We start from the raw sequence: 62,824 nt of genomic DNA on the forward strand, positions 1-62,824 counted from the left end.
GGCCTTGCAGATGGGCTGGGTGTCCTCATGTCACCTGGCAGGAGGGACCTGTGCCCACGGCTCCTGGCTGCACGTCAGGCCTCGCCGTGCCTCCTCTGGCTCTGCTGTGCTCTGAGCTCCTTGAGAAAGGGCTCGTTCTCTTCTGCTTTGCTGAACCTCCTGCTGCTGGGGGAGGGTGCTGGAGTTAGGGACTGCTCTTGCTGGGCTGGGATTGCCAGCAGGGAGAACAAAATAGGGAAAGGCAAGTGCTTTGTGTTTCAAGCTTGTCCTTGGGCTGCCCTCTGGATTGCCCTGAGCCCTGCAGATGTGTTTCTTGGTCTCTGTTCTGTGCCACTGCATTTGCCCCTTCTCATTAAAGATTTTGTGCAGCATAGCTGGAGACTCATGGTGGTTTGTCCTCCTCCTCCGTCAGTTGTTCAACTGCTCTGCAAGAAAGAGGGAGAACCTGCTCTTTCCCATGACAATGACTGTGTCCCCATGCAGGTGGGTGGAATTCCCTGGCACGACACCAGAACTCCAAAAATAAGCAAGTAGGCAAGAGAAAGGCAGGAAAACATAAGGGAAATGGATTTAACAAGAAGTAACGAACAGGAGAGGAAATAAACTTAATGCCAGAAACAATGGTGGTCAAGATGGCGAAATGGTTCCCAGCAAGGTTGTAGATTGTCCGTCTTAGAAAATGTCCAACAGCCAACCAGACAAGGCCCTCAACAGCCTCCTCTTCTTGACCCTGCTTTGAGCCAGGCTTGGCCTGCATGATCTGCACCTCAGCTCTTGTGTGATTTGCTGAGCCGTTGCTGGATCCCCCATCCAGAAGCAGCCATCAGGAACAAGGGAGCTGAGACGGGGCAGGGCCAGAGCTCAGGAAAGCTGCAGGGGTTTGTTGGGCACAGGGCAGGAGAAGGGGCACTGATGTCAGTCCCAGGGCTGGGAGCACAGGAGAGGAGGGCCAATGGGAATGCATTAAAGCAGTGACCCAACAGCAAGGCTGTGGAGGTGTGTGCATGCTGAGGAAAGCTCTTGAGAGAGCTAAAACTTGAAGTCCCACTGAGATTTGAACTCAGATCACTGGATTCAGAGTCCAGAGTGCTAATCATTACACCATGGGACCTGCTGAATAACTGTTGTCTTTCTCCTTTGGCCACCCTGGTGCAGCCATATGGTCCTGGGTGAGCCTGGCACTCTCTCCAGCTCCCTGGCCATCACCAAGTACAAGCTCCCTTCCTCCAGGGCCACCACTCACAGGGCTTTTCAAGGGAATGCCAGAGCTCTTTGTACAAGCCTGGCATGCCTTCTGTTACACAATCCAGGCTGCTGAGCCCTGAGAATCTCACTTTCTCCTCATAAGACCTGATTATGAAGTTTCCAGCTTAAGCTCTTCAACATTGCCCCTCACAGAGTGCATTGATAGCCCAGAAATGGGTGGTTTGATGCTTGTACTTGTGCTCTCTGCTGCTGCTTCCCTGCACCCTCATGTTGGAGACCTTGCATGATCCGGACTGCTTTCCTCTGCTAGGATTGTCTTGGCTGACTTCAAACCCTGGTCCTTTTTTCCAGGACATACTGTTCCCTTCTGTCCCAAAGTGGCCTCTCCCTCAGTGAGAATGGCGTTCATCTCCTAAGGCTGTTCCAGACTCCTTCACACCAGGCTCCTTTACCTGCATGAGCAGGATGCATCTTCCCTCTGTTCTTTCCCACTCTTTTTGTTCTTTCCTCCTTTCTCAGCCTGGCTTTTTCTGCCCTTTCTCGAATATGTCTTCACAGAGGGGCCACACACATTGCTGATGGTTGAGCTTTATCGTGCGGCAGGTGCACTGCAGAGCTGGAACTGTCCACATCCCAAACCGGTCTTCCCCTTACTTCTTGACACAGAGGTGTTTCCCACACTAACAGGTTTGTCCTCCTCCCCAGCTGCAGAGCCCTGGAGGTCCCCTCTTGTGTCTGGGAAGGTGAGGACTGAGCTGCCTGGTGGGAAGGCAGAAACAGCAGTGTCCCCAGGACATCCCCTGCCTGCCGGGCAGAACTCTGTGCTGTGCTCTGGCTGCTGCTCCACAGGCTCCTCTGCCTTGTTGATGAGCACTTTGGCAATGGTGTCCACAGAGAAAGCAAAGGAGAAGGTGTCAGTGGCAGAGAGAGGGGGATGAGAGTGTGGGACAGCTCTGGGCAGCCCTGGGTGTCCAGAGGGCAGGAGGGCAGCAGAGCAGGGAGCACCTGGTGAACGCTGCAAGGGAGAGGCAGTGTCTGTTGGGGTTGGAGCGAGGCCAAAAGCAAGTAGCAGAGGGTGGTTTCCATCCATCGACCTCTGGGTTATGGGCCCAGCACGCTCCCACTGCACCACTCTGCTCCCCCCAGCAGCTCTGCAGGCACCTCCCCAGCCCTGCCTGGACCTGCCAGCACCAGCGCCGCTGCTCAGGCCTCCTGCCCTCCTCTTCCCTGCACCCATCACCAGGCTGCATCAAGCTCTCCCTGCAAACCTCAGTGCCCCCACACCCAGGCTGGCAAGTGCAAGGACCTTGCTTTGTCCTTCTCCCTTCATCGGCAACCCTTGCTGTGCATGCAGACTGGGGGACCAGATGCTGGAGAGCAGCTCAGCAGAGAAGGATCTCGGGGTTCTGTTTGACGGCAAGTTGAACATGAGCCAACAGTGTGCCATGGCCGCCAAGAGGTCCAACTGTATCCTGGGGTGCATCCAGCGCAGCATCGTCAGCCAGGTGAGGGAGGGGACTGTCCCGCTCTGCTCTGCACTGGAGAGGCCTCACCTGAGACACTGTGTGCAGGGCTGGGTGCCATGGGACAAAGAAAATATTAAGCTATTAGAGAGTGTGCAGAAGAGGGCTAAAAAGTTGGTGAAGGGTTTGGAGAGGAAGCCAAATGAAGATCAGCTAAAGTCTCTGGGTTTGTTCAGCCTGGAGGACATTGATGAATAAAGTCCACTGGAGTCTCTATGGGACCCCGTATTTACCCTAATCCCCAACCACAGGTGATTCCTCCTCCTTTCCCTATTGACTGAGGTACTTGGAGCATTCAAGCTTTGCGATCCGCCTTTCGTATTCACCCAGCAACATCCCCTTATGTGTCCCCCCACCAACATTCCCTTTTAACTGATTGGTTAAACCTATAAGTTTTAGCTTGGAGAAGAGGAGACTGAGGGGTGACTTATTCACGGAGATCAATATGGAAAGGGGGAATGTCAGAAGGATGGAGCCAGGCTCTTCTCTCTGACAACCAGTAATAGGACAAGGGACAATGGGTGCAAACTGGAACACAGGAGGTTCCACTTAAATCTGAGAAGAAACTTCTTCATGGTGAGGGTGTCAGAGCCTGGCCCAGGCTGCCCAGGGAGGTTGTGGAGTCTCCTTCTCTGCAGACATTCAAACCCGCCTGGACCCCTTCCTGTGGAACCTCAGCTGGGTGTTCCTGCTCCATGGGGGGATTGCACTGGATGAGCTTTCCAGGTCCCTTTCAATCACTAACATTCTGTGATAAGTCTGTTGCACTCCATTTTGTCAAGATCCAGGCCTGGTCACCACTGTGAAAGGCAACAAAAACCGTATCTGTAAATATGTCGGCAACAAGACCAGGTTGAAGGAGAATCTCTATCCCCTGACAGATACAGAGGGAAAGACAATGACAGAAGACCATCAAAAGGCTGCTGAGGTGCTAAATGCCATCTTTGCCTCGGTCTTAAACAGTCAGAACAGTTGTGCTCCAGGTACCCAGCCCCCTGAGACAGAAGACAAGAACAGGGGGCAGAATCAAAATCCAATAATTCAAGGGGAAATGGTTAGCATCCTGCTACAGTACTTGGACACCTACAAGTCTATGGGGGCAGATGAGATGCACCCAAGGGTGCTGAGGGAGCTGTCGGAGGTGATCACTGAGCCACTTTCCATTACCTATCAGCAATCCTGGCTAACGGGGAGATCCCAGTTGACTGGAAGTTGGCTAATGTGACGCTCATCTACGAGAAGGGCCGTAAGGAGAACTCAGGGAACTACAGACCTGTCAGTCTAATCTTGGTGCTAGGGAAGGTCATGGAGCAGATGATCATGGGTAATATCACATGGCACATACAAGAGAACCATAAGATCAGGCCCAGTCAACATGAGCTTATGAAAGACAGCTCCTGTTTGACCAACCTGATCTCCTTGTATGACAAGATGACCCACCTAGTAGATGAGGGAAAGGCTGTGGATGTTGTGTACTTAGATTTTAGTAAAGCCCTTGACACCGTATCCCACAGCATCTGCTGGAGAAGCTGCAGCTCATGGCCTGGATGGGTGTATCTGTGATGGATAAAGAACTGGTTGGGTGGTTGGGCCCAAAGAGTTGTGATGAAAGGAGCTAAATCCAGTTGGTGGCTGGTTACGAGTGGTGTCCCCAGGGCTCTGTACTGGGCCCACTTTTGTTTAATTTTTTTTTCAATAATCTGGGTGAGGGGATTGGGTGTACCCTCAGTAAGTTTGCAGATGACACCAAACTGGGTGGGAGTGTTGATCTGCTGGCAGGTGGGAAGGCCATGCACAGGCATCTGGACCAGCTGGATCACTGGGCAGAGGCCAATTTTCTGAGGTTCACCAAGGCCAAGTATCGGGGCCTGCACTTGGGTCACAACAACCCCATGAACGCTGCAGGCTCAGGGAAGAGTCTTGAAAAGCTGCCTGGCAGAAAGGGATCTGGGGGTGTTAATCGACAGCTGATTGAACATGAGCCAGCAGTGTGTCCAGGTGGCCAAAAAGGCCACCAGCATCCTGGCACGTATCAGGAATAGTGTGACCAGGAGGACTAGAGGAGTGGTTGTGCCACTGCACTCGGTGCTGGGGAGGTCTCACCTTGAATAGTGTGTTCAGTTTTGGGCCCCCCATCATAAGAAGGTTATTGAAGTACTGGAGAGAGTGCAGAGGAGGTGATGAAGCTGGTGAAGAACCTGGAGCACAAGTGTGATGAGGAGCGGTTGAGGGAACAAGGTCTGTTTAGCCTCAAAAGGAGGCTGAGGGTAGACCTTGTTGCTATCTACAACTGCCTGAAAGGAGGTTGGAGCATGGAGGGCGTTGATCTCTTCTCCCAAGTAACAAGTGATTGGACAAGAGGAAATTACCTCAAGTTGCACCAGGGGGGTGAAACTTGAAAAAATTCTTCCTGGAAAGGGTTGTCAGGTATTGGAACAGGCTGCCCAGGGCAGCGGTGGAGTCACCATCCCTGGAGGGGTTTAAAAGGTGTTTAGAGAAGGTTCTTAGGAACATGGTTTAGTGCTAGAGTTGGGTTATGGTTGGACTCGGTGATGCTGAGGGTCTCCTCCAACTGAAATGATTCTATGATACAATTCCATGACATGGAACTGTAATCCAGGCTAAGACTGAAGGTGCTGAATGTCTGAAATGGCTGAAAGACCCACAGCACCTCAAAAAGAAGCACTTATAATCTGCTGCACCCCACATAAAGGCTGGGATTTGGTACCCAAGTATAAGTACATATCTAGTGCTCTTAGAAACGTCCTTAATTCACAGGCATGAAGTGTGACAAAGAACCTGCAACAGACGTGTCCAGTTCTGGATCCAAAGTCAAACTCAAGGTAGGATACTCGAGGACATTTAACACCGTTCACTGTTTCACTGTTCACCAGATCCCTCCAGTGGGCTGACTCAAGTCAAATGTTGACAATATCACGCTCAAGTTATGTCCACCCAAAACATAACACATGCTAACTCTTCAGCTATGCAGGATCTCTGAATGACCACAGGGTCATTCAGCTGCCTTAACAGAGTTGACAAGTAATTTCATATCTTAGACATCCAGGACACCTGCATGGGACTCTCAGTTCTGCATCAAGTCCTGCAAGAGACACAAAAGCTTCTGTTTTAGAAGTCGGAGACCACATGAGCTACCATACATATGGCATCTAAATATGATGGAAGAAGCACCAAGCCCTTGAATATCTCCCCTTTGACTTAGATCTACACAATTACCTTCTTATTGTGCTAAACTGCATGAGATAATCAGACATTTTCCAGTTTCTTGCAACGTGGTGTCCTGAGCTCTCTCTTAGAAACAGGAGAGGTGGAGTAAACTACATTCTGAGCCTTGTCCTTGTTTTAACCACATTACCCCAGGAAAGAGTTTTTTTCCCTAGCATTTTTTTCAGGGCAGATCTCATCTCCTGGTTCCTAAGAGTGTAGATCAAGGGGTTCAGAGCTGGGGTGACAACACTGTACAGGAGGGACACTTGCACATCCCTTTGAAGGGAGTTTCCTGACGAGAGTGGTGTATAATTGAAGAGCACTGGAATGTACAACAGTGCCACAACGGTGAGGTGGGAGGCACAGGTGGAGAAGGGCTTCCATCTTCCTTCCTGGGACCGGACTTTATGGAAGATGAAGCAGATGATGTAGAGGTAGGAGAGGACTATTAGGGCAAAGGAGCCTAGTGCAACAGATGTGGCAAGAATATTGAGGAGGGTCATGTTGAGGCTGGTACTACTGCAAGCCAATTTCAACAATGGCTTGATGTCACAGAAGAAGTGATGAATGTGGTTGTGGCCACAGAAAGTCAGCTGAGAGGTCATGACTGAGTGTATCGTGGCATGCACAAAACCAATGGACCAGCTGGCCGTGGCCAGCAGCAGACAAGTCCGGGGACTCATGACAAGGGTGTAGCGCAAAGGATTGCAGATGGCCACGTAGCGGTCGTAGGCCATGGTGGCCAGTAGCATAGCCTCAGTACTGCCCAGGAAGTGGAAGAAGTGGATCTGAGCCAAGCACCCACCAAAAGAGATGGGCTGATGCCCAAAGAGAAGGCCAGTCAACATCTTGGGAACAGTGACTGTGGAGTAGGTGATGTCCAGGCAGGACAGGTTCCTCAGGAAGAAGTACATTGGTGTGTGAAGACGGGGCTCAGCTATCACCATGGTCACAATGGCACCATTTCCCAGAAGACTGGTCAAGTAGAGCAACAGGAAGAAGGTGAAGAAAAAGTGCTGCAGCCCCTGGATATCGCTGAAGCCCAAAAGGATGAACTCGCTGAGTTCTGTCTGGTTCAGCATTGCTAGAACGGTAAGAAAGAAAAGCAAAATGTCAAGGTTCCACAGCTGTGAGCAGCAAGAGCATTACGAAACATCAGCCATGTAATCAAACACAAAAGAAACTATCATGGACAAAGCCAACTTTAATGTAGTCTTCTCCTATTTCTGTCTAGAACCAAGAAAATCTTCAAATAAAGTCTTCCGCCTATGCATAAAAGCAGAATATGTAGGATGGAAAACAGGGCTACTTCCTCACATTCAGCCACATTCATATTTCAGTTGTCCTCATCTGTAACTTCCTGCTGCAACCCATGATCTCATCAATAAAGCTCCTAACTCATCATGTGAATCACTCCTGATGCTTTCTTTCCACTATTGTCCCTACATTTCCTTAAGTCAGTCTCAACTTTCACATTTTTAATGGTTACCATCTCTTCCAGACAATACTTTCATCTCGAAAATTGCACAACTTCCAATTTTCTATCAATTGCCAGCAGAAGGTGCCCCAAGCTACCATACAGTCATCAGCATTTCTTTTGGATGCTGATGAGAATAAAGGAAGAGGCTGCCTGAGTGTGTGATCACAAACTGGTTTTGCTGTTGGACTGTGTACTTTGCCTAAAGAATGTCTCTTGGTTGCTCAGCAGCAGACGAATGGGACAAAAGCCAAGATCTCATCTCCCGCAATACTGTGATGGAGCAAGACCGAACTTGCAGGAGACGGGTTACCTGGTGCAAGTTCCAGACGAACGGGCTCATGCCACTGAAAGTCGATCGTACTGCCCAACGAGACAATGCGGTCAGTTCTGTCACCATCGTTTGTCTTCTGAAATGCAAATGAGTACACACTTGCTTTCAATTTTGTTTCATAAAGAACAAAGAACAAACTCCTGGCATTATTTTAGTAGAGCAGGCAGGCACAGCTATTTCTGGTTTACAACAGAGACTGCAAATCTTACAAGATGAATAGGTTTCTCTGTACATTCAATGCAGTGACGATTAAGATTGACGAATCCAACTAATAAAAAAAATATAATTACTTGCAAAATATGCCTTTTAAAGAGGTTAGAACATATATAGATATATCTCACAATCTTTCTTGTCCGTTCTGTCATAGTATATACCTCTATTGAAAATAGGTGATTTTTGAAAGCCATTATGAGAGGTCTCCAGCCCAATCACTCCTTTTCTCATGCTTCCTTAGCTTAGTTTTTCAGCATGAAAACAGGAAACAAACAGGGAACTTCCAAACTGATTTCACAATATAAGAACTTGAGCACGTAGGCTAAAGGTTATTTATGCACATATGAAAATACTTTTAGTCTGATCTTTGAACAAGCTCTATTGGAAACACGAGATTTGATAATATTACAGCCTTATCAACCTTTTAGTCTGTCACCTGCACTGCAAGAATTAGAGATGCCATTCTCTGTGCAATAGCAATGCTTCAGTTTCTTGCATGTGATTTGCCACCTTTAGGCTCCAAAGCCCTCCTCATTGAAATGCATCTGCAGAAAGACAGCATTTCATTCAGGTGTGTTCCACTACCTCCTCTGGTCCTGCCTGTTTTTCTCAGTCAGCCACAGGTGATCTAATCCCTTTCCTCTCTTCCTTTTGAACAACTCTTTTTTTCTTCACCTTCTACTACTTCCCTTCTGTTTCACAGGTGCTGACTAATATATTCTCGAAGTAACTGGTGAACACATGCAGTCAAATAGTTCTCTCAATCTGCTTTTTCCTTTTATTGACGTTTTTGCATTATTTTAAGACTCTACATTAAATACAAATGCAAAGACAAGATTTTTCATGCTGAAGCTTGCCTATTTTTCCAAATATTTCCAAATATTTAAATTGCCTCATTGTAAAAAAAAAATTAATTCTGCACAAACCTCACTGTCAATCAGCACTTTTCTCATTGTAGTAGGTTTCTCTGATTGAGAGTCAGAAAGCAAAGCTGAGGATAAATCAGCATATTTTGTGGAGTTAAGATACTCTCCTTTTTCCTGTGGTATCTCCTTGGCATTCTTCTAGCTGAGAGATCAGTGCTGCAGCTGTGATGACAATGACTACTATGAGTTCTCAAGGGCTTGTAGTTATTCAGGCAGGATGCATGGAGGAAGCTTTGCAAATGGTACTAGAAATCTCTGATGACCTAGTTAGAGGAGGAATATAGACATTTCTTCATGACCAGAACGTGCAAAATGTCAACAGCTTCATGTGGGAATTAAATTTCCTGTGGCTTTGATCAGTCTCCTGAGATGAGATTTCTGAATCAGTGGGGAATTGCACAGCAACATAGTGTTGCCTGAACATAGTGCATAGATGAGCACCCGTAAAACAGAAAAGATAAAGTGAAATGGTCCACAAAAACCAAACAACCAAACTACCCTGCCCCCCCGTAAAAAATCTAACACAAAGATCTCATTCTTGGTGCACAGAGTTTATGGCTGGAATTCCTCCTGAGTTGTGCAACCCCAGCTGACCTGAAGCAGTGTTTGGGCAACATTTCCTAAATCTCTTTCAAATACTGGAATTAGAATTAGTATTTGTGAAACCTCACATTTGTTCCATCCATTGTGCTCGCTTTGGATTTCTGATGTTTTATTTTTGTTGGGGTTTCACAACTAAGGACAAGATTCTGGCGTCTTTGTAGCAAAATACTTGCCAAATTTGCACCTCAAGGTCAGGAGTCACCCCAAGGGCTCCTGGTTTCTTTTCTGAAGCAAAACAGCCTCCCATAGAAATTGTGGGATCCATACCAAGGTCTGGCTGCCCTACATACCACTCCAATAGTAAGACAGTTTTGGTCATTCTTTGTTTATAATCCCACACCCAGGTCCCACCAGCAGCAGAGAAGAGGTTGAAAATAAGAAGCTATAAGATGATAGGACAGACTGCAGAGCTGAGGTGCAGGGCTCACCATGTGAGTGCACTGACTGGCCCTGTTTTCATGGGACCAGCCCACTTTATACACTTTCCTGTTTACCCTCCCTTTGTTTGTCCCTGTTTGCCCTTCATTGAGTCATTGATTGACAAAGTTTGGTTCTTCTCAATGTCTCCCTTATCGTTTGCCCCTTATTACCATGTCAAGTGGCTCAGTTTTTTCTGCAATTTTCTGCAACTGCATAAGCATCATACCTCTCACACTCCCCTCTCTTGTGGGGAGAAAATTAAAGGGAAGTGAAAAGAGTTGTGGCTCAAGGTAATGACAGTTTAATAAGAAGAGAATAAGCTGTGTACACAAGCAAAAATGGACTTAATTCACAACTTCATATCATCAGGCAGATGTCCAGCCACTTGCTAGGAAGCAGGGGCTGAGCATGTCTAAGTGTGGCTTGAGAAAACAAACACCTTAACTGTGAACATGGTCCCTGTCTTCTCCATTCCTTGAGCTTTTCTTCCTGTGCGAAACCTCATATGGTATGGAATATCCCCTTGGGCACTTTGAGCCATCTGTCCTGGATGTGTTCCCTCCCAGTCTTCAGCATATCCCAAGAATATGGGTCTTTGTGGAGCAAAGACTTGACTCTGAACAAGCACTGTTCAGCAATAGCCAGAATATTGGTGTTTTTTCAACACACTTTAAGCCACAAATGCAAAGCACACACCACACGAGTTGGTAGGAAGAAGGCTGACTCCATGCCAGCCGGACACAGTACAATCTCCTCCCCTCATTCCATGCCGTCTGCATCATGCTCAGGTCCAACAATCTCTGAAACGTCGAGGTATCCTCTGACCATCCCATTCACACATTGTGTCATTTCTATAACTGACTGATACCTTTGCACTTGCCTAACCCACAATGCATTAAAATCTTTCATCCTTCTACCCCATACCTTTATTTTCATTTCCTATTTTATCTGTTTTTTATTCCCAAAATCCACTCTTAGCAACACTTGCTACTTTTGATACTGTGGTGGATTGTCCTTGGGCTGCAGCTGGACTCCCACCCAGCTGATCTCTCATGTCCCGTCCTTAACAGGATAGGACAGGAGGAGAAAATAACATGAAATATCTCTTGAGATATGAATGCAAAGATCATTGACTGATTACCACCAAAGGCAAAAGAGACTAAATTGGGAAAATTAATCCATTTTTTGTCAATTAAAATAGATTGCATGGTGAGAAACAAAGGAAAAACAAAAACACCTTCCCCCACCTCTCCTTATTCTTCCCAGGCCACACTGCACTACTTTCATTCCCAGTTCTCGTACAGTGAATTAGGTATTAATGACTCAAACTGGAAGAGAAAATACTGCTTGGGTATAAGCAAGTTTAGAGTCGGGACTGAAATGAGATGAAAATAAGCTGAGAGAAAACAGAAGCACAAGTTAGATTTCACTTTAATGAACACTCCCTCTGGCAAGCCAGAGAAAGAATCAGACAGGAAGTACCAGGTTCAATGAGTTACAGATCCACCCCCTCCCTTAGCTTTCCCTCAGTCTACATGAGAAGGTAACTAAAACAAAGCTACTGCAGCAAGCTGGCGGTCTTTCAGCTTCCCTTTCTGTTCTGAAATGAGCAAGTTACTAGCTAGTTTGGGAAAGAGATCTTTGTTCTGAGTGGAAAAAAATCAGATCAAGTCTAGACTAGAACCCAATCTCTCCCATCAGTAGCAAGGACACTTCCAGTAGACACAGCTCCTCCAATCCAATCATGAGCTTCTAATTTGTTACTCAACGCATTATTGAGGATTCTTTTTTGAAGGGGGAAACGTACCAGGTTATAACTTTTGCTTTGATGGAGAGGAAAACAAACGTCTGTTTCTCAAGGCAGAAAGTTTGTCTTTTAATGGACATGGAGGGAGAAGGGGCGGAGGATAAGAATTTTACAATCTACTTTGGTAATATTCCTACTCTGAGCAAGGTTTACTTCTTCTCTGTTTGCAAGGCCCAAGGTACAAGAACTTTAGTTTATTCCAATATGCCAAGTAAAAAAAGCCAAATATATCAAGGATTTAACTGCGAAAAATTGCTCAAACAGCATAGGTCTTTTGAAAAGCATTTCAGTTCATTCATACATACCATTTATTTTTTTCATTAGGGAAACACCTAAAATCTTTGAATCTAAAAGGAATCCATCATCTGGAGAGCAAAAAACCAGTCATCTGCTTCCCGAGTAACCACTTGTCAATGCATGTCCTCAGGCTTTGCTTGACTTCCTGGTTCCTCAAGCTGTAGATGATGGGGTTGAGCATGGGAGTGACAACTGTGTAAGACAGGGACACCATTTTCTTCATGTCGGATGAGAGGCTGGACTTGGGTCGCAGGTGAATGATGCCAGCTGTGCTGTAGAAAAGAGTCACAACCACCAGGTGAGCTGCACAGGTGGAAAAGGCTCGCCTCTGGCCCACAGCCAAGGGTATCTGAAGAACCGCATGGATAATGCAAAGGTAGGAGATGGCAATCAGAGAAAAGGGAATCATCACTATTAGGACAATAGCAATAAAAATCAGCAGTTCAAAGAAGGCTGTGTCTACACACACCAGCTTCAGCAAAGGAGAAACATCACAAAAGAAATGATCAATTGTGTTTCTCCCACAGAAGGGCAGGGTAAATAACCACGTGGTGAAGCCCAGAGCCACGGGGACACCACACAGCCAAGACCCAATGGCCATCTTGAAGCAGCGATCCCTGTTCATCATGGTGGCATAATGCAATGGGTGGCATATTGCCGCTTGCCGGTCATAAGCCATTGCTCCTAAGAGGAAACACTCACAGGTGACAAAAAGAATGACGCAGTTGAGCTGCAAGGCGCAAGCTGTGAAGGAAATAACTTTTCTCTCCACCAGCAGAACTGCAAGCATCTTGGGGACAATGGTGAGGCTGTAGCAGATTTCTGTCAAGGCAAGGTTCTTTAGGAGGTAGTACATGGGCGTGTGTAGGACAGGGTCAATGGTTGTGATCACAACAATTAGAGAGTTCCCTATCAACGTGGCCAGGAACATGACAGAAATCAGCATGAAAAACAGGAGCTGCATCTTGCCATGGAAGGCAAACCCCGAAAGGAAGAAGTGAGTAGCAACGGTTTGGTTTCCTGGCTTCATTTCCTCAACAGGTCTTGTCCTAATAGAGAAAAAACAAAACAAAACACACAACGAAAAGGGTTAGTAGCTTGGGACAGACTTGTGGTCTCAGGAATAGCTACACTTGCAAGTAAAATGGAGCTTAAAATATGAATGAGATTAAACTTGGATTGGATATGGCAGTGACCCCAGTGGAAAAATATCTCAGCTGGGCAACCTGTTCAAGATCATCCTTGACAGTCACAGGCTGGGATGCATCTTCTCTAATTTAGGTAAACACAAAATAGACATTCAAATTTCCAACAACCATTCTGTCTTTATTTTATACAGAAATAAATGAATCCTTCCAAAGGGCAAGTCACCTTAGTGTAAGAGTGGCATCTATGATGTGACAGAAGAATTCACTGTGGATGGCCTGGATGTCTCTCAGTAAATTTTAGCATCTAAATGTCTGCAGGCATCTAAATGTGAGCCAGTCATCTTGGAATTGCTTTATATTTAATGGTGGGAAATACAGCACCAGACAGAAGCACCATTCATTTCCTTCTAAGGTGGATGTCTAAGGAAGGCCAGGATTGGAGGTATCATTACTAATGAAGTGAGTATAACAATGGCCTAATTTTTTTATAGCTGAAATTAACTGAAATATTGTTGATGCTCTAAGCCAGGTGATATGGAGATCCTGTGGCTTCCCACCTCCTGGTCTGACTCAAGCAGAAGTGATCCACCTGCATTATTTTCACTGTTAACACCGCAAAATACAATCCAAACCTAAACAACTTTAAGTTCAGAAAAGTGTTCATGCACTTCTGTTTCATCAAATCATAAAATATCCATATTCTAGGTTTTCATGTAAGAGAAGGTCTGGGAAGGGAAAAGGTGCTCAGCATACCAACGGCTGCCCACATAAAAGAGTTGCCAGCATCTACACCTTGCTGCCATCTTATGGGATTTATCATCTCAACTGATCAGCTAACAGCCTTATTTCTCTGGGAAACTTCCTGGACTGTTTCAGCCAAAATATACTTGGCTGATTTTTTGAAAGACACATAAAGAGAATCATAAAATCAGGTTTGTTTTCTTTTTTTTTCTTCCTGTATTTACACCGTTGGGATTGGGATAATGCCCACAACATCTGAAGTTTAGTTTCACTCTAAGAGAACTAAGGATTAATGCTTTCTCTTAAGTATTCCCGTACATGAATTGAGAATATATGTTTGTGTCACAAAAATGTCAAACTAACGGTCAGAAATAAATTGCTTAGACTCCCACAATGATATCTGTATGTACAGTGGGATTCTCACTTCCATCTGCAGATGAAGGAAGGGTCTTGCTACCTACACAGCAGACAGACTGTGTCACTAATAACAATAAAGTAGCTTAAGATTTTGGAGTCATTGGGTTTTCAGGATTCCTGAAAATGCCTTTTTCTTTTCCTTAGCAAAGATGAAAGAGAAAATGAGGAGGTGAGGAAGTATAGATGCTGTGATTCCTTTAATCAGCATGTTTATCAGCAAAATAGGAAGTAACAGTTGCCAAAGTTTTCTGTAGACAATAGAAATAAGTAGGCATACTGTCAGCATAATTAATGTTTCACCGCCGTAGGCACGTCAAATAATATACATCACTGGTGCCATGGAGGTTCCTATTTCTCTTGTTTCAGTGAATGACTAATTCAGATTTAAAAATCTGCACTGTTGGTGCCTAAAGATAGGGGGGATAGATTCCCTGTGTATATCGTAAGAGGAGCTCCAAATCCAATTAGAAAAATAAACCACGGAAACACACTTATGTCTTGGTTTTGCCATAGGAATCAAGTAAGAGTGAGGAAGAGAAATTTAAATATTACCTTATCTTACTAAAAGGGGTGGAGTTTTCTCTCTCTCTTCAGCAGAGGCAATAATCCCCAAGGCAGAGATGATGAGAAATTATGACTAGAGAGAAAAAGGGAAAGAAAAATCACTTTGATTTCATCTGTAAGAGGCTGCATCTTGTCTCTGATTCCAAAGGCTCTGACAGTGAATGGGTGGAAGTATTTGAATTTTCACTTGCTCCCAGTAGGATCAGATCTCCAGACAGCAACTTCGTAGGATGATGAAATCATGTGTTAAGTGATTTTTTTAATATATATCTTTGGGCTATATAAATATGTAGTATGTATTATGATACACTAGCAATCTAAATATAGTATTAGCAATGTTTCGTTCCACATATTCCTAATTGTATGAGTAAGTGAAACAATGGTTAGCAAAAATAATAGGGTATTCTTTTTTTATTTTTATTCTCTAGTTGACTAATATATGGCAGGAAAAATTTGACATATGTTCATTTCTCAGTAGCTGCAAATAGTTCTAAGAGATTATAAGAAGTCCTTGAGTAGCAATGGTGTTATGAATACAGAACATTGCAATATGATGCCAATGTACTACACGGCCCTAAATACAACAAGCAATAGAATAACAAACAATTGCAACTATTTTTAGGTGTCTCTTTTTTTTTTTTTACCCTGTTTGTCCACTTTATTCTGGAAATCAAAGATTTCTTTTGGTAGATGTTTGCTGGTAATCTGAAGCACTATCCATGAGGGTGTGGTAACTCCATGTAAGACAGAGATGAAAAATTAGCTGATGTGAATTCAAGACCAAGGTATTTAACCCTTAATCAACTCTGGAAAGCCTGGCTTTGCATCCTGAAAAATCTAGGAAGACAAGTCAAGCAAGTGGAGGAAGTTGTACCAGTGCAGTTGGGAAACGCCACAGGGGAGCCATTAATATTCTCCTGTTGCAAAAGAGTTGACCCACGACTCCCTGACCGTGCACTGTGTACAGCAGGATCTCATCCTGCTGCTGCTCTGTCACGAGTTACGTGGCTTTCTCATTTCTGTGAATTCTCTCATTCTCTCATCCGTGTGAGTGCAAATGTCTTTATCCATGTCTGGTGACCTGGCTTTGGGCGGCTGCCAAGCTCCCACGCAGCCGCTCGCTCACTCCCCCTCCTCAACAGGACGGGGGAGAAAACAAGATGAAAAGCTTCCAGCTCAGGGAGATCACTTACAACTTGCCATCATGGGCAATTCAGGCTGACCCTAATAAATACTCAAGACATGCTACTTTAGCATAGGCCTAAAATGAATTTTGCCCTGCTCTATGTTGGCATTTCCTTAAGTACAACTGCTTGTTATAGTTTTTGCTTGTTTGTCAAAAAAGCCAAAACCAAAACCAAACAAATAAACCCTCCAGTTTCCTTTCATATTGAGATGATTTTGGTTTCTTTTGCAACAGATGTGAACACTTGCTACATCCTCCTCCTCTGAGGCTCAAGCGCTCCTGGGCTCCGCCTGCCTCCTCAGAGCGTTCCTGCAGTGTGTGGTGCGTCTGCGTGCTTTGCATGGCTGAAGGGATTTTTCATCAGCCACACAGGTATATTCTCCAAAGCATCAATCTGCCGGTTTGCATGGTGAAAGGACATGAGATAATTAGGAATTCTTATTTTTCAAACGTTCATGCTCTGTCTGAGCATGCAATAGACTCGGTTATGAAAGCCAAAGCTGAAATGCAATTGAATCTGGCCGGGGATGTCAAAGACAGCAAGAAAGGCTTCTATAAGTACATAGGGGACAAAAGGCAGACAAAGGAAAATGTGGGCCCATTGCTGAATGAGTTGGGGGACCTGGTGACGCAGGACACAGAAAAGGTTGATGTAGCGAATGCCCGCTTGGCCTTGGTGTTTACTAGCAAGACCAGTCTTCGGGAATCCCAGACCCTAGAGATCAGGGGGAGAGTGTGGAGCATGGGTGGCATATCCTTGGTGAAAGAAGATCATGGCAGGGAATACCAGACATACATAAGTCCATGAACCCTGGTGGGATGCTCCCATGAGTGCTGAGGGAGCTGGCTGGTGTCATCATGAGGCCACTCTGCGTAATCTTTGAATGCTCAGTGTGACTGGGGGAGATGTCTGAGGACAGAAGGAATGGAAATGTCACTCCTGCCTTTGAAAAGGGCAAGAAGGAGGACACGGAGAACTACAGGCTGCTCAGCTTCACCTTGGTCCCTGGGAAGGTGATGGAGCAACTCATGATGTGAACCTTTTCCAAGCTGTTGTGGCTTAACCCCAGCAAGCAATCAAAACTATGAGAGCTGCTTGCTCTGTCCACCTGTCCCCCCTCTCCAAGCAGGGGAGAGAAGCAAAAGGGAAAGCAGAAACTCATGGACTGACATAAAAACAGCTTGATAAAATAACAAAATAAACGAATACACTCCTACTGCTACTAATTATAACGTGTCTAAAATAAAAATAAGATGGAAATCCTCTGTGAGTTGTTCTTCAGCTGATTCATCAGTGAATAGAAAGGAAGGACCCTCTGCCAGAGGAAGACTCCATGCTGGCACCCTTTATCTTGCTGTTGGAAGGGAAGGCAGCCTGTACATGACAAAGTGTTGTTTCTGCACAGCTTCAAAGCACCTGCTGGCATACTTTGTGCAGAAGTCTGGCCCATTAAGAACCATATTTCATCAAGAAAGAAAACTCAACAGAGAAGGAGATGGAAAAAAAGCATTAGTGATATAGAACTCCAAGCATATCCCAGCCTAACATAGTAGTTCCTTGTTGAGTGTTTAGATTGCGGGGTGACAATAAGACCCTGGCAGATGTGTTGTTAACCTGCTCTCCTCCCCCCACTTCCCCCTTTTGCCCCTCCCTCTCCCCCCTTCCCACTCAGGACAGGTGATCGGGAGGAAAAGAAGGACAGAAGAGAAGAGAGTTGGAAAAATTAGAAATGTTTTACTAATGCTACTGATAAGAATAGAGAAAATAATACAAAGTATACAAAACCAATCTTGAAAGTCTCAGCAACTGCAGAGTCAGCACCCAAAGTCCTGGATTGGACTCTGCAGCCAACCGGAGCTGGATTCAGTCTCTCACTGGCCTCAGTTCGCAGGGACGACCAGCAAGGTCCTCTCCTAATGTCGGCCATGAGGAAAAAGGGTTGAGATCCTCGTGATCTCCCACTTTTATAAGAAGTATTCACGTGATTGGAATGTTATACACAGTTGGTCAGTTTCTTGATCACTTGTTTCTCGTTGCCCCTCTCGCGAGATGTGAATCTGTCCTTATCAATAACTTTGCATACCATTGCTATGTTTACCAAAACATGTATCTGGTTCTCGAGGAAAATGCAGCTAATATGAAGGCTTTAGCTGACAGGCAAAATCACTAAAAGAGAAACTTGTTTTTAACAAAACCAGGACATTCCTGAATGTCAAGCGACTCTGACATAACTTAAGAAGAACCTGACATCATTTTCAATGTCCTGGGAAAATGATAATTTACAAGCACCTCCAGACAGTGATCATCCTGTACAAAGTAGTTATTGAGACAATTGGGATTGCACTGGGAAGTGCCTTTGGTTTTCTCCTTTATAGAGACAGTCTAGGACTGGTATTTAGATATGTGTACACAAGTGTAGAGAAATGGTTTAGACCCTATGGAGCGTGCCAGCTGGGGTCTAAATATCACAGAAGAAGAAGGGACTATACCAAGTTCTGGGTCACATCCATCATCCTAGGACACCTTATCTTGTCAAGAATTGCACTACAGATCTCCATTTAGGCAACGGAATCTGGATCTCATACCCGTGCTCATGGCTTGATGAGCATGATCACTTCATAAACAGGGACACAGACAAGCAGAGATGTCATGCTTTCTTTCCCTTGCTCTACAACACCAAAGATGAACCATGCAGTGGGCAAGAACCATGCAGTGGGCAAGAAATGGGCTGATGGGTCAGGCTCAAAGGGTTCTAGTAAACAGGTTTGTGTTGGGCTGATGAGCAGCCACTACGGGGTTCTGCAGGCATCCATCTTAGGGCCAGATATCTTCATAAACAACTTAAATGCAGGACTTAATGGAATGTTAAGTAAGTTCACCAATGACACAAAACTGGGAGAAGATGTGGTTCTGGTTTTTTTGGAAGGAGGGCTGAGGGTGGGTTGACTGGTTTGGTTAGTTTTGGGAAGGTTTTGTTATTATCTAGTCTCTGTGGGCTGCTTTATTTTCACTCTTCTACTTTGCATGTGCTCATCTACACGTTATGTTGCTGTGCAATTCACCATTGATTCAGAAATCTCATCTCAGGAGACTGATCAAAGGAATAGGAAATTTAATTCCCACATGATGTTGTTGATATTTTGCACGTTCTGGACATTAAAAAGAGGCTTCCTCTAACCAGGTCATCTGAGATTTCTGGTAGCATTTGCAAAGTTTGCTCCTGGCATCCTACCCAGATAGCTACAAGCCCCTGAGAACTCATAGTAGTCATTGTCATCACAGCTGCAGCAGTGATCTCTCAGCTACAAGAATGCCAAGGAGATACCACAGAAAAAAGGAGAGTAGAAGCACTCTTCACTCCACAAAATACTTTGTTTTGTCCTCAGCTTTGCTTCCTGGCTCTCAATCAAAGGGCCCTACTGCAATGAGAAAAGCGCTGATTGACAGTGAGGTGAGGATTGTGCAGAACTATTTTTTAATATTACGTTACTTATATAGTTGGAAAAATTGGAAAACCTCAGCATGAAAAATCTTGTACTTGCATGTGTGTTTAAGTTAGAAGGAAACTAAAATAACAATAACGATAAAATTGAAAATAAAAGAGAATAAGTTTGGGAAAACTATTTTCTTTTGACTGCATGTGCTCATCAGTTAATCAGAGAAAATATTAGTCAGCATCTGGGAAACAGAAAGGAAGTGTTAGAAACAGAAGAAAAAAAAGATGTTCAGAAGGAACAGAGGGAAGGGATTAGATCACCTGTGGTTGGCTGAGAAAAACAGGCAGGACCAGAGGAGGTAGTGGAACACACCTGAATGAAATGCTGTCTTTCTGCAGATGCATTTCAATGAGGAGGGCTTTGGAGCCTAAAGGTGGCAAATCACATGCAAGAAACTGAAGCACTGCTATTGCACAGAGAATGGCATCTCTAACTCTTGCAGTGCAGGTGACAGACTAAAATGTTGATAAGGCTGTAATATTATCAAATCTCATGTTTCCAATAGAGCTTCTTCAAAGATCAGACTAAAGGTATTTTCAGAGAAATATGGTCAGCGTTCCAGAGTGGGCGCATGTGTGCAACATGCTCATGTTCTTTTATTGTGAAATCAGTTTGGAAGTCCTCTGTTTGTTTCCTGTTTTCATGCTGAAAAACTAAGCTAAGGAAGCATGAGAAAAGGAGTGATTGGGCTGGAGATCTCTCATAATGGCTTTCAAAAATCATTTGTTTTGAGTAGAAGCATATTGTACAACAGAATGGATGAGAAAGACTGTGAAATGTACCTATCTATGTTTTAACCTCATTAAAAGATGTATTTTGAAAGTAATTATTTTTTCATTAATTCGATTGATCAATTTCGTCATCACTGCATTGAATGTACAGAGAAAACTACCCATCTTGTAAGACTTGAAATTCCCGTTGTAAGCCAGAAGTAGCTGTGCCTGCCTGCTCTACTAAAATAATATCAGGTTTTAGTTCTTCATTCTGTGTGGCTGGGAATTACCAGAGACAAACGATGGTGACAGAACTGACCGCATTGTCTCGTTGGGCAGTACGATCGACTTTCAGTGGCATGAGCCCGTTCGTCTGGAACTTGCACCAGGTAAGTCGACTCCTGCAAGTTCGGTCTTGCTCCATCACAGTATTGCGGGAGATGAGATCTTGCCTTTTGTCCCATTCGTCTGCTGCTGAGCAACCAAGAGACATTCTTTAGGCAAAGTACACAGTCCAACAGCAAAGGGAGTTTGTGATCACACACTCAGGCAGCCTCTTCCTTTATTCTCATCAGCATCCAAAAGAAATGCTGATGACTGTATGGTAGCTTGGGGCAGCTTCTGCTGGCTGTTGATACAAAATTGGAAAGTGTGCAGTTTTTGAGATGGAAGAATTGTCTGGAAGTGATGGTAACCATTAAAAATGTGAAAGTTGAGGTCGACTTAATGAAATATAGGGACAATACTGGAAAGAAAGCATCACAAGTTAGAAGATTTATTTATGAGATTGTGACTTGCAGCAAGAAGTTACAGATGAGCACACTTGAAATATGAATGTGTGTGAATGTGAGAAATTAGCCCTGTTTTACATCTTACATATTTTGCTGTTATGCATAGGTGGAAGGATTTATTTGAAGATTTTCTTGGTTCTAGACAGAAATAGGAGAAGACTACATTAAAGTTGGTTTTGTCCATGTTAGTTTCTTATGTGTTTGATTACACGGCTGATGTTTCGTAATGCTCTTGCTGCTCACAACCATGGAACCTTGACATTTTGCTTTTGTTTCTTACCGTTCTAGCAATGCTGAACCAGACGGAGCTCAGCGAGTTCATCCTCTTGGGTCTCACTGATATCCAGGGGCTGCAGCACTTTTTCTTCACCTTCTTCCTGTTGCTCTACTTGACCAGTCTTCTGGGAAATGGTGCCATTGTGACCATGGTGATAGCTGAGCCCCGTCTTCACACACCAATGTACTTCTTCCTGGGGAACCTGTCCTGCCTGGACATCATCTACTCCACAGTCACTGGTCCCAAGATGTTGACTGGCCTTCTCTTTGGGCATCAGCCCATCTCTTTTGGTGGGTGCTTGGCCCAGCTCCACTTCTTCCACTTCCTGGGCAGTACTGAGGCCGTGCTACTGGCCACCATGGCCTACGACCGCTACGTGGCCATCTGCAATCCTTTGCGCTACACCCTTGCCATGAGCCCCCAGACTTGCCTGCTGCTGGCCACGGCCAGCTGGTCCATTGGTTTTGTGCATGCCACGATACACTCAGTCATGACCTCTCAGCTGACTTTCTGTGGCCACAACCACATTCGTCACTTCTTCTGTGACATCAAGCCACTGTTGAATTTGGCTTGCAGTAGTACCAGCCTCAACATGACCCTCCTCAATGTCATTACCACATCTGTTGTTTTAGGCCCCTTCGCTCTCATAGTCCTCTCCTGCCTCTACATCATCTGCTTCATTTTCCATAAAGTCCGGTCCCAGGAAGGAAGATGGAAGCCCTTCTCCACCTGTGCCTCCCACCTCACCGTTGTGGCACTGTTTTACATTCCAGTGCTCTTCAATTATACACCACCTTCGTCAGGAAGCTCCCTTCAAAGGGATGTGCAAGTGTCCCTCCTGTACAGTGCTGTCACCCCAGCTCTGAACCCCTTGATCTACACTCTTAGGAACCAGGAGATGAGATCTGCCCTGAAAAAAATGCTAGGGAAAATATCACGTTCCTGGAGGAATGTGACTAAAACAAGAACAAGGCTCAGAACAAAGACAAGGCTCACCTGTTTTTAAGGAAAGAGCTCAGAGGGACACTGTGTTGCAAGAGACTGGAAAATGTCTGATTATCTCATGCAGTTTAACACAATAAGAAGGTAATTGTGTAGATCTAAGTCGAAGGGGAGATATTCAAGGACTTGAAGCTTCTTCCATCATATTTAGATGCCGTGTGTATGGTAGCCCATGTGCTCTCTGGCTTCTAAAACAGAGGCATTTGTGCCTCTTGCAGGACTTGAGGCAGAGTTGACAGCCCCATGCAGGTGTCCTGGATGATCTAAGATAAGAAATTACCTGACAGCTCTCTTTAGGCAGCTGAATGACCCTCTGGTCGTTCAGAGCTCCTGTATAGCTGGAGAGAGTTAGCATGTGGTACATTTCGGGTGGGCATAACTTGAGCGTGATATTGTCAACATTTGACTTGAGTCAGCCCACTGAAGGGATGTGTTTCTTTCCATCAAGCAGAAGGGAAACCTTACTAATGAAATTAGATGTAAATTTAAACATAAAAATGGATGGGAGATTCATCTCCCTGAGCTTTCGCAGCGTGGCTTATCTTGCCTAGATTTAGATAATTAAAAGTATTTATGTGCCTGTCTACTTTTCCAGATCCAGATTATGGTGAATGATGAAAGAATTGATCTGTATTTGCATGGATCACTACAGACATCTTGAATGTCCTTGACGAACCTACTCTGACTTTGCCTGTGGATCCAGAACTGGACACGTCTGTTGCAGGTTCTTTGTCACGCTTCACACCTGTCAATTAAGGACATTTCTGAGAGCAATAGATATCTATTTATACTTGGGTACCAAATTCCAAACTTAATGTGGGGTGCAGCAGTTTATAAGTGCTTCATTTTGAGGTGCTGTGCGTCTTTACACAGACATTCAGCACCTTCAGTCTTAGCCTGAACTACAGTTCCATGTCATGGGATCATCAAGTCCAATCATTAACTAACTATAGCACTAAATCATGTCCCTAAGAATCTCCTTTAAATGCCTTTTAATCACCTCCAGGGATGGTGACTCCACCACTGCCCTAGGCAGCCTGTTCCAATACCTGACAACCCTCTCCGGGAAGAATTTTTTCCTAATATCCAGTTAAAATCTCCCTGGTACAACTTGAGACATTTCCTCTTGTCCTATCACTCAGTACTTGGGAGAAGAGACCAACACTCCCACCCAATTTGGTGTCATCTGCAAACTTACTAAGAGTGCACTCAATCCCCTCATTCACATCATCGATATAGAGATGATTAAACAAAACTGACCTCAATACCAAGCCCTGGGGACACCACTTGTAACCAGCCACCAACTGGATATGGCTCCGTTCACCACAACTCTTTGGGCCCAGCCACCCAGCCAGTTCTTTACCCATTGCAGATACACCATCCAGGCCGTGAGCTGCAGCTTCTCCAGAAGAATACTGTGGGATATGGTGTCAAAGGCTTTAATGAACTCTAAGTACAGGACATCCACAGCCTTTCCCTCATCTGCTAGGTGGGTCACCTTGTCATACAAGGAGATCAGGTTGGTTCAAACAGGACCTGCCTTTCATAAAACCATATTGACTGGGCCTGATCCTATGGTTCTCTTGTATGTGCCGTGTGATGTCACTCAGGATGATCTGCCCCATGACCTTCCCTAGCACCAAGATTAGACTGACAGGTCTGTAGTTTCCCAAATTCTCCTTCCAGCCCTTCTTGTAGCCAACTTCCAGTCAGCTGGGACCTTCCCAGTTATCTAAGATTGCTGGTAATCAATGGAAAGTGGCTCAGTGATCACCTCCGCCAGCTCCCTGGGTGAAAGCACTCGACATCCCCAGCCAAACCAGAGCAGTTCGGTCCACACTCCAGAGGAGGGAAAGGCCTTGTGGACGCAGGGAGTCTCGTGCAGACCTTTCCTACTGTGTGCACTTTGACTACGAGTCAACCACTTCTTTCTATAAATGCGACAGCCTGGATGAACCCACTTTGAGATCTCTCTGCTAAATGAATGAGCTGTATGGCGATGGTTTTACTGTTCACAGGTCGCTGGATGAGCCCAATTCAAGTTCAAGATTAGTCATTTAGCATAAGTAGATGCACACCAATGTAATGCCTTATTTAGAGACATAACGTTGCACGAATTTTTATATACTCTTTGATTCATTTTACTTACTAGACTAGATTTGCTAAAATTTTAAGCTCGTATTTGCCAAAAGCAACTGCAGACTACACTAAACGCCTGCAAGATGAAGCCTAGCTTGCATTTTGCTGGGAAAAATGGAACTGACTAAGAAAACAACGATCCAAGACTAACACGGAGACATCAGAGACATCTGCGAAGAGGGGCCTATTTTTGCACTTCGCTGAGAAGAAAGGATTTATCCAGACAAAACGGTACCTTCAAGGATGTGGACTAAACGCAATGTCTACAGCTGAACAGACAAAGGCCACGTGGAGTCAGGGAAAAAGGGTCCAATAGGGAACAAAGGACCTGGTGGTGAAATTTTGCTATTGGACTGGATCTTGGTGTGAATGGTCTGCGAAGATATAAAAATTTTTAGTTTTCTATGCTCGGGCGGACCTCTGTGCAGGTACCAGCTTGACCCAGCCTTTTTGCTATTCTACTCCGTTAATTTTTTTATTTTAGGAGAATCTTGTCTCCTGAAAGTTTGCTCTGCATATGATCATAAGGCCTCACCTAAACGTTTGCCACTGGAGTTCTAAAATACAGACTCTGGAGCAAAGGGTTATCAGGGAAAGAGGAATCCTGACGGTTTGCACTGTGGTGGATACGGCCTCACCTGAGAGTTCGTCTCCGGAGCCTCAAGACACAGCCCCTGGAGCAAATCAGGAGGGAAGACGCCTGACAGTTTGCTTTGTGAACAGGTACAGGCACCTGGAGAGAAGCTCATCAGCATTCGGCTTGGTGTGTTTCCCCCACGCAGTGAAGCTGCCACTGAACTCTTTTAAGTCGCTCTTCTCTCTAAGAAATCTAGACATTGTTCTGCAGTGAGCAGAACCCTAAAATCATTCCCCCGTGACACTTCCTCAGCACCCTTGGGTGCATCTCATCTGGCCCCATAAACTTGTGGGTGTCCAAGTAGTGTAGCAGGACGCTAACCATTTCCCCTTGGATTATTGGGTTTTCATTCCCCTCCCCATCCCTGTCTACTGGCTCAGGGGGCTGGGTACCTGGAGCACAACTGTTCTGACTATTAAAGACTGAGGCGAAAAAGGCATTTAGTACCTCAGCGTTTCCTTCTGTATCCATCAGGGGAAGGAGATTCTCCTTAGCACTCCTTTTGTTGCTGATATATTTGTAGAAACATTTCTCGTTGCCTTTTACAGCAAACTCCTGGGTACAGGTGTGATTTCTGGAGGTGACACCTTCACCCAGTTGCCCGTGGACTTGCATTCCAGAGATTTTAGAAAGATTTCATCCTTTCCAGAGTGACAACTCAGATCCATGCAATAGCATTAGGCATCTGACAGTGAGACATTTAAAACAATACTCGCAGTTAGAGCACAAATGTGACTTGGCTGCCTAAGAAAAGGCATCTCTAGGCATTGTGTGAACCAACACAGGAACGTCGCAAGAAGAGCCAGAGGCCACAAATGCATTTGCAACCAGCAAGTTTTGTTTTAGCTATCTGTCTACCGGGGGATCTCAAAAATAGCACCCAAGTTCCCACACAAGCATCATAAGAGAGTTGTGTGTCCTCCACCTGATGTTCAAGAAACACACAGGAATCCATTTGTTTCTGCTTAAGTTGTGGTTTAACCCAAGCTGGCAATGCAACCACGATAGCCGCTCACTCAGCCCTTCCTTCAGCACCCCCAACAGCGAGAGAATCAAAAGGGACAGGAGAAACTTGGATTGAGATAAACACAGTTTAATAAACAAAATACTAATACACTACTAGTAAATATATATATATATGTAATAGAAATAAAAGATACTCAGTGCAATTCCTCATGAACTCTGTCCACAACTGAGCAGCCAGTCCCAGCAAGCCACACCTGGTCCTAAAGCTGATCTCAGAGAGAGAAAAAGAGAGGAAAATGGCAGAAAAGCCCAAAGGCCTCTGCAAAATAGCAAAAAGCTGAGTTAAATGTAGCACCCCACACTCCCCCAGCTTCAACAAATAAATAGTGAAGAGGAGCGATAGTGGAAGAGCCAACAGGAAGGTCCCACTCTTGTATATCTGAAGCGTGACACCAATGGGATGGAATAATCTCATTGATCAGTCTGGGTGTCAGTCAAGCTCTGCCCTATTTCTGCCCCGCTTCCTCGATGCCTCACACCTGTAAGCAAGATGCTCAGAGTGTCCTTGGCTGTCACACCAGATCAATTTAAAACATTAACTCTGTGCTGGGGTGTTATCTGCTTGTTCTCAATTAAGTCCAAATAATGAGCATGCTAACTATGAAAAAAGAAAAGTTTGTAAATGCACAAAGAAAATTAACCCATTTCCAGTCAAACCAGCTCAGCTTCGTATGCTGCAATCCTCTGGAAAATGCAAGGCAGCAACGTAAGATGTGAATGGACCCCTCAACGTTGGTAACAGACCACGGAAAGGTCCAGTCTCAGATCCAGCTAAGCATCTAAATTCCATTAGGATACAGATTCCTCAATGTAGGAGATTGCTGCCACTTTAGATTCTGCAGGTATCCTTCATGGCCTTCAAGTTGCCACTTCAAGATCACAGGTGGGTCTTGTTGGCCCTTGAACCAGCCTACAGACTTGTTCTAAAGTACACACCAAGTGTGTATGTCCACACAACTACATCAAGTGCCTTGAGCTGAGTTCCACTCTCCTACCCATCTTACTTACCACAACTGTGTTAAATAATTTCCTCAAAATTTCTAAAGAAGCTGACCCAGCTTCCAAAACCAGTAGTACCAACAAGATAGATGTTCTTTTTGTCAGCACAATCCTTTTTCGCTGAACAATCAGGCAGCACTTCTGCACCCTCCCTGAGCACTCACATGCTCCCTTCACTACCTTTGGCCATTAAGAAAATCTACCCCTGAGGCAGACAAAAGACTTGACGAGCTTTTGTAATAAACTTGGAAGTAATGATATGTTAGAATCATAGAATACTTCAAGGTGAAAGAGACCCTTAAGTCATCGAGTCCAATCATGAACCTAACACTGCCCAGTCCACCACTAAACAGTGTCCCTAAGCACCACATCTACATGTCTTTTCGATGCCTCCAAAGACAATGACTCCCTGCGCAGCTTCTTCCAATGCCTGACAATCACAGAATCATAGAATGTGCTGGGTTGGATGGGACCCACAAGGATCATCAAGTCCAGCTCCTGTCCCTGTATGTGACAAACCCACAACTCACATCATGTGCCTGAGGGTGTTGTCCAATCACTGCTTGAGCACCGTCACGCTTGTGGCCATGACACCCCCCTGGGGAGCCTGTTCCAGTGTCCAGCACCCTCTGGGTGAAGAACCTTTTCCTCATGCCCAACCTGACCCTTCCCTGGCACATCTTTTGCCATTCCCTGGGCTCTGTCACTGTCACAGAGAAGAGCTCAGCCCTGTCCCTCCTGCTCCCCTGCTGAACCTGCAGCCCCATGAGCTCTGCCCTCAGTTTCCACTTCTCCAGGCTGAGCAGTTCCTCATACAGTGTGACAGCCTCAAAGTATCACCACCCATCCTTGGCAAAACAGAAGGCTGTTATGCCTAAAACATCTAGTTTTCATTACTTGGGACAGAAACGATAGATGTCTGTGGAGACAGACACCTTGTCTTTTCTTTCCCAAGGTTTTGTAAACGAAGCACAATTTTTTGAGATAGAGAGAATTAACAGTGTTGCTAGGGATAATTAACCAACTGTGAGTACAAATCAGAAACCAACACCTACCCCTGGCGGACAAACCGACTCAATTCTGGTCAGTACTGTGAACTTTGCCCTAGTTTGAAGACCCCAGACCCATTTCCAGAAAGGCCTTCCTGATTAGCATGAAGAGTGAAAAGAGGGAGGAGACAACCTGCCCATGTGTAAATGAACGGGGTTATAAAACGACCTCACACGTGACATGAGGTGGTGGTATGTGTTTGCTGCATAGCATGACCGAGGACTTCAACGAGTCCACCCACCTCCAGAGGAGGCTGTGGGACCAGTCAGCTGGGAGCAGTGATATCTTACTCTCTCTCTGATGTCTTAATTTAACAGATCTACCTCATTTTATCTGCTCTCTCCTCCCTTATCCATAACTAATGCATCTTACTTTTTTCTTCTCTCCCTCTTTTCTTCCTTGTATTTTTTTTCTCACATAACCTAGGAAAGTAATAAGATTTTGCTGTCAAGCTCTTGTTAAGTTTTGTGTTATAGTTACTCATTGTTGCCAATCCAGTGTTTTTAAGGGATTTTGCCGTCAAGTTATTGTTTTGTGAGATAGTAACAGACTTTTGCCAAGTCACTAATCACTGTAATTTGTAAGTGCTTTTAGTAAATTCGTAACAGAATTGGACCTCTCTAGTGATCGTCTGTCATCACTTTGCGTTACCTCGTAGAATACCCAGACAGAGTTAACTCATCTGGTGGGATAGGACATACACCATGCTCATAGGCAACTTATCCCTAATCTCACGTAGGTGGGAGAGGACACACAGCTTCTTCACTAAAACCTTCACCAACCTCATGGCCCTCCTCCGGACACTCCCCACTAGCTTTATATCCTTTTTATCCTGTAGCACCCAGAAGTGCACACATTGCTCCAGCTGATGCCACATCATCAGGCAGATGTCCAGCCACTTCCTAGGAAGCAGGGGCTTAGCAAGTGTGCTTTGTGAAGACAAAAACCTTAACCATGAAGAAACCCTCTTCCTCCTCCATTTCCTGAGTTTTCTTGCTGTGCCAAACCTCATATGGTATGGAATATCCCCTTGGGCTGTTTGGGCCAGTTCTCCTGGCTGTGTTCCCTCCCAGTCCCCATCCTATCCCAAGAATATGGGTCTTTGTGGAGAGAAAGACTTGACTCTGAACAAGCACTGTTCAGCAATAGCCAAAATATTGGTGTTTTTTCAACACTCTTTAAGCCACAAATGCAAAGCACACACCACACGAGTTGGTAGGAAGAAGGCTGACTCCATGCCAGCCGGACACGGTACAATCTCCTCCCCTCATTCCATGCCGTCTGCATCATGCTCAGGTCCAACAATCTCTGAAATGTCGAGGTATCCTCTGACCATCCCATTCACACATTGTGTCATTTCTATAACTGACTGATACCTTTCCACTTGCCTAACCCACAATGCATTAAAATCTTTCATCCTTCTACCCCGTACCTTTATTTTCATTTCCTATTCTATCCGTTTTTTATTCCCAAAATCCACTCTTAGCAACACTTGCTACTTTTGATACTGTGGTGGATTGTCCTTGGGCTGCAGCTGGACTCCCACCCAGCTGATCTCTCATGTCCCCTCCTCAACAGGACAGGACAGGAGGAGAAATAGCATGAAATATCTCTTGAGATACAAATGCAAAGATCATTGACTGATTACCATCAAAGGCAAAACAGGCTAACTTGGGAAATATTAATCTATTTATTGCCAGTTAAAACAGATTGCATGGTGAGAAACAAAGACAAAACAAAAACACCTACCCCACAACTCTCCTTATTTTTCCCAGGCTAAACTTCACTCCTTCATTCCCCAGCCTCCTACAGTGATATGCATTAGGTATTAATGACTCAAACTGGAAGAGAAAATACTGGTTCAGTATAAGCAGTTCTAGAACTGGGATTGAAATGAGATCGAAATATGCTGAGAGAAAACAGAAGCACGACCTCCATTTCACTTTAATGAACACTCCCTCTGGCAAGCCAGAGAAAGAATCAGATGGAAAGTACCAAGTTCAATGAGTTATGGATCCACCCCCTCCCTTAGCTTTTCCTCAGTCTGCATGAGAAGGGAACTAATTAAAACAAAGCTACTGCAGAGAGCTGGCGGTGTTTCAGCTTCCCTTTCTGTTCTGAAATGAGCAAGTTACTAGCTAGTTTGGGAAAGAGATCTTTGTTCTGAGTGGAAAAAAATCAGTTCAAGTCTAGACTAGAACCCAATCTCTCCCACCAGTAGCAAGGACACTTCCAGGAGACACAGCTCCTCCCTTCCAATCATGAGCTACTAACTTCTTACTCAATGCATTATTGAAAATTCTTTCTTGAGGAGGTAAAGTTCCAGGCTATAACTTTTGCTTTGATGGAGAGGAAAACAAACGTCTGTTTCCCAAGGCAGAGAGTTTGTCTGTTTAATGGACATCGAGGGGGAGGGGGGGGAGGATAAGAATTTTACAATCTACTTTGCTAATATTCCTGCTCTGAGTAAGGTTTACTTCTTTGTTTGCAAGGCCCGAGGTACAAGAACTGTAATTTATTCCAATATGCCAAGTAAAAAAGGCCAGATATTTCAACGATTTAACTGCAAAAGATTGCTCAAATAGCACAGGTCATTTGAAAAGCATTTCAGTTCATTCGTAAATGCCATTTATTTTTTTTCATTAGGGAAACACCTTACAGCTACAAGGAATCCAGCATCTGTATGGAGAAAAAAGGGTCGTCTGCTCCCTAAGTAACCACTTGTCAATGCATGTCCTCAAGCTTTGCTTGACTTCGTGGTTCCTCAAGCTGTAGATGATGGGGTTGAGCATGGGAGTGACAACTGTGTAAGACAGGGACACCATTTTCTTCATGTCGGATGAGAGGCTGGACTTGGGTCGCAGGTGAATGATGCCAATTGTACTGTAGAAAAGAGTCACAACCACCAGGTGAGCTGCACAGGTGGAAAAGGCTCGCCTCTGGCCCACAGCCAAGGGTATCTGAAGAACCGCATGGATAATGCAAAGGTAGGAGATGGCAATCAGAGAAAAGGGAATCATCACTATCAGGACAATAGCAATAAAAATCAGCAGTTCAAAGAAGGCTGTGTCTACACACACCAGCTTCAGCAAAGGAGAAACATCACAAAAGAAATGATCAACTGTGTTTCTCCCACAGAAGGGCAGGGTAAATAACCACGTGGTGAAGCCCAGAGCCACGGGGACACCACACAGCCAAGACCCAATGGCCATCTTGAAGCAGCGATCCCTGTTCATCATGGTGGCATAATGCAATGGGTGGCATATTGCCGCTTGCCGGTCATAAGCCATTGCTCCTAAGAGGAAACACTCACAGGTGACAAAAACAAAAACGCAGTTGAGCTGTAAGGCGCAAGCTGTGAAGGAAATAACTTTTCTCTCCACCAGCAGAATTGCAAGCATCCTGGGGACAATGGTGAGGCTGTAGCAGATTTCTGTCAAGGCAAGGTTCTTTAGGAGGTAGTACATGGGCGTATGTAGGACAGGGTCAATGGTTGTGATCACAACAATTAGAGAGTTCCCTATCAACGTGGCCAGGAACATGACAGAAATCAGCATGAAAAACAGGAGCTGCATCTTGCCACGGAAGGCAAACCCCGAAAGGAAGAAGTGAGTAGCAACGGTTTGGTTTCCTGGCTTCATTTCCTCAACAGGTCTTGTCCTAATAGAGAAAAAACAAAACAAAACACACAACGAAAAGGGTTAGTAGCTTGGGACAGACTTGTGGTCTCAGGAATAGCTACACTTGCAAGTAAAATGGAGCTTAAAATATGAATGAGATTAAACTTGGATTGGATATGGCAGTGACCCCAGTGGAAAAATATCTCAGCTGGGCAACCTGTTCAAGATCATCCTTGACAGTCACAGGCTGGGATGCATCTTCTCTAATTTAGGTAAACACAAAATAGACATTCAAATTTCCAACAACCATTCTGTCTTTATTTTATACAGAAATAAATGAATCCTTCCAAAGGGCAAGTCACCTTAGTGTAAGAGTGGCATCTATGATGTGACAGAAGAATTCACTGTGGATGGCCTGGATGTCTCTCAGTAAATTTTAGCATCTAAATGTCTGCAGGCATCTAAATGTGAGCCAGTCATCTTGGAATTGCTTTATATTTAATGGTGGGAAATACAGCACCAGACAGAAGCACCATTCATTTCCTTCTAAGGTGGATGTCTAAGGAAGGCCAGGATTGGAGGTATCATTACTAATGAAGTGAGTATAACAATGGCCTAATTTTTTTATAGCTGAAATTAACTGAAATATTGTTGATGCTCTAAGCCAGGTGATATGGAGATCCTGTGGCTTCCCACCTCCTGGTCTGACTCAAGCAGAAGTGATCCACCTGCATTATTTTCACTGTTAACACCGCAAAATACAATCCAAACCTAAACAACTTTAAGTTCAGAAAATTGTTCATGCACTTCTGTTTCATCAAATCATAAAATATCCATATTCTAGGTTTTCATGTAAGAGAAGGTCTGGGAAGGGAAAAGGTGCTCAGCATACCAACGGCTGCCCACATAAAAGAGTTGCCAGCATCTACACCTTGCTGCCATCTTATGGGATTTATCATCTCAACTGATCAGCTAACAGCATTATGTCTCTGGGAAACTTCCTGGACTGTTTCAGCCAAAATATACTTGGCTGATTTTTTGAAAGACACATAAAGAGAATCATAAAATCAGGTTTGTTTTCTTTTTTTTTCTTCCTGTATTTACACCGTTGGGATTGGGATACTGCCCACAACATCTGAAGTTTAGTTTCACTCTAAGAGAACTAAGGATTAACGCTTTCTCTTAAGTATTCCCGTACATGAATTGAGAATATATATGTTTGTGTCACAAAAATGTCAAACTAACGGTCAGAAATAAATTGCTTAGACTCCCACAATGATATCTGTATGTACAGTGGGATTCTCACTTCCATCTACAGATGAAGGAAGGGTCTTGCTACCTACACAGCAGACAGACTGTGTCACTAATAACAATAAAGTAGCTTAAGATTTTGGAGTCATTGGGTTTTCAGGATTCCTGAAAATGCCTTTTTCTTTTCCTTAGCAAAGATGAAAGAGAAAATGAGGAGGTGAGGAAGTATAGATGCTGTGATTCCTTTAATCAGCATGTTTATCAGCAAAATAGGAAGTAACAGTTGCCAAAGTTTTCTGTAGACAATAGAAATAAGTAGGCATACTGTCAGCATAATTAATGTTTCACCGCCGTAGGCACGTCAAATAATATACATCACTGGTGCCATGGAGGTTCCTATTTCTCTTGTTTCAGTGAATGACTAATTCAGATTTAAAAATCTGCACTGTTGGTGCCTAAAGATAGGGGGGATAGATTCCCTGTGTATATCGTAAGAGGAGCTCCAAATCCAATTAGAAAAATAAACCACGGAAACACACTTATGTCTTGGTTTTGCCATAGGAATCAAGTAAGAGTGAGGAAGAGAAATTTAAATATTACCTTATCTTACTAAAAGGGGTGGAGTTTTCTCTCTCTCTTCAGCAGAGGCAATAATCCCCAAGGCAGAGATGATGAGAAATTATGACTAGAGAGAAAAAGGGAAAGAAAAATCACTTTGATTTCATCTGTAAGAGGCTGCATCTTGTCTCTGATTCCAAAGGCTCTGACAGTGAATGGGTGGAAGTATTTGAATTTTCACTTGCTCCCAGTAGGATCAGATCTCCAGACAGCAACTTCGTAGGATGATGAAATCATGTGTTAAGTGATTTTTTTAATATATATCTTTGGGCTATATAAATATGTAGTATGTATTATGATACACTAGCAATCTAAATATAGTATTAGCAATGTTTCGTTCCACATATTCCTAATTGTATGAGTAAGTGAAACAATGGTTAGCAAAAATAATAGGGTATTCTTTTTTTATTTTTATTCTCTAGTTGACTAATATATGGCAGGAAAAATTTGACATATGTTCATTTCTCAGTAGCTGCAAATAGTTCTAAGAGATTATAAGAAGTCCTTGAGTAGCAATGGTGTTATGAATACAGAACATTGCAATATGATGCCAATGTACTACACGGCCCTAAATACAACAAGCAATAGAATAACAAACAATTGCAACTATTTTTAGGTGTCTCTTTTTTTTTTTTTACCCTGTTTGTCCACTTTATTCTGGAAATCAAAGATTTCTTTTGGTAGATGTTTGCTGGTAATCTGAAGCACTATCCATGAGGGTATGGTAACTCCATGTAAGCCAGAGATGAAAAATTAACTGATGTGAATTCAAGACCAAGGTATTTAACCCTTAATCAACTCTGGAAAGCCTGGCTTTGCATCCTGAAAAATCTAGGAAGACAAGTCAAGCAAGTGGAGGAAGTTGTACCAGTGCAGTTGGGAAACGCCACAGGGGAGCCATTAATATTCTCCTGTTGCAAAAGAGTTGACCCACGACTCCCTGACCGTGCACTGTGTACAGCAGGATCTCATCCTGCTGCTGCTCTGTCACGAGTTACGTGGCTTTCTCATTTCTGTGAATTCTCTCATTCTCTCATCCGTGTGAGTGCAAATGTCTTTATCCATGTCTGGTGACCTGGCTTTGGGCGGCTGCCAAGCTCCCACGCAGCCGCTCGCTCACTCCCCCTCCTCAACAGGACGGGGGAGAAAACAAGATGAAAAGCTTCCAGCTCAGGGAGATCACTTACAACTTGCCATCATGGGCAATTCAGGCTGACCCTAATAAATACTCAAGACATGCTACTTTAGCATAAGCCTAAAATGAATTTTGCCCTGCTCTATGTTGGCTTTTCCTTAAGTACAACTGCGTGTTATAGTTTTTGCTTGTTTGTCAAAAAAGCCAAAACCAAAACCAAACAAATAAACCCTCCAGTTTCCTTTCATATTGAGATGATTTTGGTTTCTTTTGCAACAGATGTGAACACTTGCTACATCCTCCTCCTCTGAGGCTCAAGCGCTCCTGGGCTCCGCCTGCCTCCTCAGAGCGTTCCTGCAGTGTGTGGTGCGTCTGCGTGCTTTGCATGGCTGAAGGGATTTTTCATCAGCCACACAGGTATATTCTCCGAAGCATCAATCTGCCGGTTTGCATGGTGAAAGGACATGAGATAATTAGGAATTCTTATTTTTCAAACGTTCATGCTCTGTCTGAGCATGCAATAGACTCGGTTATGAAAGCCAAAGCTGAAATGGAATTGAATCTGGCCGGGGATGTCAAAGACAGCAAGAAAGGCTTCTATAAGCACATAGGTGACAAAAGGCAGACAAAGGAAAATGTGGGCCCATTGCTGAATGAGTTGGGGGACCTGGTGACGCAGGACACAGAAAAGGTTGATGTAGCGAATGCCCGCTTGGCCTTGGTGTTTACTAGCAAGACCAGTCTTCGGGAATCCCAGACCCTAGAGATCAGGGGGAGAGTGTGGAGCATGGATGGCATATCCTTGGTGAAAGAAGATCATGGCAGGGAATACCAGACATACATAAGTCCATGAACCCTGATGGGATGCTCCCATGAGTGCTGAGGGAGCTGGCTGGTGTCATCATGAGGCCACTCTGCGTAATCTTTGAATGCTCAGTGTGACTGGGGGAGATGTCTGAGGACAGAAGGAATGGAAATGTCACTCCTGCCTTTGAAAAGGGCAAGAAGGAGGACACGGAGAACTACAGGCTGCTCAGCTTCACCTTGGTCCCTGGGAAGGTGATGGAGCAACTCATGATGTGAACCTTTTCCAAGCTGTTGTGGCTTAACCCCAGCAAGCAATCAAAACTATGAGAGCTGCTCGCTCTGTCCACCTGTCCCCCCTCTCCAAGCAGGGGAGAGAAGCAAAAGGGAAAGCAGAAACTCATGGACTGACATAAAAACAACTTGATAAAATAACAAAATAAACGAATACACTCCTACTGCTACTAATTATAACGTGTCTAAAATAAAAATAAGATGGAAATCCTCTGTGAGTTGTTCTTCAGCTGATTCATCAGTGAATAGAAAGGAAGGACCCTCTGCCAGAGGAAGACTCCATGCTGGCACCCTTTATCTTGCTGTTGGAAGGGAAGGCAGCCTGTACATGACAAAGTGTTGTTTCTGCACAGCTTCAAAGCACCTGCTGGCATACTTTGTGCAGAAGTCTGGCCCATTAAGAACCATATTTCATCAAGAAAGAAAACTCAACAGAGAAGGAGATGGAAAAAAAGCATTAGTGATATAGAACTCCAAGCATATCCCAGCCTAACATAGTAGTTCCTTGTTGAGTGTTTAGATTGCGGGGTGACAATAAGACCCTGGCAGATGTGTTGTTAACCTGCTCTCCTCCCCCCACTTCCCCCTTTTGCCCCTCCCTCTCCCCCCTTCCCACTCAGGACAGGTGATCGGGAGGAAAAGAAGGACAGAAGAGAAGAGAGTTGGAAAAATTAGAAATGTTTTACTAATGCTACTGATAAGAATAGAGAAAATAATACAAAGTATACAAAACCAATCTTGAAAGTCTCAGCAACTGCAGAGTCAGCACCCAAAGTCCTGGATTGGACTCTGCAGCCAACCGGAGCTGGATTCAGTCTCTCACTGGCCTCAGTTCGCAGGGACGACCAGCAAGGTCCTCTCCTAATGTCGGCCATGAGGAAAAAGGGTTGAGATCCTCGTGATCTCCCACTTTTATAAGAAGTATTCACGTGATTGGAATGTTATACACAGTTGGTCAGTTTCTTGATCACTTGTTTCTCGTTGCCCCTCTCGCGAGATGTGAATCTGTCCTTATCAATAACTTTGCATACCATTGCTATGTTTACCAAAACATGTATCTGGTTCTCGAGGAAAATGCAGCTAATATGAAGGCTTTAGCTGACAGGCAAAATCACTAAAAGAGAAACTTGTTTTTAACAAAACCAGGACATTCCTGAATGTCAAGCGACTCTGACATAACTTAAGAAGAACCTGACATCATTTTCAATGTCCTGAGAAAATGATAATTTACAAGCACCTGCAGACAGTGATCATCCTGTACAAAGTAGTTATTGAGACAACTGGGATGGCACTGGGAAGTGCCTTTGGTTTTCTCCTTTATAGAGACAGTCTAGGACTGGTATTTAGATATGTGTACACAAGTGTAGAGAAATGGTTTAGACCCTATGGAGGGTGCCAGCTGGGGTCTAAATATCACAGAAGAAGAAGGGACTATAACAAGTTCTGGGTCACATCCATCATCCTAGGACACCTTATCTTGTCAAGAATTGCACTACAGATCTCCATTTAGGCAACGGAATCTGGATCTCACACCCGTGCTCATGGCTTGATGAGCATGATCACTTCATAAACAGGGACACAGACAAGCAGAGATGTCATGCTTTCTTTCCCTTGCTCTACAACACCAAAGATGAACCATGCAGTGGGCAAGAACCATGCAGTGGGCAAGAAATGGGCTGATGGGTCAGGCTCAAAGGGTTCTAGTAAACAGGTTTGTGTTGGGCTGATGAGCAGCCACTACGGGGTTCTGCAGGCATCCATCTTAGGGCCAGATATCTTCATAAACAACTTAAATGCAGGACTTAATGGAATGTTAAGTTCACCAATGACACAAAACTGGGAGAAGATGTGGTTTTGGTTTTTTTGGAAGGAGGGCTGAGGGTGGGTTGACTGGTTTGGTTAGTTTTGGGAAGGTTTTGTTATTATCTAGTCTCTGTGGGCTGCTTTATTTTCACTCTTCTACTTTGCATGTGCTCATCTACACGTTATGTTGCTGTGCAATTCACCATTGATTCAGAAATCTCATCTCAGGAGACTGATCAAGGGAATAGGAAATTTAATTCCCACATGATGTTGTTGATATTTTGCACGTTCTGGACATTAAAAAGAGGCTTCCTCTAACCAGGTCATCTGAGATTTCTGGTAGCATTTGCAAAGTTTGCTCCTGGCATCCTACCCAGATAGCTACAAGCCCCTGAGAACTCATAGTAGTCATTGTCATCGCAGCTGCAGCAGTGATCTCTCAGCTACAAGAATGCCAAGGAGATACCACAGAAAAAAGGAGAGTAGAAGCACTCTTCACTCCACAAAATACTTTGTTTTGTCCTCAGCTGTGCTTCCTGGCTCTCAATCAAAGGGCCCTACTGCAATGAGAAAAGCGCTGATTGACAGTGAGGTGAGGATTGTGCAGAACTATTTTTTAGTATTACGTTACTTATATAGTTGGAAAAATTGGAAAACCTCAGCATGAAAAATCTTGTACTTGCATGTGTGTTTAAGTTGGAAGGAAACTAAAATAACAATAATGATAAAATTGAAAATAAAAGAGAATAAGTTTGGGAAAACTATTTTCTTTTGACTGCATGTGTTCATCAGTTAATCAGAGAAAATATTAGTCAGCATCTGGGAAACAGAAGGGAAGTGTTAGAAACAGAAGAAAAAAAGATGTTCAGAAGGAACAGAGGGAAGGGATTAGATCACCTGTGGTTGGCTGAGAAAAACAGGCAGGACCAGAGGAGGTAGTGGAACACACCTGAATGAAATGCTGTCTTTCTGCAGATGCATTTCAATGAGGAGGGCTTTGCAGCCTAAAGGTGGCAAATCACATGCAAGAAACTGAAGCACTGCTATTGCACAGAGAATGGCATCTCTAACTCTTGCAGTGCAGGTGACAGACTAAAATGTTGATAAGGCTGTAATATTATCAAATCTCGTGTTTCCAATAGAGCTTCTTCAAAGATCAGACTAAAGGTATTTTCAGAGAAATATGGTCAGCGTTGCAGAGTGGGCGCATGTGTGCAACATGTTCATGTTCTTTTATTGTGAAATCAGTTTGGAAGTCCTCTGTTTGTTTCCTGTTTTCATGCTGAAAAACTAAGCTAAGGAAGCATGAGAAAAGGAGTGATTGGGCTGGAGATCTCTCATAATGGCTTTCAAAAATCATTTGTTTTAAGTAGAAGCATATTGTACAACAGAATGGATGAGAAAGACTGTGAAATCTACCTATCTATGTTTTAACCTCATTAAAAGATGTATTTTGAAAGTAATTATTTTTTCATTAATTCGATTGATCAATTTCGTCATCACTGCATTGAATGTACAGAGAAAACTATCCATCTTGTAAGACTTGAAATTCCCGTTGTAAGCCAGAAGTAGCTGTGCCTGCCTGCTCTACTAAAATAATATCAGGTTTTAGTTCTTCATTCTGTATGGCTGGGAATTACCAGAGACAAACGATGGTGACAGAACTGACCGCATTGTCTCGTTGGGCAGTACGATCGACTTTCAGTGGCATGAGCCCGTTCGTCTGGAACTTGCACCAAGTAACTCGTCTCCTGCAAGTTCGGTCTTGCTCCATCACAGTATTGCGGGAGATGAGATCTTGCCTTTTGTCCCATTCGTCTGCTGCTGAGCAACCAAGAGACATTCTTTAGGCAAAGTACACAGTCCAACAGCAAAGGGAGTTTGTGATCACACGCTCAGGCAGCCTCTTCCTTTATTCTCATCAGCATCCAAAAGAAATGCTGATGACTTTATGGTAGCTTGGGGCACCTTCTGCTGGCTGTTGATACAAAATTGGAAAGTGTGCAGTTTTTGAGATGGAAGAATTGTCTGGAAGTGATGGTAACCATTAAAAATGTGAAAGTTGAGGTCGACTTAATGAAATATAGGGACAATACTGGAAAGAAAGCATCACAAGTTAGAAGATTTATTTATGAGATTGTGACTTGCAGCAAGAAGTTACAGATGAGCACACTTGAAATATGAATGTGTGTGAATGTGAGAAATTAGCCCTGTTTTACATCTTACATATTTTGCTGTTATGCATAGGTGGAAGGATTTATTTGAAGATTATCTTGGTTCTAGACAGAAATAGGAGAAGACTACATTAAAGTTGGTTTTGTCCATGTTGGTTTCTTTTGTGTTTGATTACACGGCTGATGTTTCGTAATGCTCTTGCTGCTCACAACGCTGGAACCTTGACATTTTGCTTTTGTTTCTTACCGTTCTAGCAATGCTGAACCAGACGGAGCTCAGCGAGTTCATCCTCTTGGGTCTCACTGATATCCAGGGGCTGCAGCACTTTTTCTTCACCTTCTTCCTGTTGCTCTACTTGACCAGTCTTCTGGGAAATGGTGCCATTGTGACCATGGTGATAGCTGAGCCCCGTCTTCACACACCAATGTACTTCTTCCTGGGGAACCTGTCCTGCCTGGACATCATCTACTCCACAGTCACTGTTCCCAAGATGTTGACTGGCCTTCTCTTTGGGCATCAGCCCATCACTTTTGGTGGGTGCTTGGCCCAGCTCCACTTCTTCCACTTCCTGGGCAGTACTGAGGCCGTGCTACTGGCCACCATGGCCTACGACCGCTACGTGGCCATCTGCAATCCTTTGCGCTACACCCTTGCCATGAGCCCCCAGACTTGCCTGCTGCTGGCCACGGCCAGCTGGTCCATTGGTTTTGTGCATGCCACGATACACTCAGTCATGACTTCTCAGCTGACTTTCTGTGGCCACAACCACATTCATCACTTCTTCTGTGACATCAAGCCACTGTTGAATTTGGCTTGCAGTAGTACCAGCCTCAACATGACCCTCCTCAATGTCATTACCACATCTGTTGTTTTAGGCCCCTTCGCTCTCATAGTCCTCTCCTACCTCTACATCATCTGCTTCATTTTCCATAAAGTCCAGTCCCAGGAAGGAAGATGGAAGCCCTTCTCCACCTGTGCCTCCCACCTCACCGTTGTGGCACTGTTGTACATTCCAGTGCTCTTCAATTATACACCACCCTCCTCAGGAAGCTCCCTTCAAAGGGATGTGCAAGTGTCCCTCCTGTACAGTGCTGTCACCCCAGCTCTGAACCCCTTGATCTACACTCTCAGGAACCAGGAGATGAGATCTGCCCTGAAAAAAATGCTAGGGAAAATATCACGTTCCTGGAGGAATGTGACTAAAACAAGAACAAGGCTCAGAACAAAGACAAGGCTCACCTGTTTTTAAGGAAAGAGCTCAGAGGGACACTGTGTTGCAAGAGACTGGAAAATGTCTGATTATCTCATGCAGTTTAACACAATAAGAAGGTAATTGTGTAGATCTAAGTCAAAGGGGAGATATTCAAGGACTTGAAGCTTCTTCCATCATATTTAGATGCCGTGTGTATGGTAGCCCATGTGCTCTCTGGCTTCTAAAACAGAGGCATTTGTGCCTCTTGCAGGACTTGAGGCAGAGTTGACAGCCCCATGCAGGTGTCCTGGATGATCTAAGATAAGAAATTACCTGACAGCTCTCTTTAGGCAGCTGAATGACCCTCTGGTCGTTCAGAGCTCCTGTATAGCTGGAGAGAGTTAGCATGTGGTACATTTCGGGTGGGCATAACTTGAGCGTGATATTGTCAACATTTGACTTGAGTCAGCCCACTGAAGGGATGTGTTTCTTTCCATCAAGCAGAAGGGAAACCTTACTAATGAAATTAGATGTAAATTTAAACATAAAAATGGATGGGAGATTCATCTCCCTGAGCTTTCGCAGCGTGGCTTATCTTGCCTAGATTTAGATAATTAAAAGTATTTATGTGCCTGTCTACTTTTCCAGATCCAGATTATGGTGAATGATGAAAGAATTGATCTGTATTTGCATGGATCACTACAGACATCTTGAATGTCCTTGACGAACCTACTCTGACTTTGCCTGTGGATCCAGAACTGGACACGTCTGTTGCAGGTTCTTTGTCACGCTTCACACCTGTCAATTAAGGACATTTCTGAGAGCAATAGATATCTATTTATACTTGGGTACCAAATTCCAAACTTAATGTGGGGTGCAGCAGTTTATAAGTGCTTCATTTTGAGGTGCTGTGCGTCTTTACACAGACATTCAGCACCTTCAGTCTTAGCCTGAACTACAGTTCCATGTCATGGGATCATCAAGTCCAATCATAAACTAACTATAGCACTAAACCATGTCCCTAAGAACCTCCTTTAAATGCCTTTTAATCACCTCCAGGGATGGTGACTCCACCACTGCCCTAGGCAGCCTGTTCCAATACCTGACAACCCTCTCCGGGAAGAATTTTTTCCTAATATCCAGTTAAAATCTCCATGGTACAACTTGAGGACATTTCCTCTTGTCCTATCACTCAGTACTTGGGAGAAGAGACCAACACTCCCACCCAGTTTGGTGTCATCTGCAAACTTACTAAGAGTGCACTCAATCCCCTCATTCACATCATCGATAAAGAGATGATTAAACAAAACTGACCTCAATACTAAGCCCTGGGGACACCACTTTTAACCAGCCACCAACTGGATGTGGCTCCGTTCACCACAACTCTTTGGGCCCAGCCACCCAGCCAGTTCTTTACCCATTGCAGATACACCATCCAGGCCGTGAGCTGCAGCTTCTCCAGAAGAATACTGTGGGATATGGTGTCAAAGGCTTTAATGAACTCTAAGTACAGGACATCCACAGCCTTTCCCTCATCTGCTAGGTGGGTCACCTTGTCATACAAGGAGATCAGGTTGGTTCAAACAGGACCTGCCTTTCATAAAACCATATTGACTGGGCCTGATCCTATGGTTCTCTTGTATGTGCCGTGTGATGTCACTCAGGATGATCTGCCCCATGACCTTCCCTAGCACCAAGATTAGACTGACAGGTCTGTAGTTTCCCAAATTCTCCTTCCAGCCCTTCTTGTAGCCAACTTCCAGTCAGCTGGGACCTTCCCAGTTATCTAAGATTGCTGGTAATCAATGGAAAGTGGCTCAGTGATCACCTCCGCCAGCTCCCTGGGTGAAAGCACTCGACATCCCCAGCCAAACCAGAGCAGTTCGGTCCACACTCCAGAGGAGGGAAAGGCCTTGTGGACGCAGGGAGTCTCGTGCAGACCTTTCCTACTGTGTGCACTTTGACTATGAGTCAACCACTTCTTTCTATAAATGCGACAGCCTGGATGAACCCACTTTGAGATCTCCCTGCTAAATGAATGAGCTGTATGGCGATGGTTTTACTGTTCACAGGTCGCTGGATGAGCCCAATTCAAGTTCAAGATTAGTCATTTAGCATAAGTAGATGCACACCAATGTAATGCCTTATTTAGAGACATAACGTTGCACGAATTTTTATATACTCTTTGATTCATTTTACTTACTAGACTAGATTTGCTAAAATTTTAAGCTCGTATTTGCCAAAAGCAACTGCAGACTACACTAAACGCCTGCAAGATGAAGCCTAGCTTGCATTTTGCTGGGAAAAATGGAACTGACTAAGAAAACAACGATCCAAGACTAACACGGAGACATCAGAGACATCTGCGAAGAGGGGCCTATTTTTGCACTTTGCTGAGAAGAAAGGATTTATCCAGACAAAACGGTACCTTCAAGGATGTGGACTAAACGCAATGTCTACAGCTGAACAAACAAAGGCCACGTGGAGTCAGGGAAAAAGGGTCCAATAGGGGACAAAGGACCTGGTGGTGAAATTTTGCTATTGGACTGGATCTTGGTGTGAATGGTCTGCGAAGATATAAAAATTTTTAGTTTTCTATGCTCGGGCGGACCTCTGTGCAGGTACCAGCTTGACCCAGCCTTTTTGCTATTCTACTCCGTTAGTTTTTTTATTTTAGGAGAATCTTGTCTCCTGAAAGTTTGCTCTGCATATGATCATAAGGCCTCACCTAAACGTTTGCCACTGGAGTTCTAAAATACAGACCCTGGAGCAAAGGGTTATCAGGGAAAGAGGAATCCTGACGGTTTGCACTGTGGTGGATACAGCCTCACCTGAGAGTTCGTCTCCGGAGCCTCAAGACACAGCCCCTGGAGCAAATCAGGAGAGAAGACGCCTGACAGTTTGCTTTGTGAACAGGTACAGGCACCTGGAGAGAAGCTCATCAGCATTCGGCTTGGTGTGTTTCCCCCATGCAGTGAAGCTGCCACTGAACTCTTTTAAGTCGCTCTTCTCTCTAAGAAATCTAGACATTGTTCTGCAGCGAGCAGAACCCTAAAGTCATCCCCCGTGACACTCCCTCAGCACCCTTGGGTGCATCTCATCTGGCCCCATAAACTTGTGGGTGTCCAAGTAGTGTAGCAGGACGCTAACCACTTCCCCTTGGATTATTGGGTTTTCATTCCCCTCCCCATCCCTGTCTACTGGCTCAGGGGGCTGGGTACCTGGAGCACAACTGTTCTGACTATTAAAAACTGAGGCGAAAAAGGCATTTAGTACCTCAGTGTTTCCTTCTGTATCCATCAGGGGATGGAGATTCTCCTTAGCACTCCTTTTGTTGCTGATATATTTGTAGAAACATTTCTCGTTGCCTTTTACAGCGGTAGCCAGGCCCAGCTCTAGCTGGGCTTTGGCCCTTCTAATTTTCTCCCTGCATAACCTCGCAGAATTCTTGTATTCCTCTTGAGTAGCCTGCCCCTCCTTCCTGAAGTTATAAATCCGCTTTTTATTCTTAAGTTCTAGCCGCAGCTCTCTGTTCAGCCAAGCCAGCCTTCTTCCGCACCGGTTCGCCTTCCACCACACACGGACAACCTGCTCCTGCACCTCTAAGATTACCGTCTTGAAGAGACACCAGCCTTCCTGGACTCCTTTGTAGACTTAGATGAAAAACACACAACATTCTTGGACATCAGACCTGCTTTGTCAGCCTTTTGGATTATGGAGGATAGAACAAAGGGGTACTCTGACCTGTCTGCATAATGGCCTGGATGCAGAGAACGGAGGGCAAACTCCTGGGTACAGGTGTGATTTCTGGAGGTGACACCTTCACCCAGTTGCCCGTGGACTTGCATTCCAGAGATTTTAGAAAGATTTCATCCTTTCCAGAGTGACAACTCAGATCCATGCAATAGCATTAGGCATCTGACAGTGAGACATTTAAAACAATACTCGCAGTTAGAGCACAAATGTGACTTGGCTGCCTAAGAAAAGGCATCTCTAGGCATTGTGTGAACCAACACAGGAACGTCGCAAGAAGAGCCAGAGGCCACAAATGCATTTGCAACCAGCAAGTTTTGTTTTAGCTATCTGTCTACCGGGGGATCTCAAAAATAGCACCCAAGTTCCCACACAAGCATCATAAGAGAGTTGTGTGTCCTCCACCTGATGTTCAAGAAACACACAGGAATCCATTTGTTTCTGCTTAAGTTGTGGTTTAACCCAAGCTGGCAATGCAACCACGATAGCCGCTCACTCAGCCCTTCCTTCAGCACCCCCAACAGCGAGAGAATCAAAAGGGACAGGAGAAACTTGGATTGAGATAAACACAGTTTAATAAACAAAATACTAATACACTACTAGTAAATATATATATATATGTAATAGAAATAAAAGATACTCAGTGCAATTCCTCATGAACTCTGTCCACAACTGAGCAGCCAGTCCCAGCAAGCCACACCTGGTCCTAAAGCTGATCTCAGAGAGAGAAAAAGAGAGGAAAATGGCAGAAAAGCCCAAAGGCCTCTGCAAAATAGCAAAAAGCTGAGTTAAATGTAGCACCCCACACTCCCCCAGCTTCAACAAATAAATAGTGAAGAGGAGCGATAGTGGAAGAGCCAACAGGAAGGTCCCACTCTTGTATATCTGAAGCGTGACACCAATGGGATGGAATAATCTCATTGATCAGTCTGGGTGTCAGTCAAGCTCTGCCCTATTTCTGCCCCGCTTCCTCGATGCCTCACACCTGTAAGCAAGATGCTCAGAGTGTCCTTGGCTGTCACACCAGATCAATTTAAAACATTAACTCTGTGCTGGGGTGTTATCTGCTTGTTCTCAATTAAGTCCAAATAATGAGCATGCTAACTATGAAAAAAGAAAAGTTTGTAAATGCACAAAGAAAATTAACCCATTTCCAGTCAAACCAGCTCAGCTTCGTATGCTGCAATCCTCTGGAAAATGCAAGGCAGCAACGTAAGATGTGAATGGACCCCTCAACGTTGGTAACAGACCACGGAAAGGTCCAGTCTCAGATCCAGCTAAGCATCTAAATTCCATTAGGATACAGATTCCTCAATGTAGGAGATTGCTGCCACTTTAGATTCTGCAGGTATCCTTCATGGCCTTCAAGTTGCCACTTCAAGATCACAGGTGGGTCTTGTTGGCCCTTGAACCAGCCTACAGACTTGTTCTAAAGTACACACCAAGTGTGTATGTCCACACAACTACATCAAGTGCCTTGAGCTGAGTTCCACTCTCCTACCCATCTTACTTACCACAACTGTGTTAAATAATTTCCTCAAAATTTCTAAAGAAGCTGACCCAGCTTCCAAAACCAGTAGTACCAACAAGATAGATGTTCTTTTTGTCAGCACAATCCTTTTTCGCTGAACAATCAGGCAGCACTTCTGCACCCTCCCTGAGCACTCACATGCTCCCTTCACTACCTTTGGCCATTAAGAAAATCTACCCCTGAGGCAGACAAAAGACTTGACGAGCTTTTGTAATAAACTTGGAAGTAATGATATGTTAGAATCATAGAATACTTCAAGGTGAAAGAGACCCTTAAGTCATCGAGTCCAATCATGAACCTAACACTGCCCAGTCCACCACTAAACAGTGTCCCTAAGCACCACATCTACATGTCTTTTCGATGCCTCCAAAGACAATGACTCCCTGCGCAGCTTCTTCCAATGCCTGACAATCACAGAATCATAGAATGTGCTGGGTTGGATGGGACCCACAAGGATCATCAAGTCCAGCTCCTGTCCCTGTATGTGACAAACCCACAACTCACATCATGTGCCTGAGGGTGTTGTCCAATCACTGCTTGAGCACCGTCACGCTTGTGGCCATGACACCCCCCTGGGGAGCCTGTTCCAGTGTCCAGCACCCTCTGGGTGAAGAACCTTTTCCTCATGCCCAACCTGACCCTTCCCTGGCACATCTTTTGCCATTCCCTGGGCTCTGTCACTGTCACAGAGAAGAGCTCAGCCCTGTCCCTCCTGCTCCCCTGCTGAACCTGCAGCCCCATGAGCTCTGCCCTCAGTTTCCACTTCTCCAGGCTGAGCAGTTCCTCATACAGTGTGACAGCCTCAAAGTATCACCACCCATCCTTGGCAAAACAGAAGGCTGTTATGCCTAAAACATCTAGTTTTCATTACTTGGGACAGAAACGATAGATGTCTGTGGAGACAGACACCTTGTCTTTTCTTTCCCAAGGTTTTGTAAACGAAGCACAATTTTTTGAGATAGAGAGAATTAACAGTGTTGCTAGGGATAATTAACCAACTGTGAGTACAAATCAGAAACCAACACCTACCCCTGGCGGACAAACCGACTCAATTCTGGTCAGTACTGTGAACTTTGCCCTAGTTTGAAGACCCCAGACCCATTTCCAGAAAGGCCTTCCTGATTAGCATGAAGAGTGAAAAGAGGGAGGAGACAACCTGCCCATGTGTAAATGAACGGGGTTATAAAACGACCTCACACGTGACATGAGGTGGTGGTATGTGTTTGCTGCATAGCATGACCGAGGACTTCAACGAGTCCACCCACCTCCAGAGGAGGCTGTGGGACCAGTCAGCTGGGAGCAGTGATATCTTACTCTCTCTCTGATGTCTTAATTTAACAGATCTACCTCATTTTATCTGCTCTCTCCTCCCTTATCCATAACTAATGCATCTTACTTTTTTCTTCTCTCCCTCTTTTCTTCCTTGTATTTTTTTTCTCACATAACCTAGGAAAGTAATAAGATTTTGCTGTCAAGCTCTTGTTAAGTTTTGTGTTATAGTTACTCATTGTTGCCAATCCAGTGTTTTTAAGGGATTTTGCCGTCAAGTTATTGTTTTGTGAGATAGTAACAGACTTTTGCCAAGTCACTAATCACTGTAATTTGTAAGTGCTTTTAGTAAATTCGTAACAGAATTGGACCTCTCTAGTGATCGTCTGTCATCACTTTGCGTTACCTCGTAGAATACCCAGACAGAGTTAACTCATCTGGTGGGATAGGACATACACCATGCTCATAGGCAACTTATCCCTAATCTCACGTAGGTGGGAGAGGACACACAGCTTCTTCACTAAAACCTTCACCAACCTCATGGCCCTCCTCCGGACACTCCCCACTAGCTTTATATCCTTTTTATCCTGTAGCACCCAGAAGTGCACACATTGCTCCAGCTGATGCCACATCATCAGGCAGATGTCCAGCCACTTCCTAGGAAGCAGGGGCTTAGCAAGTGTGCTTTGTGAAGACAAAAACCTTAACCATGAAGAAACCCTCTTCCTCCTCCATTTCCTGAGTTTTCTTGCTGTGCCAAACCTCATATGGTATGGAATATCCCCTTGGGCTGTTTGGGCCAGTTCTCCTGGCTGTGTTCCCTCCCAGTCCCCATCCTATCCCAAGAATATGGGTCTTTGTGGAGAGAAAGACTTGACTCTGAACAAGCACTGTTCAGCAATAGCCAAAATATTGGTGTTTTTTCAACACTCTTTAAGCCACAAATGCAAAGCACACACCACACGAGTTGGTAGGAAGAAGACTGACTCCATGCCAGCCGGACACGGTACAATCTCCTCCCCTCATTCCATGCCGTCTGCATCATGCTCAGGTCCAACAATCTCTGAAATGTCGAGGTATCCTCTGACCATCCCATTCACACATTGTGTCATTTCTATAACTGACTGATACCTTTCCACTTGCCTAACCCACAATGCATTAAAATCTTTCATCCTTCTACCCCGTACCTTTATTTTCATTTCCTATTCTATCCGTTTTTTATTCCCAAAATCCACTCTTAGCAACACTTGCTACTTTTGATACTGTGGTGGATTGTCCTTGGGCTGCAGCTGGACTCCCACCCAGCTGATCTCTCATGTCCCCTCCTCAACAGGACAGGACAGGAAGAGAAATAGCATGAAATATCTCTTGAGATACAAATGCAAAGATCATTGACTGATTACCATCAAAGGCAAAACAGGCTAACTTGGGAAATATTAATCTATTTATTGCCAGTTAAAACAGATTGCATGGTGAGAAACAAAGACAAAACAAAAACACCTACCCCACAACTCTCCTTATTTTTCCCAGGCTAAACTTCACTCCTTCATTCCCCAGCCTCCTACAGTGATATGCATTAGGTATTAATGACTCAAACTGGAAGAGAAAATACTGGTTCAGTATAAGCAGTTCTAGAACTGGGATTGAAATGAGATCGAAATATGCTGAGAGAAAACAGAAGCACAAGTTAGATTTCACTTTAATGAACACTCCCTCTGGCAAGCCAGAGAAAGAATCAGATGGAAAGTACCAAGTTCAATGAGTTATGGATCCACCCCCTCCCTTAGCTTTTCCTCAGTCTGCATGAGAAGGGAACTAATTAAAACAAAGCTACTGCAGAGAGCTGGCGGTGTTTCAGCTTCCCTTTCTGTTCTGAAATGAGCAAGTTACTAGCTAGTTTGGGAAAGAGATCTTTGTTCTGAGTGGAAAAAAATCAGTTCAAGTCTAGACTAGAACCCAATCTCTCCCACCAGTAGCAAGGACACTTCCAGGAGACACAACTCCTCCCCTCCAATCATGAGCTACTAACTTCTTACTCAATGCATTATTGAAAATTCTTTCTTGAGGAGGAAAAGTTCCAGGCTATAACTTTTGCTTTGATGGAGAGGAAAACAAACGTCTGTTTCCCAAGGCAGAGAGTTTGTCTGTTTAATGGACATCGAGGGGGAGAGGGGGGAGGATAAGAATTTTACAATCTACTTTGGTAATATTCCTGCTCTGAGTAAGGTTTACTTCTTTGTTTGCAAGGCCCGAGGTACAAGAACTGTAATTTATTCCAATATGCCAAGTAAAAAAGGCCAGATATTTCAACGATTTAACTGCAAAAGATTGCTCAAATAGCACAGGTCATTTGAAAAGCGTTTCAGTTCATTCGTAAATGCCATTTATTTTTTTTCATTAGGGAAACACCTTGCAGCTACAAGGAATCCAGCATCTGTATGGAGAAAAAAGGGTCATCTGCTCCCTAAGTAACCACTTGTCAATGCATGTCCTCAAGCTTTGCTTGACTTCCTGGTTCCTCAGGCTGTAGATGATGGGGTTGAGCATGGGAGTGACAACTGTGTAAGACAGGGACACCATTTTCTTCATGTCGGATGAGAGGCTGGACTTGGGTCGCAGGTGAATGATGCCAATTGTACTGTAGAAAAGAGTCACAACCACCAGGTGAGCTGCACAGGTGGAAAAGGCTCGCCTCTGGCCCACAGCCAAGGGTATCTGAAGAACCGCATGGATAATGCAAAGGTAGGAGATGGCAATCAGAGAAAAAGGAATCATCACTATTAGGACAATAGCAATAAAAATCAGCAGTTCAAAGAAGGCTGTGTCTACACACACCAGCTTCAGCAAAGGAGAAACATCACAAAAGAAATGATCAATTGTGTTTCTCCCACAGAAGGGTAGGGTAAATAACCACGTGGTGAAGCCCAGAGCCACGGGGACACCACACAGCCAAGACCCAATGGCCATCTTGAAGCAGCGATCCCTGTTCATCATGGTGGCATAGTGCAATGGGTGGCATATTGCCGCTTGCCGGTCATAAGCCATTGCTCCTAAGAGGAAACACTCACAGGTGACAAAAACAAAGACGCAGTTGAGCTGTAAGGCGCAAGCTGTGAAGGAAATAACTTTTCTCTCCACCAGCAGAATTGCAAGCATCCTGGGGACAATGGTGAGGCTGTAGCAGATTTCTGTCAAGGCAAGGTTCTTTAGGAGGTAGTACATGGGCGTATGTAGGACAGGGTCAACGGTTGTGATCACAACAACTAGAGAGTTCCCTATCAACGTGGCCAGGAACATGACAGAAATCAGCATGAAAAACAGGAGCTGCCACTTGCCATGGAAGGCAAACCCTGAAAGGAAGAAGTGAGTAGCAACGGTTTGGTTTCCTGGCTTCATTTCCTCAACAGGTCTTGTCCTAATAGAGAAAAAACAAAACAAAACACACAACGAAAGGGTTAGTAGCTTGGGACAGACTTGTGGTCTCAGGAATAGCTACACTTGCAAGTAAAATGGAGCTTAAAATATGAATGAGATTAAACTTGGATTGGATATGGCAGTGACCCCAGTGGAAAAATATCTCAGCTGGGCAACCTGTTCAAGATCATCCTTGACAGTCACAGGCTGGGATGCATCTTCTCTAACTTAGGTAAACACAAAATAGACATTCAAATTTCAAACAACCATTCTGTCTTTATTTTATACAGAAATAAATGAATCCTTCCAAAGGGCAAGTCACCTTAGTGTAAGAGTGGCATCTATGATGTGACAGAAGAATTCACTGTGGATGGCCTGGATGTCTCTCAGTAAATTTTAGCATCTAAATGTCTGCAGGCATCTAAATGTGAGCCAGTCATCTTGGAACTGCTTTATATTTAATGGTGGGAAATACAGCACCAGACAGAAGCACCATTCATTTCCTTCTAAGGTGGATGTCTAAGGAAGGCCAGGATTGGAGGTATCATTACTAATGAAGTGAGTATACAATGGCCTAATTTTTTTATAGCTGAAATTAACTGAAATATTGTTGATGCTCTAAGCCAGGTGATATGGAGATCCTGTGGCTTCCCACCTCCTGGTCTGACTCAAGCAGAAGTGATCCACCTGCATTATTTTCACTGTTAACACCGCAAAATACAATCCAAACCTAAACAACTTTAAGTTCAGAAAAGTGTTCATGCACTTCTGTTTCATCAAATCACAAAATATCCATATTCTAGGTTGTCATGTAAGAGAAAGTCTGGGAAGGAAAAAGATGCTCAGCATACCAACGACTGCCCACATAAAAGAGTTGCCAGCATCTACACCTTGCTGCCATCTTATGGGATTTATCATCTCAACTGATCAGCTAACAGCATTATTTCTCTGGGAAACTTCCTGGACTGTTTCAGCCAAAATATACTTGGCTGATTTTTTGAAAGACACATAAAGAGAATCATAAAATCGGGTTTGTTGTCTTTTTTTTTCTTCCTGTATTTACACCGTTGGGATTGGGATAATGTCCACAACATCTGAAGTTTGGTTTCACTCTAAGAGAACTAAGGATTAACGCTTTCTCTTAAGTATTCCCGTACATGAATTGAGAATATATATGTTTGTGTCACAAAAATGTCAAACTAACGGTCAGAAATGAATTGCTTAGACTCCCACAATGATATCTGTATGTACAGTGGGATTCTCACTTCCATCTACAGATGAAGGAAGGGTCTTGCTACCTACACAGCAGAAAGACTGTGTCACTAATAACAATAAAGTAGCTTAAGATTTTGGAGTCCTTGGGTTTTCAGGATTCCTGAAAATGCCTTTTTCTTTTCCTTAGCAAAGATGAAAGAGAAAATGAGGAGGTGAGGAAGTATAGATGCTGTGATTCCTTTAATCAGCATATTTATCAGCAAAATAGGAAGTAACAGTTGCCAAAGTTTTCTGTAGACAATAGAAATAAGTAGGCATACTGTCAGCATAATTAATGTTTCACCGCCGTAGGCACATCAAATAATATACATCACTGGTGCCATGGAGGTTCCTATTTCTCTTGTTTCAGTGAATGACTAATTCAGATTTAAAAATCCGCACTGTTGGTGCCTAAAGATAGGTGGGATAGATTCCCTGTGTATATCGTAATAGGAGCTCCAGGCTCCAATTAGAAAAATAAACCACGGAAACACACTTATGTCTTGGTTTTGCCATAGGAATCAAGTAAGAGTGAGGAAGAGAAATTTAAATATTACCTTATCTTACTAAAAGGGGTGGAGTTTTCTCTCTCTCTTCAGCAGAGGCAATAATCCCCAAGGCAGAGATGATGAGAAATTATGACTAGAGAGAAAAAGGGAAAGAAAAATCACTTTGATTTCATCTGTAAGAGGCTGCATCTTGTCTCTGATTCCAAAGGCTCTGACAGTGAATGGGTGGAAGTATTTGAATTTTCACTTGCTCCCAGTAGGATCAGATCTCCAGACAGCAACTTCGTAGGATGATGAAATCATGTGTTAAGTGATTTTTTTAATATATATCTTTGGGCTATATAAATATGTAGTATGTATTATGATACACTAGCAATCTAAATATAGTATTAGCAATGTTTCGTTCCACATATTCCTAATTGTATGAGTAAGTGAAACAATGGTTAGCAAAAATAATAGGGTATTCTTTTTTTATTTTTATTCTCTAGTTGACTAATATATGGCAGGAAAAATTTGACATATGTTCATTTCTCAGTAGCTGCAAATAGTTCTAAGAGATTATAAGAAGTCCTTGAGTAGCAATGGTGTTATGAATACAGAACATTGCAATATGATGCCAATGTATTACACGGCCCTAAATACAACAAGCAATAGAATAACAAACAATTGCAACTATTTTTAGGTGTCTCTTTTTTTTTTTACCCTGTTTGTCCACTTTATTCTGGAAATCAAAGATTTCTTTTGGTAGATGTTTGCTGGTAATCTGAAGCACTATCCATGAGGGTGTGGTAACTCCATGTAAGACAGAGATGAAAAATTAGCTGATGTGAATTCAAGACCAAGGTATTTAACCCTTAATCAACTCTGGAAAGCCTAGCTTTGCATCCTGAAAAATCTAGGAAGACAAGTCAAGCAAGTGGAGGAAGTTGTACCAGTGCAGTTGGGAAACGCCACAGGGGAGCCATTAATATTCTCCTGTTGCAAAAGAGTTGACCCACGACTCCCTGACCGTGCACTGTGTACAGCAGGATCTCATCCTGCTGCTGCTCTGTCACGAGTTACGTGGCTTTCTCATTTCTGTGAATTCTCTCATTCTCTCATCCGTGTGAGTGCAAATGTCTTTATCCATGTCTGGTGACCTGGCTTTGGGCGGCTGCCAAGCTCCCACGCAGCCGCTCCCACGCAGCCGCTCGCTCACTCCCCCTCCTCAACAGGACGGGGGAGAAAACAAGATGAAAAGCTTCCAGCTCAGGGAGATCACTTACAACTTGCCATCGTGGGCAATTCAGGCTGACCCTAATAAATACTCAAGACATGCTACTTTAGCATAATCGTAAAATGAATTCTGCCCTGCTCTATGTTGGCTTTTCCTTAAGTACAACTGCTTGTTATAGTTTTTGCTTGTTTGTCAAAAAAGCCAAAACCAAACCCAAACAAATAAACCCTCCAGTTTCCTTTCATATTGAGATGATTTTGGTTTCTTTTGCAGCAGATGTGAACACTTGCTACATCCTCCTCCTCTGAGGCTCAAGCGCTCCTGGGCTCCGCCTGCCTCCTCAGAGCGTTCCTGCAGTGTGTGGTGCGTCTGCGTGCTTTGCATGGCTGAAGGGATTTTTCATCAGCCACACAGGTATATTCTCCAAATCATCAATCTGCCGGTTTACATGGTGAAAGGACATGAAATAATTAGGAATTCTTATTTTTCAAACGTTCATGCCCTGTCTGAGCATGCAATAGACTCGGTCATGAAAGCCAAAGCTGAAATGGAATTGAATCTGGCCGGGGATGTCAAAGACAGCAAGAAAGGCTTCTATAAGTACATAGGTGACAAAAGGCAGACAAAGGAAAATGTGGGCCCATTGCTGAATGAGTTGGGGGACCTGGTGACGCAGGACACAGAAAAGGTTGATGTAGCGAATGCCCGCTTGGCCTTGGTGTTTACTAGCAAGACCAGGCTTTGGGAATCCCAGACCCTAGAGATCAGGGGGAGAGTCTGGAGCATGGATGGCATATCCTTGGTGAAAGAAGATCATGGCAGGGAATACCAGACATACATAAGTCCATGAACCCTGATGGGATGCTCCCATGAGTGCTGAGGGAGCTGGCTGGTGTCGTCATGAGGCCACTCTGCGTAATCTTTGAATGCTCACTGTGACTGGGGGAGATGTCTGAGGACAGAAGGAATGGAAATGTCACTCCTGCCTTTGAAAAGGGCAAGAAGGAGGACACGGAGAACTACAGGCTGCTCAGCTTCACCTTGGTCCCTGGGAAGGTGATGGAGCAACTCATGATGTGAACCTTTTCCAAGCTGTTGTGGCTTAACCCCAGCAAGCAATCAAAACTATGAGAGCTGCTCGCTCTGTCCACCTGTCCCCCCTCTCCAAGCAGGGGAGAGAAGCAAAAGGGAAAGCAGAAACTCATGGACTGACATAAAAACAGCTTGATAAAATAACAAAATAAACGAATACACTCCTACTGCTACTAATTATAACGTGTCTAAAATAAAAATAAGATGGAAATCCTCTGTGAGTTGTTCTTCAGCTGATTCATCAGTGAATAGAAAGGAAGGACCCTCTGCCAGAGGAAGACTCCATGCTGGCACCCTTTATCTTGCTGTTGGAAGGGAAGGCAGCCTGTACATGACAAAGTGTTGTTTCTGCACAGCTTCAAAGCACCTGCTGGCATACTTTGTGCAGAAGTCTGGCCCATTAAGAACCATATTTCATCAAGAAAGAAAACTCAACAGAGAAGGAGATGGAAAAAAAGCATTAGTGATATAGAACTCCAAGCATATCCCAGCCTAACATAGTAGTTCCTTGTTGAGTGTTTAGATTGCGGGGTGACAATAAGACCCTGGCAGATGTGTTGTTAACCTGCTCTCCTCCCCTCACTTCCCCCTTTTGCCCCTCCCTCTCCCCCCTTCCCACTCAGGACAGGCGATCGGGAGGAAAAGAAGGACAGAAGAGAAGAGAGTTGGAAAAATTAGAAATGTTTTACTAATGCTAATGATAAGAATAGAGAAAATAATACAAAGTATACAAAACCAATCTTGAAAGTCTCAGCAACTGCAGAGTCAGCACCCAAAGTCCTGGATTGGACTCTGCAGCCAACCGGAGCTGGATTCAGTCTCTCACTGGCCTCAGTTCGCAGGGACGACCAGCAAGGTCCTCTCCTAATGTCGGCCATGAGGAAAAAGGGTTGAGATCCTCGTGATCTCCCACTTTTATAAGAAGTATTCACGTGATTGGAATGTTATACACAGTTGGTCAGTTTCTTGATCACTTGTTTCTCGTTGCCCCTCTCGCGAGATGTGAATCTGTCCTTATCAATAACTTCGCATACCATTGCTATGTTTACCAAAACATGTGTCTGGTTCTTGAGGAAAATGCAGCTAATATGAAGGCTTTTAGCTGACAGGCAAAATCACTAAAAGAGAAACTTGTTTTTAACAAAACCAGGACATTCCTGAATGTCAAGCGACTCTGACATAACTTAAGAAGAACCTGACATCATTTTCAATGTCCTGGGAAAATGATAATTTACAAGCACCTGCAGACAGTGGTCATCCTGTACAAAGTAGTTATTGAGACAACTGGGATGGCACTGGGAAGTGCCTTTGGTTTTCTCCTTTATAGAGACAGTCTAGGACTGGTATTTAGATATGTGTACACAAGTGTAGAGAAATGGTTTAGACCCTATGGAGCGTGCCAGCTGGGGTCTAAATATCACAGAAGAAGAAGGGACTATAACAAGTTCTGGGTCACATCCATCATCCTAGGACACCTTATCTTGTCAAGAATTGCACTACAGATCTCCATTTAGGCAACGGAATCTGGATCTCACACCCGTGCTCATGGCTTGATGAGCATGATCACTTCATAAACAGGGACACAGACAAGCAGAGATGTCATGCTTTCTTTCCCTTGCTCTACAACACCAAAGATGAACCATGCAGTGGGCAAGAACCATGCAGTGGGCAAGAAATGGGCTGATGGGTCAGGCTCAAAGGGTTCTAGTAAACAGGTTTGTGTTGGGCTGATGAGCAGCCACTACGGGGTTCTGCAGGCATCCATCTTAGGGCCAGATATCTTCATAAACAACTTAAATGCAGGACTTAATGGAATGTTAAGTAAGTTCACCAATGACACAAAACTGGGAGAAGATGTGGTTCTGGTTTTTTTGGAAGGAGGGCTGAGGGTGGGTTGACTGGTTTGGTTAGTTTTGGGAAGGTTTTGTTATTATCTAGTCTCTGTGGGCTGCTTTATTTTCACTCTTCTACTTTGCATGTGCTCATCTACACGTTATGTTGCTGTGCAATTCACCATTGATTCAGAAATCTCATCTCAGGAGACTGATCAAGGGAATAGGAAATTTAATTCCCACATGATGTTGTTGATATTTTGCACGTTCTGGACATTAAAAAGAGGCTTCCTCTAACCAGGTCATCTGAGATTTCTGGTAGCATTTGCAAAGTTTGCTCCTGGCATCCTACCCAGATAGCTACAAGCCCCTGAGAACTCATAGTAGTCGTTGTCATCGCAGCTGCAGCAGTGATCTCTCAGCTACAAGAATGCCAAGGAGATACCACAGAAAAAAGGAGAGTAGAAGCACTCTTCACTCCACAAAATACTTTGTTTTGTCCTCAGCTGTGCTTCCTGGCTCTCAATCAAAGGGCCCTACTGCAATGAGAAAAGCGCTGATTGACAGTGAGGTGAGGATTGTGCAGAACTATTTTTTAATATTACGTTACTTATATAGTTGGAAAAATTGGAAAACCTCAGCATGAAAAATCTTGTACTTGCATGTGTGTTTAAGTTAGAAGGAAACTAAAATAACAATAACGATAAAATTGAAAATAAAAGAGAATAAGTTTGGGAAAACTGTTTTCTTTTGACTGCATGTGCTCATCAGTTAATCAGAGAAAATATTAGTCAGCATCTGGGAAACAGAAGGGAAGTGTTAGAAACAGAAGAAAAAAAGATGTTCAGAAGGAACAGAGGGAAGGGATTAGATCACCTGTGGTTGGCTGAGAAAAACAGGCAGGACCAGAGGAGGTAGTGGAACACACCTGAATGAAATGCTGTCTTTCTGCAGATGCATTTCAATGAGGAGGGCTTTGGAGCCTAAAGGTGGCAAATCACATGCAAGAAACTGAAGCACTGCTATTGCACAGAGAATGGCATCTCTAACTCTTGCAGTGCAGGTGACAGACTAAAATGTTGATAAGGCTGTAATATTATCAAATCTCATGTTTCCAATAGAGCTTCTTCAAAGATCAGACTAAAGGTATTTTCAGAGAAATATGGTCAGCGTTCCAGAGTGGGCACATGTGTGCAACATGCTCATGTTCTTTTATTGTGAAATCAGTTTGGAAGTCCTCTGTTTGTTTCCTGTTTTCATGCTGAAAAACTAAGCTAAGGAAGCATGAGAAAAGGAGTGATTGGGCTGGAGATCTCTCATAATGGCTTTCAAAAATCATTTGTTTTGAGTAGAAGCATATTGTACAACAGAATGGATGAGAAAGACTGTGAAATGTACCTATCTATGTTTTAACCTCATTAAAAGATGTATTTTGAAAGTAATTATTTTTTCATTAATTCGATTGATCAATTTCGTCATCACTGCATTGAATGTACAGAGAAAACTACCCATCTTGTAAGACTTGAAATTCCCGTTGTAAGCCAGAAGTAGCTGTGCCTGCCTGCTCTACTAAAATAATATCAGGTTTTAGTTCTTCATTCTGTATGGCTGGGAATTACCAGAGACAAACGATGGTGACAGAACTGACCGCATTGTCTCGTTGGGCAGTACGATCGACTTTCAGTGGCATGAGCCCGTTCGTCTGGAACTTGCACCAGGTAACCCGTCTCCTGCAAGTTCGGTCTTGCTCCATCACAGTATTGCGGGAGATGAGATCTTGGCTTTTGTCCCATTCGTCTGCTGCTGAGCAACCAAGAGACATTCTTTAGGCAAAGTACACAGTCCAACAGCAAAGGGAGTTTGTGATCACACGCTCAGGCAGCCTCTTCCTTTATTCTCATCAGCATCCAAAAGAAATGCTGATGACTGTATGGTAGCTTGGGGCACCTTCTGCTGGCTGTTGATACAAAATTGGAAAGTGTGCAGTTTTTGAGATGGAAGAATTGTCTGGAAGAGATGGTAACCATTAAAAATGTGAAAGTTGAGGTCGACTTAATGAAATATAGGGACAATACTGGAAAGAAAGCATCACAAGTTAGAAGATTTATTTATGAGATTGTGACTTGCAGCAAGAAGTTACAGATGAGCACGCTTGAAATATGAATGTGTGTGAATGTGAGAAATTAGCCCTGTTTACATCTTACATATTTTGCTGTTATGCATAGGTGGAAGGATTTATTTGAAGATTTTCTTGGTTCTAGACAGAAATAGGAGAAGACTACATTAAAGTTGTTTTTGTCCATGTTAGTTTCTTTTGTGTTTGATTACATGGCTGATGTTTCGTAATGCTCTTGCTGCTCACAACTCTGGAACCTTGACATTTTGCTTTTGTTTCTTACCGTTCTAGCAATGCTGAACCAGACAGAGCTCAGCGAGTTCATCCTCTTGGGTCTCACTGATATCCAAGGGCTACAGCACTTTTTCTTCACCTTCTTCCTGTTGCTCTACTTGACCAGTCTTCTGGGAAATGGTGCCATTGTGACCATGGTGATAGCTGAGCCCCGTCTTCACACACCAATGTACTTCTTCCTGGGGAACCTGTCCTGCCTGGACATCATCTACTCCACAGTCACTGTTCCCAAGATGTTGACTGGCCTTCTCTTTGGGCATCAGCCCATCTCTTTTGGTGGGTGCTTGGCCCAGCTCCACTTCTTCCACTTCCTGGGCAGTACTGAGGCCGTGCTACTGGCCACCATGGCCTACGACCGCTACGTGGCCATCTGCAATCCTTTGCGCTACACCCTTGCCATGAGCCCCCGAACTTGTCTGCTGCTGGCCACGGCCAGCTGGTCCATTGGTTTTGTGCATGCCACGATACACTCAGTCATGACCTCTCAGCTGACTTTCTGTGGCCACAACCACATTCATCACTTCTTCTGTGACATCAAGCCACTGTTGAATTTGGCTTGCAGTAGTACCAGCCTCAACATGACCCTCCTCAATGTCATTACCACATCTGTTGTTTTAGGCCCCTTCGCTCTCATAGTCCTCTCCTACCTCTACATCATCTGCTTCATCTTCCATAAAGTCCGGTCCCAGGAAGGAAGATGGAAGCCCTTCTCCACCTGTGCCTCCCACCTCACCGTTGTGGCACTGTTGTACATTCCAGTGCTCTTCAATTATACACCACCCTCCTCAGGAAGCTCCCTTCAAAGGGATGTGCAAGTGTCCCTCCTGTACAGTGCTGTCACCCCAGCTCTGAACCCCTTGATCTACACTCTTAGGAACCAGGAGATGAGATCTGCCCTGAAAAAAATGCTAGGGAAAAAATCACGTTTCTGGAGGAATGTGACTAAAACAAGAACAAGGCTCAGAACAAAGACAAGGCTCACCTGTTTCTAAGGAAAGAGCTCAGAGGGACACTGTGTTGCAAGAGACTGGAAAATGTCTGATTATCTCATGCAGTTTAACACAATGAGAAGGTAATTGTGTAGATCTAAGTCAAAGGGGAGATATTCAAGGACTTGAAGCTTCTTCCATCATATTTAGATGCCGTGTGTATGGTAGCCCATGTGCTCTCCGGCTTCTAAAACAGACGCATTTGTGCCTCTTGCAGGACTTGAGGCAGAGTTGACAGCCCCATGCAGGTGTCCTGGATGATCTAAGATAAGAAATTACCTGACAGCTCTCTTTAGGCAGCTGAATGACCCTCTGGTCGTTCAGAGCTCCTGTATAGCTGGAGAGAGTTAGCATGTGGTACATTTCGGGTGGGCATAACTTGAGCGTGATATTGTCAACATTTGACTTGAGTCAGCCCACTGAAGGGATGTGTTTCTTTCCATCAAGCAGAAGGGAAACCTTACTAATGAAATTAGATGTAAATTTAAACATAAAAATGGATGGGAGATTTATCTCCCTGAGCTTTCGCAGCGTGGCTTATCTTGCCTAGATTTAGATAATTAAAAGTATTTATGTGCCTGTCTACTTTTCCAGATCCAGATTATGGTGAATGATGAAAGAATTGATCTGTATTTGCATGGATCACTACAGACATCTTAAATGTCCTTGAGTAACCTACTCTGACTTTGCCTGTGGATCCAGAACTGGACACGTCTGTTGCAGGTTCTTTGTCACGCTTCACACCTGCCAATTAAGGACATTTCTGAGAGCAATAGATATCTATTTATACTTGGGTACCAAATTCCAAACTTAATGTGGGGTGCAGCAGTTTATAAGTGCTTCATTTTGAGGTGCTGTGCGTCTTTACACAGACATTCAGCACCTTCAGTCTTAGCCTGAACTACAGTTCCATGTCATGGGATCATCAAGTCCAATCATTAACTAACTATAGCACTAAATCATGTCCCTAAGAATCTCCTTTAAATGCCTTTTAATCACCTCCAGGGATGGTGACTCCACCACTGCCCTAGGCAGCCTGTTCCAATACCTGACAACCCTCTCCGGGAAGAATTTTTTCCTAATATCCAGTTAAAATCTCCCTGGTACAACTTGAGACATTTCCTCTTGTCCTATCACTCAGTACTTGGGAGAAGAGACCAACACTCCCACCCAATTTGGTGTCATCTGCAAACTTACTAAGAGTGCACTCAATCCCCTCATTCACATCATCGATAAAGAGATGATTAAACAAAACTGACCTCAATACCAAGCCCTGGGGACACCACTTGTAACCAGCCACCAACTGGATATGGCTCCGTTCACCACAACTCTTCGGGCCCAGCCACCCAGCCAGTTCTTTACCCATTGCAGATACACCATCCAGGCCGTGAGCTGCAGCTTCTCCAGAAGAATACTGTGGGATATGGTGTCAAAGGCTTTAATGAACTCTAAGTACAGGACATCCACAGCCTTTCCCTCATCTGCTAGGTGGGTCACCTTGTCATACAAGGAGATCAGGTTGGTTCAAACAGGACCTGCCTTTCATAAAACCATATTGACTGGGCCTGATCCTATGGTTCTCTTGTATGTGCCGTGTGATGTCACTCAGGATGATCTGCCCCATGACCTTCCCTAGCACCAAGATTAGACTGACAGGTCTGTAGTTTCCCAAATTCTCCTTCCAGCCCTTCTTGTAGATGGGCATCACGTTAGCCAACTTCCAGTCAGCTGGGACCTTCCCAGTTATCTAAGATTGCTGGTAATCGATGGAAAGTGGCTCAGTGATCACCTCCGCCAGCTCCCTGGGGTGAAAGCACTCGACATCCCCAGCCAAACCAGAGCAGTTCGGTCCACACTCCAGAGGAGGGAAAGGGCTTGTGGACGCAGGGAGTCTCGTGCAGACCTTTCCTACTGTGTGCACTTTGACTACGAGTCAACCACTTCTTTCTATAAATGCGACAGCCTGGATGAACCCACTTTGAGATCTCCCTGCTAAATGAATGAGCTGTATGGCGATGGTTTTACTGTTCACAGGTCGCTGGATGAGCCCAATTCAAGTTCAAGATTAGTCATTTAGCATAAGTAGATGCACACCAATGTAATGCCTTATTTAGAGACATAACGTTGCACGAATTTTTATATACTCTTTGATTCATTTTACTTACTAGACTAGATTTGCTAAAATTTTAAGCTCGTATTTGCCAAAAGCAACTGCAGACTACACTAAACGCCTGCAAGATGAAGCCTAGCTTGCATTTTGCTGGGAAAAATGGAACTGACTAAGAAAACAACGATCCAAGACTAACACGGAGACATCAGAGACATCTGCGAAGAGGGGCCTATTTTTGCACTTTGCTGAGAAGAAAGGATTTATCCAGACAAAACGGTACCTTCAAGGATGTGGACTAAACGCAATGTCTACAGCTGAACAAACAAAGGCC

At 44.2% G+C, this 62,824-nt stretch overlaps 7 protein-coding genes and 1 non-coding gene across 8 annotated transcripts; 3 read left to right on the forward strand and 5 right to left on the reverse strand.

The window, feature by feature from the left end:
• Window positions 1-1,039: 1,039 nt before the first annotated feature.
• On the reverse strand, window positions 1,040-1,111 carry TRNAQ-CUG (transfer RNA glutamine (anticodon CUG)). Its single transcript has one exon. It is a non-coding gene; the product is annotated as a tRNA-Gln (tRNA).
• Window positions 1,112-6,067: 4,956 nt separating this feature from the next.
• LOC136106817 (olfactory receptor 12D1-like) lies at window positions 6,068-7,039 on the reverse strand. Its single transcript, XM_065847459.2, has one exon. It carries the CDS (start codon window positions 7,037-7,039, stop codon window positions 6,068-6,070), a length of 972 nt encoding a protein of 323 aa, XP_065703531.2.
• Window positions 7,040-12,098: 5,059 nt separating this feature from the next.
• On the reverse strand, window positions 12,099-13,067 carry LOC136106818 (olfactory receptor 10A7-like). The gene has a single exon (XM_065847460.2). The coding sequence runs from the start codon at window positions 13,062-13,064 to the stop codon at window positions 12,099-12,101; it is 966 nt and encodes a 321-aa protein (XP_065703532.2). The 5' UTR covers window positions 13,065-13,067.
• An 8,315-nt stretch (window positions 13,068-21,382) lies between these two features.
• LOC136106902 (olfactory receptor 12D3-like) lies at window positions 21,383-22,375 on the forward strand. Its single transcript, XM_065847594.2, has one exon. The coding sequence runs from the start codon at window positions 21,383-21,385 to the stop codon at window positions 22,373-22,375; it is 993 nt and encodes a 330-aa protein (XP_065703666.2).
• An 8,489-nt stretch (window positions 22,376-30,864) lies between these two features.
• On the reverse strand, window positions 30,865-31,866 carry LOC136106849 (olfactory receptor 10A7-like). Its single transcript, XM_065847510.2, has one exon. It carries the CDS (start codon window positions 31,861-31,863, stop codon window positions 30,865-30,867), a length of 999 nt encoding a protein of 332 aa, XP_065703582.2. The 5' UTR covers window positions 31,864-31,866.
• An 8,312-nt stretch (window positions 31,867-40,178) lies between these two features.
• Window positions 40,179-41,171, forward strand: LOC136106790 (olfactory receptor 12D2-like). Its single transcript, XM_065847410.2, has one exon. It carries the CDS (start codon window positions 40,179-40,181, stop codon window positions 41,169-41,171), a length of 993 nt encoding a protein of 330 aa, XP_065703482.2.
• Window positions 41,172-50,064: 8,893 nt separating this feature from the next.
• Window positions 50,065-51,066, reverse strand: LOC139828997 (olfactory receptor 10A7-like). The gene has a single exon (XM_071814148.1). It carries the CDS (start codon window positions 51,061-51,063, stop codon window positions 50,065-50,067), a length of 999 nt encoding a protein of 332 aa, XP_071670249.1. The 5' UTR covers window positions 51,064-51,066.
• Window positions 51,067-59,393: 8,327 nt separating this feature from the next.
• LOC139829004 (olfactory receptor 12D2-like) lies at window positions 59,394-60,386 on the forward strand. The gene has a single exon (XM_071814158.1). The coding sequence runs from the start codon at window positions 59,394-59,396 to the stop codon at window positions 60,384-60,386; it is 993 nt and encodes a 330-aa protein (XP_071670259.1).
• Window positions 60,387-62,824: the final 2,438 nt, after the last annotated feature.

Source organism: Patagioenas fasciata, chromosome 12 (genome assembly GCF_037038585.1).
Source record: "Patagioenas fasciata isolate bPatFas1 chromosome 12, bPatFas1.hap1, whole genome shotgun sequence".
Taxonomy (NCBI): domain Eukaryota; kingdom Metazoa; phylum Chordata; class Aves; order Columbiformes; family Columbidae; genus Patagioenas; species Patagioenas fasciata.

Coding starts and splice junctions, on each gene's coding strand:
- LOC136106817 (XM_065847459.2), bottom strand. CDS start 7,039: ATGCTGAACCAGACAGAACTCAGCGAGTTCATCCTTTTGGGCTTCAGC.
- LOC136106790 (XM_065847410.2), top strand. CDS start 40,179: ATGCTGAACCAGACGGAGCTCAGCGAGTTCATCCTCTTGGGTCTCACT.
- LOC136106818 (XM_065847460.2), bottom strand. CDS start 13,064: ATGAAGCCAGGAAACCAAACCGTTGCTACTCACTTCTTCCTTTCGGGG.
- LOC139829004 (XM_071814158.1), top strand. CDS start 59,394: ATGCTGAACCAGACAGAGCTCAGCGAGTTCATCCTCTTGGGTCTCACT.
- LOC139828997 (XM_071814148.1), bottom strand. CDS start 51,063: ATGAAGCCAGGAAACCAAACCGTTGCTACTCACTTCTTCCTTTCAGGG.
- LOC136106849 (XM_065847510.2), bottom strand. CDS start 31,863: ATGAAGCCAGGAAACCAAACCGTTGCTACTCACTTCTTCCTTTCGGGG.
- LOC136106902 (XM_065847594.2), top strand. CDS start 21,383: ATGCTGAACCAGACGGAGCTCAGCGAGTTCATCCTCTTGGGTCTCACT.